Source organism: Mirounga leonina, unplaced genomic scaffold (genome assembly GCF_011800145.1).
Source record: "Mirounga leonina isolate KUSES-001 unplaced genomic scaffold, KU_Mleo_1.0 Mir_91, whole genome shotgun sequence".
Lineage (NCBI taxonomy): Eukaryota > Metazoa > Chordata > Mammalia > Carnivora > Phocidae > Mirounga > Mirounga leonina.
In genome coordinates, this window is record NW_023270839.1 from 10,534,673 (window position 1) to 10,598,754 (window position 64,082).

General features: G+C 37.7%; 4 protein-coding genes across 7 annotated transcripts; all 4 read right to left on the minus strand.

Moving 5' to 3' along the window:
* Window positions 1-8,069: 8,069 nt before the first annotated feature.
* LOC118003699 (olfactory receptor 4F15) lies at window positions 8,070-46,568 on the minus strand. Of its 2 annotated transcripts, none has more exons than XM_034994800.1 (2): window positions 46,491-46,568; window positions 8,070-9,457 (listed from the first exon to the last, which is right to left on the minus strand). In XM_034994800.1, the coding sequence occupies exon 2, from the start codon at window positions 9,412-9,414 to the stop codon at window positions 8,485-8,487; it is 930 nt and encodes a 309-aa protein (XP_034850691.1). In that variant the 5' UTR covers window positions 9,415-9,457; window positions 46,491-46,568; the 3' UTR covers window positions 8,070-8,484. The 2 variants fall into 2 exon arrangements, with proteins under 2 accessions (XP_034850691.1, XP_034850692.1); XM_034994801.1 differs by lacking the exon at window positions 46,491-46,568 and adding an exon at window positions 13,484-14,084.
* On the minus strand, window positions 20,050-46,564 carry LOC118003700 (olfactory receptor 4F6-like). Of its 3 annotated transcripts, none has more exons than XM_034994802.1 (3): window positions 46,491-46,560; window positions 24,270-24,363; window positions 20,050-21,056 (listed from the first exon to the last, which is right to left on the minus strand). In XM_034994802.1, exon 3 carries the CDS (start codon window positions 21,023-21,025, stop codon window positions 20,102-20,104), a length of 924 nt encoding a protein of 307 aa, XP_034850693.1. In that variant the 5' UTR covers window positions 21,026-21,056; window positions 24,270-24,363; window positions 46,491-46,560; the 3' UTR covers window positions 20,050-20,101. The 3 variants fall into 3 exon arrangements, with proteins under 3 accessions (XP_034850693.1, XP_034850694.1, XP_034850695.1); XM_034994803.1 differs by lacking the exon at window positions 24,270-24,363 and adding an exon at window positions 26,678-26,848 and having other exon boundaries at window positions 46,491-46,555; XM_034994804.1 differs by lacking the exon at window positions 24,270-24,363 and having other exon boundaries at window positions 46,491-46,564.
* On the minus strand, window positions 35,275-46,577 carry LOC118003697 (olfactory receptor 4F3/4F16/4F29-like). Its single transcript, XM_034994798.1, is given in 3 exon segments — window positions 35,275-36,430; window positions 36,432-36,764; window positions 46,491-46,577. Coding segments are annotated over 2 exon segments (972 nt in total). The 5' UTR covers window positions 36,732-36,764; window positions 46,491-46,577; the 3' UTR covers window positions 35,275-35,758.
* An 11,000-nt stretch (window positions 46,578-57,577) lies between these two features.
* On the minus strand, window positions 57,578-59,717 carry LOC118003698 (olfactory receptor 4F3/4F16/4F29-like). The gene has a single exon (XM_034994799.1). The coding sequence runs from the start codon at window positions 58,949-58,951 to the stop codon at window positions 58,013-58,015; it is 939 nt and encodes a 312-aa protein (XP_034850690.1). The 5' UTR covers window positions 58,952-59,717; the 3' UTR covers window positions 57,578-58,012.
* Window positions 59,718-64,082: the final 4,365 nt, after the last annotated feature.

The following is a 64,082-nucleotide window of genomic DNA, read 5'->3' on the forward strand; positions in this document are numbered from 1 at the left end:
TCATAATAAGACACTAGAGAGGAAGAAGGAAATAAAGTGGAATATTTTTATTTAATACCTTTATGCTATTTTGTTGGAATTTTTATAAATATTGATAATTACCCATTAGAATTAATCTCTGAAAATAGGTAAATATTAACTCAAAAAAAAATTAATTTTGGTCATCTTCATCATCTCCAAGAAAGCCACTGTGCTTAATTTTTTAGTATAATTTAAATAGTAGAGGAATATATGCACAACTTCATTTTTATGCAATCATTATACTGAGTAATTAGAGATGTATACAAAGATTTAACTATATAGTAATTCATTCCAGTGAATGGAGCTTAAAAGTGAATAAAACAACTGTACCTTCCATCACTAATAAGGAAGCACAATGTCTGGTAGATTTCTCCTGTTTCTGGAGGAAACATATTCTGTAACGGGAATAGCACTCAAACTCATGTACTAAAAGATGTGAAAGGTTCTCAGCTTGAGCAGGGTACAGATCTGGAAAAGGTTTTATTTTCCAGCATTTCCAGATTTGATGCAAATAACCCTTTTACCTGGACCATCCTACTTGGCATACCCTGTAGTGTTAGAAAAATTGGTAGTGAAAAAAGAAAAGCTGTGAAGTTTATAGCAAGCATCAATTGGATAATCACAACACAATGTTTTTTATAATTCTGGACCAACCATTTCCTCCAAGGATTATAGTTCAAGTGAAATGCAGACACACATGATAACACAAAATATCACATCATACCATGGATCCACGTTAAAGAAAAGGAGGTGTTGGCACATGAACACTGGATCTATTGGTCGTATCAAGCTGTACCAACCAGAATCTGCTGGTCTAACAGAGGAATGGAAGGGCTTACTGCAGGCGCAGCTGAAGCCGCAGCTTGGACTTGATATTTTGAGATATATACATATATATACACAATAAATAATTAATATTTAAGCCTTCTAATGGAAAGAACTTCAGGGAATACCTTTAGTTGTATGCTTCCCTTGGAAGGAAAGGATAGCTGTGGTACAAATCTTACTAATTTGTGGCAGGCTTAATTGTTTGGTTTGTTCAGGGACTAAGAAAGAATGAGCTTATACAATTATTGGCATGGAGTTCTAGGGAGAGGTAGGTAGCTGGACTTCTCAGAAAAACAGAGAGAATGACAGTATTCGTGCCCATATAAGAGCTTAATTGAGGTTACTCATTGTACATGAGTAAGATGACCTGCCCCTGTGGTTGTCACTCAGCCTCTTTCCCCAGCTGTTCTAGAACTGCTTAAGTGGCATTAAAGCATAGCAGCAGAGTTGATGTCTCTGCAAAAAATCAGCTACTTGAACTTCCCATCACTAAGGCTGATTTGCTTACCATTGCTGCTGGTGCCCAAGCTGCCAATACAAAAGTAAATGGTCAGCTCCTTGTATGGTACCATATCTTACCTTACTCTGAGAGGACTGGGACTATTCACCCTTGTGACAGACTGAAAGTTAAACCCTTCTTTTATGAAATGAGGAGATGCTTATCTTCATAGGGATATTTATGTCTATTTCTATCTATGTCTTTCTCTAATTTCACTTCACAGGGAAAGATATTATCTATATATATATATCTCCTATATATTTTATATATAGACATATTATAAATATTAAAAATTCTTATAAATTATAAATATATGTGCTATACATAGTATGTAAAATATATAATGTACGTTATAAATAAACTGTAAATATGTTTGTAATATATATGTTTACATAATATAAATTATCTGTCACCAATTTATTTGTTAATTTGGGGTACTTCTTTGCCTTTCCTACCCACAGTGGTGTTGCCAGCAATACCATTTATTGATTCATAGAATACCTTCGTTGCCTTATATGTGGTTATGGTTTGATATATAATATTGCATCTGGGCATATTTTGATAGGAAGTGAAGTGTGACCATGGGTTTACACCCACTGCATTCACTGGACTTACCTGTGCTCCAAACCCCAGAAACAACTGGCTTGCTAGAGTAGTGTAGTGGCATACAGAAGAAGGCTCAGTTTTTATATCAACTGGGAGGTGAACATCTTGCAATTTCAGGACACTCTCTGATGCAGTACATATCTTAAACCAGTGACATATATATATATATATATATATATATATATATATATATATACACACACACACACATATACATATACATATACATATAGCTACCTGTTTTAAAGCTGGAATATATGAATCCAAGGTAGAAGAAGTCACTCTAACAATAAAACCAAATAATATACTAGGGAAATTTATGCTTCCTACTAATGGGAGCTTTGATTTAATGGTAAGCAAATCAGCCTTAGTGATGGGAAGTTCAAGTAGCTGATTTTTTGCAGAGACATCAACTCTGCTGCTATGCTTTAATGCCACTTAAGCAGTTCTAGAACAGCTGGGGAAAGAGGCTGAGTGACAACCACAGGGGCAGGTCATCTTACTCATGTACAATGAGTAACCTCAATTAAGCTCTTATATGGGCACGAATACTGTCATTCTCTCTGTTTTTCTGAGAAGTCCAGCTACCTACCTCTCCCTAGGACTCCATGCCAGTAATTGTATAAGCTCATTCTTTCTTAGTCCCTGAACAAACCAAACAATTAAGCCTGCCACAAATTAGTAAGATTTGTACCACAGCTATCCTTTCCTTCCAAGGGAAGCATACAACTAAAGGTATTCCCTGAAGTTCTTTCCATTAGAAGGCTTAAATATTAATTATTTATTGTGTATATATATGTATATATCTCAAAATATCAAGTCCAAGCTGCGGCTTCAGCTGCGCCTGCAGTAAGCCCTTCCATTCCTCTGTTAGACCAGCAGATTCTGGTTGGTACAGCTTGATACGACCAATAGATCCAGTGTTCATGTGCCAACACCTCCTTTTCTTTAACGTGGATCCATGGTATGATGTGATATTTTGTGTTATCATGTGTGTCTGCATTTCACTTGAACTATAATCCTTGGAGGAAATGGTTGGTCCAGAATTATAAAAAACATTGTGTTGTGATTATCCAATTGATGCTTGCTATAAACTTCACAGCTTTTCTTTTTTCACTACCAATTTTTCTAACACTACAGGGTATGCCAAGTAGGATGGTCCAGGTAAAAGGGTTATTTGCATCAAATCTGGAAATGCTGGAAAATAAAACCTTTTCCAGATCTGTACCCTGCTCAAGCTGAGAACCTTTCACATCTTTTAGTACATGAGTTTGAGTGCTATTCCCGTTACAGAATATGTTTCCTCCAGAAACAGGAGAAATCTACCAGACATTGTGCTTCCTTATTAGGTGGAAGGTACAAAGTTCAGTAATTTTCCTTTACTTTAAGAGGATACCCTCTTAAAGTAAATGGTCTGGACATTCCCCAGACCATTGAACTCCCTACAGTTTTTTTCAAACTTTATTCAGGATAATTGACAAACAAAATTTTATATATTTGAAGTTTACAATGCAGTGACCTAATATACACATATACTGTGTAATGATTGCCAAGATCAAGAAAATTAACACATCCGTAACCTCATATAGTAAACTCTTGGGGCTGTGTGTCTCTGTGTCTGTGTCTGTCTGTCTGTGATAAAAATTTTTTAGATTTACTCTTAGCAACCTTCAAGTACACAATACCATATTATTAACTATAGTCACCACATCGTACATTAGATCCTCTGAACTTATCTTCCTACAACTGAAAGTTTGTACGCTTTGACCTACATCTCCCCATTTCTACCTCCCCTAAAGCCCTGGCTACCACCATTCTATTATCTGCATCTATAACATCAGCTTCTTTTTTTTTAAATTACTCCACATATAAGTGATACTGTACATTATTTGTCTTTTTCTACCTATGTCAGTTAGCATAATGGCCTCCAGGTTTATCATGTTATCACAAATGGCAGGATTTGCCTTTTATGGCTGAATATTCCAGTTCATATATATACCACATTTTTTTACTCATTCATCCATTGAAAGAAATTTACATTGTTTCCATATCTTAGCTACTGTGAATAATGCTGCAGTGAAGATGAGTATACAGATACCTCTTCAAGATCCTGATTTCATTTCCTTTCAATATATACCCAGAAGTAGAATTGCTAGATCATATTGTAGTTCTGTATTCAATTTTTTGAGGAACAACCATATTGTTCTTTGCAAGCTTCATAATGTTTACTGTAAATTAGCAGCTGTACCAATTTGCATTTCAACCAACAGTACAAAAGGGTTCCTTTTCCTCCGCATCCTTGCTAACATTCATTTCTTGTCTTTTTTAGAATAGACATCTGTGTGTTATATGCAACTGATGAATCACTAAATTCTACTCCTAAAATTAATAAAACTATATGTTAACTCAATTAAATTTAAATAAAAAATTTAAAAAAAAAAAAGAATAGCCATCCTAACAGGTGTGAGGTGAATCTCATTGTGGTTTTGATTTGCATTTCCCTGATGATTAGTGATGGTGAGCAACTTTTCATGGGTCTGTTGTCCGTTTGTATGTCTTCTTTGGGAAAATGTCTATTCGGGTCTTTTATCCTTTTTTAATTGGATTAATTGCTTTTTACTATGAGTTATATGACTTTCTTATTATTTTGTATAATAACCCCTTATCAGATATAGAATTTGCATGTATTTTCTCCCATTGTGTAAGTTGGCTTTTCAATTTATTGATTCTTTTCCTTTTGTATAGAAGTTCTTCAGATTGATACCTCCCCAACTGTCGATTTTAGCTTTTGTTGCCTGTCCATTTAGTGTCTTATCCAAGAAATCATTCCCAAGACCAATGTCAAGGACCTTTTGCCTGTGTTTTCTCCTATGATTAAGTCTTTGATCCATGTCTCTGAAATCCTAAAATTTTAATGATATGGCAATTTCCGTATTCTTTATGCAATTTATTCACTCCCTTGACAACACATACGTATGACCTAAGCATGAATGTACTTGCCATTTCTTCCTTATCTGGTTTGATGGTGTAGTGTCGTTAATATAATAGACAATCTTAAATATATATAACCTATCCAGATGATCCATTTCTCTTCACACTATGACAAAGGGTAGAACAATAAATGGATACTGATGTCCATTCCATATAAATTCTGTTTCTAACTCTACTTTCTGAAAAAGATGGAAAAGAAAATTTACCATATCAGTGACCACATATCATATACCCAAGGCTGTGTTAATCTGCTCTACAGTGCCTAGGTGGCTCAGTCGCTTAAGTGTCTGCCTTCAGCTCAGGTCATGATCCCAGGGTCCTGGGATCAAGTACCTCATCGGGCTCCCTACTCAGTGGGGAATCTGCTTCTCCTCTACTTCTGCTGCTTCCCCTGCTCCCCCTGCTCCCCCTGCTCTTTCCCTCTCTCTCAAATAAATAAATAAAATCTTTAAAAAATAAAAAATCTGCTCTTACAACAATACCACTTTTGGTACAGCAACTGCAATTAAGGCTACTACTGAATTGAGTTTACAATAGTCCATTGTCATTTTCCAAGATCTGCCTGACTTTTGTAGGGGCCACAGTGGTGAATTAAATAGACAGAGGGTGGAGATCCCCTTCCTATATTGTTTGGGTATCATTGCCACCACTATCCCTACAGAATATTATGTACTTTTTAAAATACTGTCTGAGTGTATGGATGTGACAGTCAGTGCCTTCCCCTCTACAGTACCTGAAACCCACAGGGCAAGGAAACAGTGTGGCAGTTGTACCAATGACCAAGTATATCCATTCAAATTATACATCCAGGAAATGGTGTAATGATCACAGGGTGGGAGGGGTGTCATTTGGTGGACCCACTATGCACCAGATCTAGACCGGGACTTTGTATATAGTTAACTCCCACATGCCTCCCTTCAAATAAAGGATCACAATGACCCTTTAGGGATTTGAGTATACCTTTCAACTCAGACTCTGTGCCCAACAGTCCTCAAAATGTTGTGATATTCCTTTATTCCTAGTGTATGATTATGCAAGTTCATGGTCAAAGGTACCTTTGGGGAAAGTACTGAGAGAATCATTGTCCTGTATACTCACTGAGCTGTCACACAGCCCTTCCTCCTGGCATTTTTGTTAAAGTAATCTTGGTGTTGCCATGCCCCCCCAGCCCCTCCCAGAAGGATAGAGTTAGGGGTTATCTAAGTAGGTTACACATAATAGATCCATTCAAACATCTTGAGCCTTTAGGCTCCTTCCTCTACAGTATATCAGGGGAAATCTGGCATTTCAACTTCCCTGATAGTAGTGAGTGCCTTGGACAAAATGCCTGGTTGGTTTTACATACACAATAAATAATTGTAAATTTACTAACCCCATAAATACTGGGTTTTGTTGGTGATGAGGTCACCAGAGGAAGCCCACAAGGTTGTTTTCAAGTAAAACAGTTATTTTGTTATATTTTATTACCAGATACATTACAGTGCAGGAGTTAAGATTACAGATCCTGCATCAAAACCACAAGGCTTTGTGTCCAGTCTGATTACTTAATACAGCTTAGAATATTTAACATCTTCGTGCCTCAGACCCCTGCTGTGTAAAATGGGGATGGTGAGAGTATCTACTCAATAAGATTCAAAGTAAAGCCCTGAGAACAATACCTAGATTGTAAAAAGCACCATATGAGTCACCTCACTTATTACCTCCCCTAGAACACAAATGATGACAGACGATCATTATTTCATTGCCTCATGAAGGAAACTTCAATTAGTGCGTGCATTCCATTCCATTGTCTAGTAATTTTGTTAAATAACAAGCTGCACAATGTATGGAAAAAACCCTTCACACATATTCTTTAAACATTTCATTTTAAAATTTGCTGAAATATTTTAATTTCTCTTTCTGGAAGAGATACAATGATCTTAGTGTCACTTAAGCAGAGTACAAAGTTAATTAATGACATTCTTTCCCACAAAAGAAATAACATCATTAATTGTAAGTATTTGGGGGGACTTCAGGCCTACAAAATAGAATTTAATCAAAAATCTCACACAGACCTGTACCTCTGAAACAAATAATCCATTATACATTTAAAAGAAGAAGAAGAAGATAGTAGGAAGGGAAAAATGAAGGGGGGAAAATCGGAGGGGGGAGACGAACCATGAGAGACTATGGACTCTGAGAAACAAACTGAGGGTTCTAACGAGGGGAGGGGGATGGGGGGATGGGTTAGTCTGGTGATGGGTGCTAAAGAGGGCACATATTGAATGGAGCACTGAGTGTTATACGCAAAAAATGAATCATGGAACACTACATCAAAAACTAGTGATGTAATGTATGGTGATTAACATAACACAATAAAATAAAATTTAAAAATCTCTGATACAACTGTAGACAAAAGAATCCTGCTTAATAATGAATTCTAAACATGTTTTTTATAATTAATGCATTGTCTTAAGACTCAGCTTTGGTAGGACCTGAACAAGGAAATGTATGGTCATGGTAGAAACTAAGAAAAGATTTAGAAACAATAAGGAAGTGCTAAATGTAATGACAATTTACCAGAAAGAAGGAATACACATAAGACATGTAGAGCTCTTTGTACAAACAGACCCATAAGAAAAGCTGAAAGACTAGCATATGCACAGAAATTCAAATACAAAATCATTTGAACGTGAAGGGGGACTAACCTGGCAACCAGGAACATGGTTTCTGGTGCCTGGATCTCTGGTGATTTCTGGCTGTGTGCCTTAGGCTAATTGATGTCACCCCTCAATTCTTGGGTTATAGCTAGTGCAAAAGAAGGAGTTAGAACAAAAGATATTGACAATTCATTCTACCTTTAACTTTCAAAAATCTAACATAGGGTTAACAATTTCCAGAGTGCCTGATAAGGATGCAAAGGATGCAGAAAATGGAGAAATAAGAAGCAAACAGAATAGCAACAAAGAGAATTGAAATCAAGATATAAACTTGAGGGGCATCTGGGTGGCTCAGTTGGTTGGGTGACTGCCTTCGGCTCAGGTCATGATCCTGGAGTCCTGGGATCGAGTCCCGCATCTGGCTCCCTGCTCGGCAGGGAGTCTGCTTCTCCCTCTGACCCTCCCCCCTCTCATGCTTTCTCTCTCTCATTCTCTCTCTCAAATAAATAAATAAAATCTTTAAAAAAAAAAAGATATAAACTTGAATAGTAAGTAGATGGAGGATGATGTAAATGCGTAATTTCTCTATCAATAGAATAATCTGTCCAATGTAGGAAAAACATAAAACCTTTTTATTTACTCAATTACATGATAGCATTCTCCTAACCATGTAGGTTACAAAACATGTATTATTCACTTTTTAGCACTTTGATGTACAGAGTATCAAAAAAAAACATGACTTCTAACTTAATGGTGAAATAGATATCATAATATCATAGATAGTAGATTTCTAGGCGTATAACATGTCCTAAGTGTTGGGGATTTTTCTAAAATTGCATAATGTCTTTTCTATAACCAGCATGAGGGAGAATCTGTGATTTCATATCTTACACCATCCGTTCACAAAATCTTCCTGTAATACACAAGACGACTGCACAGTCTCCTCATTGCCACTTTCATCTCTTTGTTCCTGAATGTATAGATGACTGGATTCAGAAAAGGAGTGATAACTGCATCAAAAATAGCAAGATATTTATCCAGGTGTGATGTGGGAGAAGGCCATGTGTAGAAAAACATCAGTGGCCCAAAGAACAAAACCACCACAGTGATATGAGCTAACAGTGTGGAGACAGCCTTGGATGAGCCACCAGAGGAATGCTTCCAAACAGTAAACAAAATGAAGACATATGAAATGACCAGCAGGATAAAGGAGCCCACAGAAATGAGCCCACTATTGACAGTAACCATGAACTCCAGTTCTTGGGTGTTTGTGCAGGCAAGTCTGAGGAGCCGGGGAAGGTCACAATAAAAACTATCCAATACATTAGGGCCACAAAAAGGCAAATCTACCACAAAAACTAATTGAACCAATGAATGGATGAGCCCAATGACCCAAGAAGTGACTAAAAAGTATAGACATATCTTTGGGCTCATGATGCTCAAGTAGTGCAGAGGCTTACATATGGCCACATATCTGTCAAAGGCCATGGCAATGAGCAGCACCATCTCAGTGCCCCCAACAGCATGGCTAAAGAAGATCTGCGTAATACATCCACAAAAAGAGATGGCCTTGTGCTTCTTAAAAATATCACAAATCATTTTAGGGGCTGTGATTGAGCAAAACAACATATCAATGACGGAGAGGTTTGCCAGGAGGAAATACATAGGCGAATGTAGATGAGCATCCAAGGTTACAGTGAACACAATGACAAGGTTTCCCATCATGCTTGCCAAGTAGAACAAAAAGGAGAAAACAAAAAGGAGAAGTTGGATCTCCCATGAATTCGTGAGTCCCAGGAACACAAACTCTGATACTATCGACTGGTTCATTCCGTCTATTGCTTCAGACACCAGGATCGGTTTTCATGTTTCCCTAAAGGAAGAAAGAAAATGAAAAATGATTTCCTAGGCAAGTATTGGTGTTCACAAAAGGAAGCCTCCAGCCCATGAAAACAGTCATCATATTAACAACTCCCACAGCCAAATAATCTTCATCACATGCACATTGGACTTCTACTTAGAGGAGCCAGCTGGTTCCCAATGCCAGTATGAATTCAAAACTGCTACAACTAAATAAATTCCATCTCTGGACCTGTTTCCCTTCTGCTTTCTTCTACTATCACATGGCTATTTCTTATTTTCTCCTGCCCTCCATTCTACTTCAGTAACATACAAGGTCAACCTCAAATACTTTTGACTAGGACTTCTTATGAATGGATAGGATTTCAGCCACTCATATGAGTCACCTAACAATTCCTCATACATAGCATACAGTTTTCAAAGTCTCTGTTCTGTTATTCCTATTGCTTGATTAGACTTTAAACGTTTTCCTTCTTTCAGCTTTCAAAATTTCTCATTCTATTCTTTACTGTCCCAATTTCAATGTCCCAGTTCAAATGCTCCCTCCCTTGTGAAACCTTCCAGATCTGCCTCAGTCTCTCTACTCTCTCTGCACTGTTATCATTGATTTCACTCTGCCTCTCCCAATTATATAAATTTCCATTTCTCAAATTAACGTGTAGTTTCTTGGGTACAGGAATCATCTTAGTTCATATGCGTATTCCCCACCTCCATCACAATCACCTGTGGTGACTAACACAACCACTTATTTAATGAGTGCTTCACACTGGTTGAATGAAGAAATTAAGGTACTTAAGGTACTTAAGAAATTAAAGGTACTTAAGAATGACTCCTGCAGTCATGAGAGTTTATCATAATCCACCAAAGTTCACATTAATCATATATTTTGTGGTATCAGTCAGGAGTTATCATAGGATCCCAGGCCTCATCATGCAATTGTTTAACTACACAACATAATTATTTCACAAGAGAACTCTGTCATCAAATGAAATATAGGGTCTCAACTATTAATTTAAAATAGCAAATAGAAAGCCTTGTATATGTTTCAAATGGAAAAAAATATTTTATCTTTTAATTATGCTTACTTTCCAAAAAATTCACAATTTCTAACATAACACATGTGTTGACCTGAGGCAAATAATCTCCTCCACTAGTAGACAGACAAAGACAGAGATGGAGAGTCATTGGAGCCCCAAAGATAAGAACTCTCCCACATAACAGTCTTTTTTCTTTCTCAAAATACATTTGGAATGGATAAAAGAGTAACAGGAAAATAAAACTGGTGAAAACAGCCAGACAATATCTGTGTCTGCAATTGAGAGAGGGTCACAATTGAGTTACAAGGATAATGGGCACAAAAAGAACTAAGGGACAGTAGCCAAACTGCAGCATGGGTAACTAGGACACAATTACAGTTCTTTAAGGATAAAAAAAAAAAAAACCTACCAGAAATAAATCATCAGAGGTCCACTGCTCAGTAGCTGTTTCTGATTTAGTACAACTCCATGACTCCATGTTATACCAATGAAATAATTTATATAGAAAGAGATATATGAGGTGACCTGCTCATTATCACAAAGTCAATTGGTAGGAGGGTTTATAGAGGATCAAGAACCCATGGCTCCCACTGAATGTTCTTTGCCCTAAATAGAACTTCATATTAGTTCTATTTGTATTCATTCTCTATTTCTGCAGTAACAAATTACTGGGAATTTAGTGGCCTACCAAAACACAAATGTGTGATCTCACAGTTCTGAAAATGAGAAGCCCAAAATGGGTCTTCCAAGCTAGAATCGAGGTGTCAGCAGAGCTGCATTCCTTCTAGAGGACCTAGGAGACTATCCACTACCTTCCTCTTCCAAGGTTGCCTGCATTCTTTACTTCATGACCCCTTCCTCCCTCTTCAAAGTACATCACTCCAAACTCTGCCAACTGTCATCACATCTCCTCTCTGATTCCGACCATTCTGCCTTCCACTTGTAAGGTAGGATTCTTATGATTACATTATGCAGATAATCCAGGATAATTTGCCCATCTCAAAATTCTTAATCACATTGACAAAGTCCCTTGTGCCATGTAAAGTAATATATTCACAGGCTCGGGGATTAACAAATGGATATTTTGGGGCCATTATTCTGTACACCACAACTTCTCACAAGTGAACAGAGTTTTAGGGGGAAAAAGAAAACTTTATCACTAACAATGAATCTGACAAAGGAACTTTCAGAGAGCTCTCAGGAAAACGGAAGAGATATTGAAGGAGGAAGGACAGGTAGTGCATCGGGACCTTCTCCCTGAAACTACACATAAGACGCTTCTGACTCCTATTATATCTAGGACCAAGTCTGACCAACTAATATTCACCAATGATGAGGAACTTATCTTTGGATTATCTAAGATAATCAGCCAATCAATATGTTCTTGGACAACTAGGTATATCATTTTATCCTGAGTGCTTCTCTGAATGATTTTGATATGACTTTTGTTCATTAATTCAGCAAATATTTTTGAGTGCCCAGAATGCCAACTACCATTCCGGGCACTGAGAATACAGCATGGACAAGAATTCCTGCCTTTGTGAAGTCCATATTCATGACAGAAAATGCAGTTCTGGTCTGTTATATACAGATTTCCTTCCCTAGAAAGGATAAGAACACTTGAAGAAATGCTGTAATTCATCAAATACAGAGTCACAAACACTCTGCTTCTTTCCAGTTCAATTTCCACATTCACAGAGTCTCCTCTCAGTATTCTGACTTATTTTTTATCTGAATTTTTACATCTATGATTTCTGTCACAGTAATTTTTCAATGGCTTTCTGATAAATATGCATGGGTTTTATCTCCCTAAATATGGTACAAGACACTTGGGGTGAATTGTGTACCATAGTTGTTCATTCTGACTGAAAAGCAGCTCAGAAATGATGCTGGCTGGATTTCTTGGCTAATTCACTCATTCATTCAACAAGTACTTAGGTAGCAGTTAGCAGGACAATTTTAAGTGAAAGTTGTTTAAGCTGTTTTATGACCTAAAACCAAACCTCCATATCATGAAGTATGAACTAACTAATCAAAATTTTTCTAGGAATGGGCAGAAAAATAAGGCAAAAAGCATTCCTTCTGATCGCTAAAGGGAAAAGTGTGTTAGCCAAAACTCTTCCAAGGCTTCCATGAAGTAGGAATAACAGTGAGAATATACTATGACCTGTAAATATAAGTGGTGCTTCCTCCAAATTAAAATGTGAAGAGCAAAAACAAAAACAAAAACAAAACAAAAAAGTGATGGGGCCACTGGTCGACTCAGTCGGTTAAGCATCCAACTCTTGATTTCAGCTCAGGTCATGATCTCAGGGTCTTGAGATCAAGCCCCACGTCAGACTCCACATGAGCATGGAGCCTGCTTAAGATTCTCTCTCTCCCTTTCCCTCTGTTCCTCCCCCCACCTCACTTGCTCACACACTCTTTCTCTCTTAAAAAAAGAAAAGAAAATAACAAGTGAGAAGATAAAAGAAATACTGATAAACCTGACTGTTAATAATTTTGTAAGGAATAGGATTAACATAATCAATAAAGGATTTACTGAGTCAATCAGAAAAAAAAAATATATATATATATATATATATATATTTCTGTGTAAAACTTCCATAAAACTAGAATCTAGCCAGAAGGTAAAAAGGACAATTTTGGAGAAAAAGAAAATTAAATACATTTTTAAAATCAGAAAGGAAATTGATGGAAAGATGACGAAAAGGAAGACAACAGGAAATTGGGTTTTTGAATGCTGCAGGAGTCCAAGATGGTCAGTTAGAGGGAAAATTGTGGCAAACAGTAAGAAATGGCAGACTGGAAGCTCATTCAGATGTGCAGTCTCAAAAGTCCAGCAGCTCAGAATTGCTTCTTACTAGCATTAGAGTTGCTTTCTTTTTGACTAACACTGCATTCCCTAACTTTTGACTAACATACTGCATCCCCTAGTTTTACTTACATTGCTTAAGGGAAAGGTGCCATATTATGCTACTATAGACAAACAAATAAGTTACCAGATGGCTCTCCTTCGCTGAGATCTTATGTGGCAAGAAATGATGATTTCCACAATGAAGAAATAACTGATTCATTTTAAACCAGACTCATTACCCAAGAAGGATGAGCTTGGATTGGTTGCTGCAGAAGACAGAGCAAGAACAGGTGAGCTCAGGAGGGGAGAGCCAGACTCCAGGAATGAGAGCTAAATCTGAGAAGGATAAATGGGCCAAGGACAAAAGGTACCTACTTTACATCCCTAAAAGAACAAAAAAGCCAAATAATACAACTCACAAATGGGAGATCTGGAAACTTACCCAGGTCCTGTCTTCAACTATTCAACAGCTTCTAGAAAGAGACACTAGGTTCTGGGTGCTCAGGCACCTTGGGACATTGCAGACTTCCATGGAAACAGCACTGCTCCTTTAAGGCCATTGCCATTAGAAGATATTCCACTCACTTCTCTAGTTCTAGTCTAGCTATTACAATCAAGAATTATGACACGAATTACAGCCGTTCTTTATTTAGACCATGTAAATGATCATGGTATGCAGAAAACCCATATTCTGCAGCATTTAATGGAATCATCATTTATTTTTAATTTTTTTTTTAATTCAAGTTAGTTAGCATATAGTGTATTATTTGTTTCAGGAGTAGAATTTAGCGATTCATCAGTTCCATGTAACACCCAGTGCTCATTCCATCAAGTGCCCTCCTTATGGAATTATCATTTAAATGTCTTTATTTAGGGTCACCTGGGTGTCTCAGTTGGTTAAGCCCCTTCCTTTGGCTCAGGTCATGATCCTGGAGTCCAGGGACCGAGCCCCATGTCCATCGGGCTACCTGCTCAGCAGAGAGCCTGCTTCTCCTTCTCCCTCTGCCCTTCCCCCTTGCTCATGCACTCACTCTCTCTCCGTCTCTCTCTCTCAAATAAAGAAATAAAAATCTTTAATAAATAAATAAATAAGTGTTTGATTTAAATGGAATCAGAATTGGGGAACCCCTTAGAATAGATACATGGGAATTTTACATTTTAAAATGTTCTGAAAAAAAAGAAAGATGTTCATTATCCCCAATTAATAAAATCACTCAGTTGGAAGAGATATTGTTCTGACACAGTTCCTTTCTTTTGTTTCTCCATCCTGGACATGTCAGTTCCTCTACAGTTTACATGGTTTGAAACTGCATTTTCTTCCTTGGCGTCCCGCTTTTTATTAACATAACAGTCCAAAAGGTTCATCCTTACGAAAAGAAAATCTCTCATTCTTTCAAGTAAGCTGATGGCCACTTGATTCTTTCTCTGTGAACATAAAGACATTGTCAGCAACTCCCTCAGATAAATGTTTGATATCCTTGAACTTGGTAAAAGCAAATAACGATCACTTGTCTGTGCCCTCTAGTTTTAACCACCTCGATTCCTTTAGTCCTCCTTCATAGGATTATCTTCTATGCCTTCATCTTTGGCACTCTGCCTAACCACCCCCATTTCACCACCAAACATCTCACTGCAGTGACCTAGAAAAAATTCTAGCGAACATTTAAAGAACACAAAATCAGGAGGATTGATTACTGGTTGTGGAACATTACATATTTAGTTCCCTACTTTTTTCTCCATTCTTCCACCACCTAATTTTAACCTACACTACATTAGTTTACGTTAGGGTGAGTTAGTTCCCTAGATATTTTTCTTCTAAGCAGGTTTTAATTACACTTTCTCCATCGTGATCTATGAAATTGGAGTTTTATTTTTTTAATTCCACTTATCACATATACCTAATGAACTTTCTCTTTATTTCTTCGTTCCCTAAAGACAGAGGTAAAGTAAGCTTGTTATGATGGCACACATATTTGTATTTAATTTTAGTGCTAATAACTTCCCTAAAGATCCCTTGGTACAGTTAACAACCTAGCCTGCATCCTGGTCCTGACCACAGTGTGGACTCCAGACTCTGCAGTGTATCTTCAGTTGCATCTTTGGATCTCCAAGTCATTTCCAAGTCCTAGTTAAAACTTAAGGTTAATTCAGTTATTCATGTTGACAACCATTTGTTATTTATTCTCCTGCTCTGTTCATCATCTCCCCATCACCACCTGTTTCTTCCTGCCTCTGGGCCAAAACATAATTGAAAGAGACAAACAGCAAACCATTACATGAGTTTTCCTTGTCATTGAAGTTTATCTAGTTTAATACCTTCGTCTCTTGTCAACTTCACTCCATCCTTCCCTTGGAGCTATTCACGGACTATTATCTTGAACCCACAGAGGTATATAAAATGTTTCTAAAAATGGAAAATATAGCTAAATAACTGAACTGGATGACCAACTAATGCTGTTGTGAACTGGGGTTGCAAAACTGAAGTCATTTAATCAAGAAAATTGTCTCCTAAAAATATATTCACTTTGATTGAAGCAACAAAGGGAAGTATTGATAATGAGTCACAGGGGGAAGGAATGACACTAGAGTTTTTAAGAAAATTAATCTCAAAATTTTTTGCCACTTTAAATCCTATCATGAATAATAAAAACATCCCTGGATAATTTGGTAATACTCACTTTCCAAGAGATTTTTACAAATTATATGGAACAGCCTTATAAATATCGATTTTTCTCTAAATGTAAATGAACTAGGCAAGTGAAAGAATGAGATAAAAAAACTTTTGGTAAAAAAGAGCATACAAAAAAAAAAAGAGCATACAATATGACTCTTATAAATAATAAATTTACTGCATTGTAATAACCACTTTGAAGATACAGCTCTGTCTCACTCATATTTGCTTCTTCCAAAACAGCTTGTACACTGTCTTGCAATCAAGGGGGCAATCAGTGTGTTTGTTGAACTTCACCAAAAAATCCAGTCACTGAAATAATTCCATTGTCCCTTACTGTGCTTGTTATTTGAAATCATATTCCTATAATATGAATTAGAAACTTCACTTCAAAATATTAAGAGAAAGTAACAAGACTTGTGTCTATCTTTTTTAGCCTCAAGTGCAAGAGATTGAGGTAATCATATCCCTCATTTCATGGTACATTATCAGCATTGATTTACGGAGGGTCCCTCTCTTATTTTACTTACTTATTCCCATTAATATCCATTCTCTCTTTCTAATTCCTTTTCCTCAGAGGCAACCATTCTAGTATATTTTAAATGTAGCATGGTATTGATGTGGGAAACAAAAGCAAAAGAAATGCAGCTTAAACTAAAATCTCCTTGCAGGGTCACCTGTGTGTTTCAGTTGGTTAAGTGCCTGCCTTCGGCTCAGGTCGTGATCTCAGGGTCCTGGGATCGAGCCCCGCATCGGGCTTCCTGCTCAGTGGGAACCCTGCTTCTCCCTCTCCCTCTGCCACTCCCCTTGCTTGTACTTTCTTTCGCTCTCTCTCTCTCCCTCTCACTGTCAAATAAATAAAATCTTTTTTAAAAATAAAATAAATAAAATCTTACAGCTTGTAGCCCATTGATAGATACCTGAAGCAGGCAGAGCGTGACCTTTCTCAAGGAACTCGTGGCTGCCTTAATGTCTTAATGTTTAAAAGTAACCTTATCTTGGCAGAAGCTGGCCCCTCAAGGTCCTGAAAGCCTTGCTTCCAGATTCCTTGGAGACTGGTGCTATCCCTAACCCCCACTAATTAAAAAGTATACAATCAGTCACTCCTCACAGTCTCAGTACAGCTCTTTCTGCCCACAGGTCCTGTCCCATGAATAGGGAAGAAGCTAAGGTATAGGCAGGAGAGATAGGAGGCTCCTGACTCCCCTGACTAGGCTCTGAAACTATTCCTGGCAGGTGGAGACTGAAACAGAGCAGAATAAGAGATAAGGGAACAAACCAAGACAGCACAAATATCTCAAGGCCACAAGCTTCCCAGTCAGTTCTCAATAAAAGGCTGGCACTTGGGCGCCTGGGTGGCTCAGTTGGTTGAGCGACTGCTTTAGGCTCAGGTCATGATCCTGGAGTCCCAGAATCGAGTCCCGCATCGGGCTCCCTGCTCAGCGGGGAGTCTGCTTCTCCCTCTGACCCTCCCCGCTCTCATGTGCTCTCTCTCTCTCAAATAAATAAATAAAATCTTCAAAAAAAAAAAAAAAAGGCCGGCTCTAAAAGCCCTCAGTGGCAAGCCATTTGGGACCCCTCTCACTCCAGAGAGCTTTTTCTTTCCTTCCTGTTCTCACCCTCACTTAATAAACTTCACTCCACTTCACCTTTTTGTGTCCATGAGATTCATTCTTCAACTCGGTGAGACAAGAATCCTGCAATCCTACGACGGTATTCCATTTGCTATCATAAAACATGCAGAATGTTTTCTATGCACATACATATAAAATATTGTTGTATGTACCATTCTAAATATTTTATTTCACTTAGCCCAAGTTGCTATGTGGACATCAGGTCTATTATTCCCAGATATCACATAGTAATCTATGGTGGGTATGCACAACTTTTTGACTGTCTGATCACTAATACCTAATGGCAGACACCCGAGTTACCTCAGGGCTACTGCATATGATTATACAAGTATTGGGGTCACCTGCCACAACTTCTCCAACACCCATTTTCCAATAATGTTTATTTCAGCTGAAACACAGCTGTGTAATGAACATATTTGTTAAAATTCTAAAATATATGCACACTGGTTAGAATACAGCCACTGCCATATTTCCACTGGGGCTCTACCTGGCACTCAAGTTCTTTCTCCAGAATTCTTATGAATCAGATGTGAAAAGGGAATGCCTAGAATATCAGGGGTCTCCAGGATCTGGCTACTTTTGGAAACACTGGTGAAATCTGAACACAGTCTAGCATTGAGTTAATAGGAATGTACCAGTGTTGATCTCTCAGTGTACCACAAATGGACCGCAGAGATATAAGATGATAACATTAGAAGAAACAGTTGAAACTGAAGCTGGTCGAGGGCTGTATAGGAACTCCCTGGAATACCTTGGCAACTTCTTGGTAACACTAAAACTGTCCAGAATGAAAGCTCTATTTAAATGAAACAAGAAATCAGAAAAGAAATTTAAAAATAGGGCCGAATAGATTTATTAAGTGAAAATCATTCATGAACATTTGTTGAAGCTCTGCAATTTGGCGAACAGACATTCAGGAGACAAGGTGAATAATATACTGGTACCTGTCAGTGACAACTTAACAGCCCAATGGATACATGACACTTAACCACTGAGGAAATAAGATCTAAAGTGACAGAAGGCAGCAAAGGACCAGGAGCCTGGCAACCTAGACTCTGGATTTAAATCTTCCATATATTCCCTTTAGGATCTTGAGCAAATTAACTACTTTTCCAGTACCTGAAACTTTTTAAAATAGGAAAACTCTATGAGATGATTTACCTTAAAGTTAAAAAACCATGAGACCCCCCCCAACTGAATTTTAATAATTTTCTAAGTAACTGTGTGGGCTCTATGAACTATTATCTTTCAGCTCTAAGCTATCCTTCTATACTCTGTCAAGAAGCAGGAGCTGAGGCTCTGCAAACTCATTTCTTTTTGGCCAGCTCTGCCATTAGGGGGGGGGCACTAGAGGGAGACTGCACGGCTGGAAGAGGAAGAAGGGACTTTCTTGCTGCCTGTGGGCTTCCTTTCTGCTCACCATGCCTGTGAGCATCACCCAACCACACTGTTCACCTCAGCAACCTTGGTTTCTTTCCTAGGCAGCAGCTGCGTTCCAACCTTAGAGGAGGTCACCTCATCACACCCTCCTCAGGAATACCTGTGTTAGCCTGCAGTACGCTTGCGACAGGGGTGGTGTCCCTGCCCTCCTCTAAGCTGAGAGATCCTAGCACCAGCCAAGCAGCAGTCCCTCCTCAGATATGTGAATTTCAACTCCACAGGTCCTTCCTCCAAGATTTTAGTAGCTTTTTATTTTTAAGTTTTAGTAATTCTAACTTCTTCCCTTCATTTTCCATCCCAAGGAGTGAGAGCTGCTTCCTACAAATACTATGTATGTGATATCTCACATACATAGGATGTATATCTCATCCTTTTTCAAAATCTAGTTAACTTTTACTTAGCAAACCATTCTTTACACCAAACTTTTCCTTTCAAATTAACTGGTTGATTACTCCTTAACTGGACCCTGAAAAACCAGATTAGCAAATAGAACAATGAGGGAAGCTAAGAGATAATGAGCTGCAAAGATAGAAAACAAATCAGCTATATAGTAAGACAAATCAGATGAAGTAAAAATTAATACTTATCTTTAAAGTAAGAGAGTCTCTTTAACATGGAGAAAATAGAAAATGAACAGTGAGCCACATACTGCCTTTCAAAAGGGATTGTTTCACATTTATACTAATTCTATTTGGCACCATATCGAGGTAAGACCACTGGTGAGATAAGAAAACCACGACCAGGGCGCCTGGGTGACTCAGTTGGTTAAGTGTGTGGCTTCGGCTCAGGTCATGACTTTGGGGTCCTGGATCCAGCCCTGCATCTGGCTCCCTGCTCAGTTGGGAGTCTGCTTCTGCCTCTCCCTTTGTCCCTCCCCCCACTTGTGCTCTCTCTCGCTCTCTCTCATAAATAAATAAATAAATAAACAAACAAACAAATGCAAAAAAAAAAAAAAATGATCTGTAAGTCTCTCACATAAGCAAAGCCCAAATCCTCTGCATATTTAAGAGACATTACTCTAATTCACAAACTGAGAACATAGTCTCCTCATTGCCACCTTCATCTCCTTATTTCTAAAAGTGTAGATCACTGGATTCAGAAAAGGAGTGATAACTGCATCAAAGATGGCAAGGAACTTATCCAGATGTGATGTGGGAAATGGCCACACGTAGAAGAAGATTAATGGCCCAAAGAACAAAACAACCACAGTGACATGAGCTGACAGAGTGGAGAGGGCCTTGGACATACTCCCCAAAGATTTTTTCTGAACAGTCACCAAAATAAAGGTGTAAGAGATGATTAGAATTAAAAAGGAGGCCACAGAAATAAAGCCACTATTGGCAGTAACCATGAATCCCAATTTGTTTGTCTCTGTGCAAGCAAGTCTGATAAACCGAGGAAGGTCACAAAAAAAGCTGTCTAATTCATTAGGCCCACAGAAAGGCAAGTCCACAACAAAGGCCAGTTGAGTCACTGAATGAATCAAGCCAATGATCCAGGAAGCAACTAGAAAAAAAATGCACCTCCGTGGGGTCATGATGGTCAGGTAGTGGAGGGGCTTACATATGGCAACGTATCTGTCAAAGGCCATGGCGATGAGCAGCACCATCTCAGTGCCCCCAACTGCATGGATAAAGAAGATCTGAGCTACACAGCCCCCAAAAGAGATGGTTTTGCACTCTCTTAAAAGATCATAAATCATCTTGGGAGCTGTGGAAGAGCAAAATATCAAGTCGATGATGGAAAGGTTGGCCAGCAGGAAGTACATGGGGGACTGTAAATGAGGGTCAGAGGTCACAGTTAGCACAATGAGGAGGTTTCCCATCAAGCTGGCCACATAGAACACACAGGAAAAGAGGAAGAGAAGGAGCTGGATGTCAGGTGAGGTGGAGAGTCCCAGGAACACAAACTCCAACACCGCTGAGTGATTGCCTTCATCCATGGCCTGTCAGCAGTGACACCGCTCATACCACCTGAAAGAGGAGAGTAAGGAGAAACTGATGTAGGAGAAATGGCACGGATCTTAATCTTGGGCAATTCAATCATTGTCAGAAAACTAGACCAAGGCTGATGCGTGCTCTTGGAGACCATTTCAGTCACAAAGCAATTCAGATATCTTTGTCGTGTTTCATCACCAGAAGGCAAATAAAAGAATAAGGATCCTTTTACTCACTTAGATTGATAGTTCTGTTGTATTTTTCCTGTCATTGTTTCATAGTCATATCTCATAAATGACTATGAATTAAGAGGCTTTCAGAAAGTACCTAACTACATGAAATAATGCAGTGACAGTACATTCCATAATTTGGACATATCACAGTATAGTGTTACCATATCCATGACCACATTGGCAAGTTCTATGAAAATCTTTATAAGCTTTCTTTGAAGACCTGATATGTAAATATCTCATATCTATGAATTAGCAAGACAAGATGAGTTATTTAGAGGAAGGAAGGAAAGAGAGGCGTAGAGGATGCCAGAGCATGGCACTCACCATCCCATAGAAGGAGAATAAGTTCTAGTGAGAGGGACACAGTTATGGGTTCAGTGGAGGGGATTCTGCATAGGGGCAAAGAGAAGAAGGAATGTGAGACCAGAATGACAATGATAAATCATATATGCCAGTAAAAGAGAAAGAGTAAAAGTGAAAATATCGGTCTTTACACTTGGCTCTCTTGATATATATAAAAATACTTAACCGCATTCTGAATTAAGTAAATGTATGCTAAAATAGCAAGACACTAGTTTTTCTTATAACATTGGCAGGGATTTAAAGACTTGATAAAATGCAGGGTTTGAGAGGAAATGGGGAAACAGGTAGTCTCATAACTGGTGGTGGGAGAGTAAACTGATAAAACATTTGCCAAGTTGGTAATACTTTCCAAAATTGTAAATGTTCATATACTTTGACTCAGCGATTCTACTTCTCAGAAAAATATCTGGATATCTGTGTGTGTGCACAGAAACAAAGTGAACAAAGAAGAGATACAGATTGGTAGTTGCCAAAAGGTAGGGGGATTGGAAGGATGGGTGAAATAGGTGAAGGGGGTCAAACGATACACTTAAAAAATCAGTAAGTCATGAGGATGTAATTAATGCACAGCATGGTGGCTAGAGTCTGTAGGAATGTATTGGCTATTTGTAAGTTCCTAAGAGAGTAAATCTTGAAAGTTCTTATTGTGGTGATCTTTTTGCAGTGTATACAAATATTAAGTCATTATGTTATACACCTGAAATTGATAGAATAGGTCAATAACACCTCAATTTAAAAAAGATACAAAGAGTTGTGCCTTAGTGGCACAGTGGGTTAAGCAGTAGACTCTTGGTTTTGGCTCAGGTCCTGATCTTGGGGTCTCGAGATTGAGCCACAGGTGGGCCACAAGCTCAGCACAGAGTCTGCTTAAGATACTCTCTCCCTCTCAGTCTGCCCCTCCCCACCCTGCACTTGCGCTCTCTCTCTCTAAAATAAATGAATAAATCTTTTAAAAAAGAGAGAGAGAGGGGAGCGCCTGGATGGCTCAGTCGTTGGGCGTCTGCCTTCGGCTCAGGTCATGGTCCCAGGGTCCTGGGATCAAGCCCCGCATCGGACTCACTGCTCGGCGGGAAGCCTGCTTCTCCCTCCCCCACTCCCCCTGCTTGTGTTTCCTCTCTCACTGTGTCTCTCTCTGACAAATAAAAAATCTTAAAAAAAAAAAAAAAGAGAGAGAGAGGTACAGAAATGTTTACTGAAGCATTGTTGCTTGTAAAAGCAAAAGCCTGAAAATAATTTCAATGTGTAGAAATAAGAGACTAGTTGAATAATTTCTAGTAGATCCGATCTATGGTATACTACATAGCCATTTATTTTGCTAAAGTTCACCTAAATGTACATAGACAGGATAGACAGGTGGAGAGGGGGCAGTATCTTGCATTCATCTTATCCCATCTGGTTTTTTAATATTTATACAAATAAATTACATATATAAAATTAAATAAATTAAAAAATGGATTAACAATGCCTAGGTTGATATGCAAGAAGAAAAGTTAATAAAAATTACCTCTAAGGACTAGGAAATTATGCAGGAAAAGGGATCTTTTGCTTTTCACTTTATAAGCTCTTCCCACTATCTTACATTCTTGCAGTAAACATAGTATCAATTTCTAATGATGTATTTTATGATGACTAACATATCATAATAAAATTAAATTTAAAAAGAAGATAAAAAAATATCAATTTCACTTTTACAAAATGTCAGGGTATGTGGATCTGAAAAATTATACAATTTGTATCTTTGGGATTTAAATCTTCCAAAGATATCTTCATAATGTATCTTCCAATTTATAGCAAAGATCAGAGCTACACCTAAGATATTCACTAACTTTGTTGCTATACTCCTTCCTCTGCCTCCCACTCTAGCTGAACCACCTCCTGACAGGCACTCAAATGGTATTTACCCCTCCCTCACACACACACTCAAATATTCCAGCCCATGGCTTCCCTTCACGTTCTTCACTCAGCCTGCAATGCCTGGGCTTCATTACATCTCTCCAGTTCTTCCCATTCTTCAACAGCCCACTCTGCAAAACCCCTTCCTCTATAAAGTCCTTTTTGATACTCTTACTTTACACACATGGGGGAAGACAAATGTTGCTTACAATGTGGTGACAAAACCAGAAACCCTAACAATCATACGGTTCTGTTACTGCTCTAACAAAGACCACTATCTAATTCTCCATTGCTATACATAAAGGTTTCTAAATATATGTTTAAAATGTCCTTTTTAGACTTTTTCTTAATGCTGGTGTTTAATGATACCTACCTTAATAAAAAGCAACTCAGCTTGGAAGCAGTTAGATTCCTTTCACAGGGATAATCACCAGGAATCTCCCTACTGATGCAATTCATCCAAGCGAATGATTGATCCTGAGTTACCCTCCTGGAAGCTGCCACTTATTCCAGCAATGCTTCTAAATCCCACTCCATCCCAAACTCTTGGTAGTTTTAACACAAGACCTTATTTTATCTTCCCCCTGAAAATGGATGATACTTTTTAATGCATCAGATTAGCTAAACATTCAAAAAGTAGATAATTCCTAGTGTTAGTAAAAAGATGGAAAACAGGATGGGACACTTGTTGGTGGCCCAGCTTCCTAGCCAGTCTTTCACTTTCTGCCTACTGAAAACTTAAGGTCTCTAGGGGCCTTACTTGGTATCAGTCTCCACTTTTAAACAAGGGCAGAATAGTAGTTTAAATCTGATCTTTTCCATGCAGGCAAGTGAAACTGTCCCCTTAACTCCTTCTGCAAAAAGAAAACAGGATATCAGTTTAGACCAGCAACCAAATTCCAGGGAGCCTTTGTAGTGTCCTGAGTCTCACAACTGTTCATCACACAGCACTGACTGCTGCCCACACCCCCACCACAAGCCCATAATGTAAGAAATGAGAGATTCCTCAGAGATCATCTAGTGACCAGCTGACTCTCTTCTCTTCTCACTTCTGCTCATCCTTGTTCTGGCCAGCACAGATAGCAAACAAATTAGAAATAAGGTGGGTTCACCTCCAATTCAAGCAAGGATGACAATTCTGGAGTATTTTGAAAGTAGATCAATGTGGAGGTCACTCAAAGATTGGTAGTCCTCTACTTCTTAACCTGAGTCAGTCTCAAATTACTCACAAGGTTGAATTTACATTAGAGTTACTGGAAAATCATAAAATTCACAGAGAAACATCTCAATCTCATCATCCTATGCATTTCTCCCCTAGTTTGCTCCTCTGGAGATGTGTAGAGAGAGCTCAGGACAGGATAGTACAAAGATGTACAGAAATGGGCGCTTTAGCTGCATGCTGTCAGAGTGGTTGTTTCTACTGCTATCAATGCAGCAAGCCCTGTAGAAAACTGCCATTGCTGGGACCTGAATGAAACTGCTAGTGATTGTAAAATCTGTTTATTTTAAAGTTAGGAAAACCCAGGTGCAGAGAGGATAAATAGCATTACTGAAGTTAAGGAACAAGCCGGTGGCCAATCCACAATCAATATGGTTGACTCTTGGTTTCTGGACAATCCAGCTCATGTCCACTCTACCACACTTCTTTTACTGGGATGGTCCAACCTGGGCCTCCTGAGTGTAGCCCAGGAAATGATAATATATCAAAGCTACTTTCTTCAGCACTGTCCAACATTCTTCTTGCTTTAGTCCCACTGGACTCAGATATTCTGCTCCTACTATATTCTGGAGACCGACACTCAAGACACATCTGCAAATGTCACTAGAATAACTCCTCCAATACAGGTCATAAAGTGGTGATTTGACTCCACTCATCTTGCTGTCTTCTCTGTTTTGGTTGTGTATTTATCTGCTATAATCTCCCTGTTGAATAACAGAATTGATTCATTTCTTCTAGTTAATTAGATCTCCCTTCTCACTGCTCTGTGTGTTTCCACTTGAAGCTCTCATCTGCATCAAAGACTGTGTCCACACCTCTGTAACTCACCTGGACCCATGTCGAAATGACCATGGCCTTAGAGGACAACAGAATGCAGAGCTCTTGCCTTTGAAATGTTCTTATCAGCTGGCATAAAAATCCCTATGTAATGCCTCCAAGCAGGAAACACAGCTAATTAGCAGCACTGGAAAGTTACTTGAGCACTGCTGTAGAGACCTGGGATTGCCACCATGCTACATTTAGCCAAGGGAGTTTTGTCCTAGAACCACAGAAATTTGGCCACAGCCACCAAAGGGAAAAGTTAGTAATAGGTCACTTGAGGGAAGAAGGAAAGGAGACTAGGGATTTTTGTGGAAATTACCTATTTGGTTTTCTTTCTTTTTTTTTTTTTTTTAAGATTTTATTTATTTATTTGAGAGAGAATGAGAGACAGAGAGCACGAGAGGGAAGAGGGCAGAGGGAGAAGCAGACCCCCCGCTGAGCAGGGAGCCCGATGCGGGACTCGATCCCGGGACTCCAGGATCAGGACCTGAGCCGAAGGCAGTTGCTTAACCAACTGAGCCACCCAGGCGCCCCCTATTTGGTTTTCTGATCCATGAAGGCAGAAACTCCATAAGAATGAAAAATATATACCTTCAAACAAGTGAAAATAATGCTAATCGTCTCCATAGGAAAAAAGAGAGGGAGAGAAGGAGGAAGCAATGCAGGGCTCCAGTGTGGCACTGACCATCACCTGTGTCCCATTAGAAAGGATAACTAGAGGTAATAAGACATGCAGACATTCCATCAAAAGTTAGCTAGTCCTTTATTATGTGTGTGATGTGGAGAGGTGAAGAGGGTGCTATAACAGCAACTCAAGGGGATGAACCCAAAGGGTAGTGGGGCTGGGATGAGGCAAATCACTAACAGTTTAATCTCTCATAGGTCAGCTTCTTAAAAAGAAACATCAACAAAACAGAAAATCTCCTCCAGTTATATTGTATATCTTTATATCAAAAGTATGCAGAGGGTCAGTGATGTGGCCATTGATAAACTATCATTATGTAGAGCACTCTGTATCAGTTACCTATTGCTGTATGATAAAGTAGCTTAAAGCAAGGCCATTTTACTTGCTCCTGACTCTGCAGTTAGGGCTGAGCTCAGCTGGGCAGGTCTCATGCTGATCTCACCTGGGTTTTCTCACGAGGCATCAGTTATCTGGCAGTTTGGGATTGGAGGGTTTAAGAGGGCCTCGTTCACATGTCCAGGGCCTTAATGCTGGCTTCGCTGGGCCTCCCTCTCCAAGGGATATTTTATTATTCAGTAGTCTTGCCCAATTTCTTTACAGGGTAGTAGGAACTCTGCAGGACAAGAAAGGCAGAAGGTGCAAAGCAAACGATGCCTCAGTTCTAGAATTCATGCAGTATCATCTTTACCACATTCCATTGGTCAAAGCAAGGCAGGAAACCAGGCCAGATTTCAGGTTGGGAAATAGACTCTACCTCTTGACAAGAGAAGGTGTAAAATATTGTAACCATGTTTTTCAATTAACTAGAGGCTCCATATCTACTCATTGTGAGTTGTGTTGATTGGCTAAGTCTCAGTTAGCCTTAATATAAGGAACTGATATATGTCCTATAGAGTTCTATGGTGCTGTTGCTCCACATTTTACTAACTCAAAGCAGTTAACTCAGCAACTCTCTCCTGTTCCAGTATTTGTCTTCTATTTAACCAGTTTGTAATAATTTTAATTTCTTTTTTTTTTTTAAGATTTTATTTATTTATTTGACAGAGAGAGAGAGAGACAGAGAGAGCAGGAACACAAGCAGGGGGAGTGGAAGAGGGAGAAGCAGGCTTCATGCTGAGCAGGGAGCCCGATGTGGGACTCGATCCCAGGACCCTGGGATCATGACCTGAGCCGAAGGCAGACGCTTAACGACTGAGCCACCCAGGCGCCCTAATTTTAATTTCTTTTTTTTTTTTTTAAAGATTTTATTTATTTATTTGACAGAGAAAGACACAGCGAGAGAGGGAACACAAGCAGGGGGAGTGGGAGAGGAGGGAGAAGCAGGCTCCCCGCTGAGCAGGGAGCCCGATGTGGGACTTGATCCCAGGACCCTAGGATCATGACCTGAGCTGAAGGCAGACGCTTAATGACTGAGCCACCCAGGTGCCCCCTTAATTTTAATTTCTTAATGAGTTTACATCCTGATACTATATATGAGACTAGGTTAAGCCACATGACCTTCTAGAGTCTCCTGTGTGCAGGACAGACCAGCCTCCTGTCAAAGAATATTCAAGAACACTGAGGTAGAGACACAGCCATTTTACTTGATTTGAAAGGAGCCTAGAGTTCCTGTGGGATAGAAATATCTCACCATCAAAGTATAAGAAATGGGTGATGAGTTTGAGTTGTCCAAAGAAGGGCAATCGAATGCATTTGAGAGAAAGTCATTATGAAAGCAAAAGATATCTGGCAAAGTAGGCAGGACTAAGCAAGCAAGTCCTGGTGTTAGAGCAGGCAGTAATCCCGGGCACAAAGCGAGCATATGCATGACCACCATCCCACACAGCCTCTCCACCTTTTCCCCACCCCTGTTCCCCCAGATCCCTGCTGTCCCTGTGCTCTCTGGAAATGAATGGGCTGTGATACAAAGAAAAGACCTGTGATATTAGAGCCCAGATCTCTTTTGTGGGAGTCCCTTCACAGAAGAGGCTGTGAGGAGCAACATAAAGCAAGCCAAGGCCAACAATCCAGGGCAGGCCTCCCGAGGTTCAGACTACAGTGTGGGCAACTGGCAACCAGCTGTTTGGGAAAGGTGGGCAATGACCCAAGCAGAGAGCTGTGTGCCAGAGTGACCTCTGTCCCTGAAGCAGAAGAATGCTATGGCATGGCCAACAGAACGCAGAGTCTGTGCTCATAGGAGAATCTTCCCACCAAGTACTCTGGAAAGAACACTTAGGGAGCAGAACCCAGGAAAAGATTTAATTTCTGCTTCAGAAGCAGGTCAGAGAAATGAGACTTGGAATGTCTTGGTAAATATGACACATTTGTACCAGGTGAGGTCCTGCACCTGGTGTTTTGATGGTCTCATTTCTACTTTGTTAACTTGATTGTGTGCCTGTTTATTGACGAGTGTGTGTAGACATAAAATGTTGGATGCCTAGATAAATATTTTACTTAAACCAAACATTGTCTTTTTACCAACCAAAAGATATTCAAGGCCTAGGTTTATGAAATTAATGAATCTCTTCCCCTTCACCTGGAGATAGTCTCTACAATAAATGATGTTGGGAAAACTGGATATCCATGTGCAAGAGAATGAAATTGGACCCTTAGCTTACACCATTTACAAAATCAACTCAAAGTGGATTAAGGACTTTAAACATAAGACCTGAAATTTTTAAACTCCTAGAAAAAAACATAGTGAAGAACTCCTTGACATTGGTCTGGGCGATGATTTTTTGGATTTGACACCAAAAGCACAGCAACAAAAGCAAAAGTAAAAAAGTAGGACTGAATCAAACTCAGAAACTCTGCACAGCAAGGGAAACAATCAATACAATGAAAAGGTAACCTACAGAATGAAAAAAAAAATACAAATTATACATCCAATAGGGGGTTAATATCCACAGTATGCAAAAAACTCATACAACTGCATGGCCAAATAATAATCTGATTAAAATGGGCAAAGGGCCTTAATAGAGATTTCTCCAAAGACATTAAAATGGCCAACAGTTATATGAAAAGATGCTCAAAATCACTAACCATCCAGGAAATGCAAATTAAAATTACAACAAGATATTACCTCACACCTACTAGAACGACTATTACCAAAAAGTCAAAAGATAACAAGTGTTGGGACACCTGGGTGTCTCAGTTGGTTAAGCTGCTGCCTTTGGCTCAGGTCATGATCCCAGGGTCCTGGGTTCGAGTCCCACATCAGGCTCCTTGCTCAGCAGGGAGCCTGCCTCTCACTCTGCCTGCCACTCCCCCTGCTTGTGCTCTTTCTCTCTCTCTCTCTGACAAATAAATAAATAAATAAAATCTTTACAAAATATATATATAACAAGTGTTGGCAAAGATGTGAAAAGAAAGGGAGCCCTTGTACACTGTTGATAGGAATATAATACAGTATTAATCACTAGGAAAATAGTATGGAGATCCCTCAAAAAATTGAAAATAGAACTACCATATGATCTAGCAAATCCCACTCCTGGATATATATCCAAATGAAATAAGAATCACTATCTCAAAAAGGTATCTGTACTCCCATGTCCATTTCAACACTATTCACAATAGACAAGAAATGGAAACAACCTAAGTTCATTGACACATGAGTGGTTAAATACACACATACTAAACACACACACACACACACACACACAGGAATATTATTCAGCCTTTAAAAAGAAGTAAATCCTGCCATTTGTGATAACATAGATGAACCTGGAGGACATTATACTAAGTGAAATAAACCAGACACAGAAAGACAAACACTTCATGATCTCACTTACATACAGAATCTAAGAAAATAAGCAACAGAGTGCCAGAGAATAGAATGGCTGTTACTAGGGACTGGGAGGTGTGCTGAAAGGGATATATTAGTCGAAGAGTACAAGCTTTCAGTTACTAAATGAATAAGTTCCTTAGACCTAATGTACACCATGATGACTACAGTTAATATATTGTATATTTGAAATTTGCTAGGAGAGTAGATTGTAGGTGTCCTCACATAAAAAGGAGGGGTTTAACTATGTAAGGTGATGGATATGTTAATTAACTGATTGGGAGGTAATCACTTCACAATGGGTACATAGATCAAACCATCACATTGTACAATTTAATGTGTACAATTTTTATTTGTCATCATACCTTAATAAAGTTGGGAAAATGAATAAAAATAAATCCCTGTCCACTAACTGTTAAAATATAGACATCTTTTATTTTGATACCTACTAGTGTGTTGCAGAAACCACCTCAAAACAACCTCATACTAGTTAACTAAGAGGAAGCTTTGTGTATGCCAGAAAGAGCTGTACTTGAAGTTTAGTGTTCTTTTTTTTTTCTTTAAGTTCTTGTTCAAGTACTTTGGAGGAGCCTAATGGTATAGAATCAGTAAATAGTTTATCATTTGTTAAGTTATTTTCAGCTTTCAGTAGAACAGTCTTATTAAAATTGGCTCATCCTCTGCCTGGACAACTGCAAAGTGTCTGGCTCTGTGAGAAGGAAGGAACCCCAGGAGGTGTCCACTCAGGCTTCAGTTTTCTCCTCAAATAACATGACTCTGTCATAGACTATCTTGGAGGAGTAGATGGTGCAGTGCCCTCCACTCATGCATAATTTTGTTTGAATATAAGGGAGTTATAAAGTTATTTTATTATATAAATCACCTCTGAGTCTCAGCCCCTTTGAACAGTAAATAGATGGATATTTTTAATGATAGATTTAAAAGACAGGACACAAAAACATATTTTATTGAATTGATGCATGTTTTATATTTATTTTGTTATTAAGTAGAGAGAGAAAAAATATGTTCAGATTTTAGAAGGACAGGTGAGAGACACCCACCAACTTGGAAGTGTGATTAAGAGCAGGGATACTGGAGAAGAAGCTGTGTGGTTTTGCAACCAAGCTTTACCACTTACCACCTCTTTGTCCCTGGGCTAGTTAATATATCTTTCTGTGCCTCAGTTAAATCATCTATAAAATAAGAATGATAATATTACCTACCTGATTGCTGTATTAAATAAATTAGTGTATGTTAACAACTTAAGAGAGTACCCGCCACATAAATGCTCAATAAATGTTGGTGATGGTGGAGGTGGTAAAAGTAGGACAAAATGATGAATGGGCTTTAAAAAGCCAGTAAGAACATTTTGGATGAGAGAGGAGCTATGAAGTTTCAACCAGGCTTGTAAATGGCACAGTTAAGAGCAAGTAAGGTGATGATAAATCCTGTACTGAATTTTATTTGGAGTGATTGCACATCTAAGTTTCCATATATCAAATAGAAAGTCAAAGAATCACATAATATTTGCAAGGCTGATATCCAAAGGAGCATTCTATGAGGTCACGAGGAGAAAGAGAAGTATAAACAAAACTTATCAAGAGGGAAAAGAAACAATTTCATACATACAACAATCATAAGCCCAAGGCTAATTTTGACAAAAAGAAATATCTCTTACTTGGTTAAGCTAAGGTCTTAACCTGTAATTATCCTAATAAATATATATTTTACAAATAAAGAAGTCCAAAGTAGCATCGGAAGAAAAGTGAAGGTAGAAGAACAAAGTAAATTCCTGAATGAAGTCTGAAACTAATATAACACTCTATGTTAACTAACTGGAATTAAAATAAAACTATTAAAAAATAGGTAAACTGAAAATAAAAGAAGTCTGAGACCTGTTCGTGGTTTAAGACAGATTCAGGGGCACCTGGGTGGCTCAGTGATCAAGTCCTGCATCAGGCTCCCTGCTCTGCGGGAAGCCTGCTTCTCCCTCTGCCACTCCCCCTGCTTGTGTTCCCTCTCTTGCTGTGTCTCTCTCTTCAAATAAATAAATAAAATCTTTAAAAAAAAAAAAAAAAGAAAGGAAGTGGGGGCAATGAGAGATAATACTTTATATTAGTACTTACAAGTGAATACAAAAGAAAAAGGTAAATTTTCTTACATCTAGGAAGAGGAAGTGAATGTTTGAATAACCTTATCTAATTTTTTGATATAAATTTCATGTTCAAGAATGTTTATTTAAAAAATAAGAGAGAATACTTATTCCAAAGAGTTTCTTTTATTAAATCTTTCCCTCTAACCAGCTCTAGAAGCACTAGTATTTTAATTTCACATTTCCTCTAAACCTTTAATAGATAGTTGGAGATGGGAGGAGACCAGAAATGTCTGTGAGATTTAAGAGTATAATTTTAAAGTGGGAAACACTTTGACAGAAAAACATATGTAAAAGAAAAGAATTAAAAGAAAAACACAAGAATTTCAATTTTCCCTAGGTAAATCCCTAAATGTAATGTGATCTCAATACAGATATCATCAAGCCTTTTTCACGAGCTAGATAAATTGATTATAAGTTTCGTTTCAAAGATCAAAAAAAAAACAAGAATCATTAAGTAATCTTAAAAGGGAAAATCATGGGGAGGAGGAGGAGGAAAGACTCTCTAACAGATATTAAAATATATTAAAAGCCTCTGTAAATAAAAATTAAAGGAATAGACAGATAGATTAATGGGACCTAATAGAAAATACAGAAACATTCCCAATTGCAATTGGAAATTTAGTATTCACTAAAGATGATTTTCAAATCAGTGGAAAATATATGGACATTTTAACGAATGACTTGAGGAAACTAGAAAACTACATGTAGAAATGGTTATGTTAGTCCCATTTCTGATGCTATATAGTAAAATAACTTCCAAATGATGCAGAGGTTTAAATATTTTTAAATGAAGACACACAGGTATTAGAAGGAACAAGAGTGAATTTCTCTATAACCTGAGAAAACATTTCTAATTATAACTCAAAATCCAAATGCAGAAAGAAAAGATAGCTAAATTTTACAATATAAAAATAAGAACCTTTGTATTGCCAAAACCACCATAAACAATGGGAAAATATTTGCTACTTAAATGACAAAGTTTACATATATCTAACATACGAAAGTTGTCTGAAATAGTTGACCATGTATGTGTGAGTTTATTTCTGGGCTCTTAATTCTGTTCTTTGATTTGTCTATTTTTGTGCCAGGACCATACTGTTTTGATCACTACAGCTTTGTAGTATATCTTGAAATCTGGGATTGTGATACCTCCAGCTTTGTTCCTTTTTCTCAAGATTGTTTTGGCTATTTGGGTATTTTGTGATTTCATACAAATTTTAGGATTTTTTTTGTTCTATTTCTGTGAAAAATACCATTGATATTTTGATAGAGATTTTCACTGAATCTGTAGATTGTTTTAGGTAGTATGGCCATTTCAACATTAATTCTTCCAATCCATGAGCATGGAGTGTCTTTCCATTTGTTTGTGTCATCTTTGATTTCTTTCATCAATGTCTTATGCTTTCCAGAATACAGGTCTTTCATCTCTTTGGCTAAATTTATTCCTAGGCATTTTCTTTTCTGATGCAATTGTAAATGGGATTTTTTTTCTTAATTTTCCTTTCTACTATTTTGTTAATAGTGCATAGAAATGCAACAGAATTCTGTATATTGATTCTGAAAAAATAAAAAACAAAATACCTGAAATGAAAATTTCACTAAGTAGAATAAACAGCAGATAAAAGATGTAACAATCCTAACAGTCACTAGTGAGATAAGAAAACCATGACCAGGGAACCTGGGTGGCTCAGTCAGTTAAGCGTCTGCCTTCATCTCAGGTCATGATCCCAGCGTCCTGGGATCAAGCCCCACATTGGGCTCCCTGAGCAGGGAGTCTTCTTCTCTCTCTCCCTCTGCCCCTCCCCCTGCTCATGCTCTCTCTCTCAAATAAATAAATAAAATCTTAAAAAAAAAAAAAAACCCAGAGTAAGTGGTAAACAGAAATAATAAAGAAAAGAGTATTATTAATAGAAAAGAGAAAAATAAGGACAAAATCAGTAAAATCAAAAGCTTGTGTCTGAAAAGTTCAACAGAACTGATAAACTTCTCACCATACTGATCAGAAAAAAAAAAGAAAAAGGAAAGAGAAAATTACCAATATCAAGAATGAAAGGGGATGCATCACTGCAGATCCTACAGGTTTTACAAGAATAGGGAATATTATGGACAATTTTTTGCCAGTAAACTTAACAACTTATATGAAATAGATAAAATGTTTGAAAGAGAGAGACAGACAGACAGACAAACCAAGAAACAGACTCTTAACCATAGAGAACAAACAGATGGTTACCAGACAGGCGATGGGGTTGGAATGGATGAAATAAGTGAAGGGGATTAAATAGTGCAGTAGGATGAGCCCTGCTTTCCTTCTCAGTAGGGAGTCTGCTACTCTCTCTCTCACACTCTCTCTTTTTCTCTGCCCCTCCCCACTGCTCATTCATAACAAGTCGCCTAGCCCACACATGAATAATAATGCCTTCACTCAACACCCACTCCTATTTGGTAACACAGAAAAAATAGTGAGATAGTCTTTGGATAATTATTTATACCACTTCTGAACAGTATATTTATTTTTTAAATAATTATATGTAATATATTTCATCACATGGAAAGTGTAATACATTTCTTCATTATAGACAGTTCATTAATATATCTCTTCATTTGTAGACAGCTTTGTAATAAATTTTCTTCTGTAATGTCTACACTTTGTATTTGCTATTTATTTAGTTATAAACCTGATTCATATCATGTAGAAATCTTTTGCATTTTATTTATTTATTTATAAACCAGTGCCACCTATCCTTAGATCCAAAATATTCAATCCATTTATAATCTTTTAATATTCACATAGTTTCCTTTACCATATAAAAATTATTTAGGAAATAATTGGGGTAAAATATAATTATGATACACACTGAGTGGTATAGGAATTTACAACTTCTGGTCTCAAAACATTGGATTAAATAATAATATTAAAGTTTCCTGAGTTGTCACTCTATGATTTATCCCAAATTTGACCTTCCAATCCCAACTAAATCTAAAAACCTCAGCATTGGGGCACCCGGGTGCCTCAGTCAGTTAAGTGTCCAACTTTTGATCTCAGCTCGGGTCTTGATCTCAAGGTTGTGAGTTCAAGCCCCACACTGGACTCCATGCTAGCCATGGGTTCTACTTAAAAAAAAATTTTTTTTAAATAAAAACCTTAATATTAACTAAATCTGAGCGTGGATAGTCAAATCCACATGTTAGAAGCCTCAAATTCTGAAAGCTACCTAAGCAACTGTCTTCATTTTGTGTATTCCTCCAAGTATATAAACACAAGAAACTCAGAGGGCATGAATATCAATACACATATAGATTAGAAGAGATACGTCTTTGAGAATCACTACCAAAGAGAAGAGTATCCAACATTTTGTTTTAATGGAAAATGTGCCCAGTATGTGAGATTTCATATTCTTCTATAATAAACAAGAAAGACACTACATTTAAAGGCTGAATTCACTCTTCCTCAATACTTCCAGGATCCACAGGGTAAGAGTCCTTATGAAAAACTGACCAGATCAGAACAGAGTCCTTGAGAATCTTCACAGTGGACATTAAAATTACTAACTAAAGTGAAAGGATTTATGAAAAGTTTAATTAAAGAGATTAATTTTCAAGAATAGTCAAGATGAATCTGGATGGCTTTGATTGGTCATGAAAGAACTCTTCCTGAAACTTAGAATCTTACCAAATAGTCTCCTCATTGCCATTTTCATCTCCTTATTTCTGAATGTATAGATAACAGGATTCATAAAAGGAGTGATAAGGGCATCAAAGATGGCTAAAAATTTATCTATGGGTAAGGTAGGGAATGGCCACACATAGACAATAATGCAAGGACCAAAGAAAAAGACCACCACAGTGATGTGAGCAGAGAGAGTGGAGAGGGCCTTGGATGAACCACCTGAAGAATGTTTTCGAACAGTGACCAGGATGAAGATGTAAGACACAATCAAGATGAAGAACGTGCCCATGGAGATGAAACCACTGTTGGCGGTGACCAGAAATTCCAGTCTGTATGTGTCTACACATGCAAGTTTGATGAACCGAGGAAAATCACAATAAAAACTATCCATTTTGTTGGGACCACAAAAGGGCAAGTTTACAACAAAAGCCAGTTGGGCCACAGAATGGATGAGTCCAATGGTCCAAGCAACAGCCAAAAGAGAAATGCACATTCTTAGGCTTATAATGGTTAGGTAGTGGAGGGGCTTACAGATAGCAATGTATCGGTCATAGGCCATGACTATAAGCAGCACCATCTCCGTACCCCCAACAGTGTGAATAAAGAACATCTTGAGTAATGCACCCTGTCAAGGAGATGACTTTATGTTTTCTGAAAAGATCATAAATCATCTTTGGGCTTGCAATGCTGGAAACACCTGTGTCAATGATGGAAAGATTCGCCAGCAAAAAGTACATGGGGGAATGTAAGTGATGGTCTGAGATGATCGTAAGCACAATGAGAAGGTTTCCTAGCATACTTGCTATGTAAAATATAGTAAAAAACAAAAAAAGAAGAATCTGAATCTCCCAAGAACTGGTGAGTCCCAGCAACAAAAATTCAGACACCACAGAGTGATTTCCTCCATCCATCAACTTCTTGTGCTAGACCAATCCTGAAGATACCTGAAGAGCATAAGAGGGAGAAAAACATGATTTTTAAGTTGAAAGGGAAGCCTGGCTATAGGGTTACACAAATGTCAAAAACTAAAGATCAGGGGCGCCTGGGTGGCTCAGTCGTTAAGCGTCTGCCTTTGGCTCAGGTCATGATCCCGGGGTTCTGGAACCGAGCCCCGCATTGGGCCCCCTGCTCAGCGGGAAGCCTGCTTCTCCCACTCCCCCTGCTTGTGTTCCCTCTTTCACTGTGTCTCTCTCTGTCAAATAAATAAATAAAATCTTAAAAAAAAACCAAACTAAAGATCACTTAGCCGTTGTACACAGTTACATAGAATTTACATAGTTCAAACAATGAATCATGGAACACTTCATCTAAAACTAATGATGTAATGTATGGGGATTAACATAAGAATAAAAAAAGAAAAAGAAAAAAAAAAGAATTTACATAGTTTAAAATTCACAGAGAGCCAGCACCAAATTTTTTTCCATGCCTAGATCTTTGTTATCATTTAATCATATGCCTCAAATTTTGTTTGGTCTTTAATGTATAATGAAGTAGGGAAAATGCAGACAAAGTTACCTAAGAATTTAAGGAGAAATACATCAGGAGATAGACATATTTCTAATTTCTACACTGAAATATGCCACAGAATGGAAACGTGCAGAAAGGCACATACAACTGTCTGGAGAGGTGTCTACTTTATTCTTTTAAATGGCTGCTCAATATTTACAGTGTGGATGGACCATAATTTATTTACTAATTTCCCTATTAATAAGCATTTAACTTGTTTCTAGTTTTTTGGCCCCTGCAGATAATGCTACAAATAACTATCCATATACATACATCCTTGTGTATTAATGCTTTCCTTTCTGTGTCACAGATTCCCAGAAGTGAGATCACTGGGTCAAAGTGCACATATTTTTAATGTTAGTAGTGTTGCCTAACAGCTTTCCAAAAAAGCTGGAACAACACGTATTTCTATAAGAATAAATGTTAATACTTTCTTTAATTGTTGCCAGAATAGTGGGTATAAAGTGATAGCTCACTGTTGCTCTGGTTTTCATTTCCCTGACAACCAATAAATTTGAACATTCTTGCAGTTTGGATCTGCACTTCTGTGAACTGCCTATTTATGCCTTTTCCTATTTCTTACTGTGCTTTTTTTTTTTTTTACAAATTTGTAAGAGCTCTTTTTATATTACAGATATTAAGCATTTGTCATTTGTTTTAGCTTTTCTAAATCAATTCTCTATTAATTTTGTTTCTGGTTTCTTTTGCTATACCCAAGTTTGTTTGTTTTTTTAATTTATACCCAAGTTTTTAATTGTTAAATGATTAAACACAGCTATTACTTTTTTATACATACGGCTTTTAAGATCTCCTTTACTCCTGGATCATACATGTACACCCTTATATTTTCTTTCAATACTTTGTTTTATTTTCTATTTAGGACTGTGCTTTATTATTTTTGTATATATTTTAAAATATAAGTTCACTTCTAATTTCTTCCAAGTGAATAAAATAATAATGGCACTGTGTGTTAAATGACCCATTCTTTCCTCTTTCAATTTAACTATTTTTTGCACTACGCTAAATTATCGGATATTTTGGGATCTGTTTCTGAATTCTTTATTTTGATTTCACTGATATACCTGTCTCTTTCTGTAGAAATATTGGGGTAATGGAATGCCTGGATGGCTCGGTTGGTTAAGCATCTGCCTTCGGCTCAGGTCATGATCCCAGGGTCCTGGGTTCGAGTCCCACATTGGGCTCCTTGCTCAGCAGGGAGCCTGCTTCTCCCTCTGCCTGCTGCTCCCCCTGCTTATGCTCTCTCTCTCTGACAAATAAATAAATAAAATCTTTAAAAAAAGAAAAAAAAAGAAATATCAGGGTAATACTATGTCGCTATATCTGATAAAGCAAGTCCCTCCTTCACTGTCCTTATTTTTCATACTTCCTTGACTATTCATGAGCATATATTATAGCATATAAATTTTAAATTCATTTTCTCCAATCCCCCCAAAATTCCATTGAACTTCTGATTTGAATTGCAGTAAATTTGTATATTAACTTTGAATGAAGTAGCATGGTTATGATGGTGTCTTCCCATTCAAGAACATAGTACATCCATCCATTTTTTTTTTTAAAGATTTTATTTATTTATTTGCAAGAGAGAGAGAGAAAGGAGCAGGAGGGGAGGAGCAGAGGGAGAGGGAGAAGCAGACTCCCGCTGAGCAGGGAGCCCAAAGCAGGACTTAATCCCAGGACCCTGGGATCATAACCTGAGTCGAAGGCAGATGCTTAACTGACTGAGCCACCCAGGCACCCCCATGCATTTGTTCAAACCTTGTTTCATGTCCTTCAATATGATTTTGCCATTTTCTTTATATATGTTCTATGCTCTCTTTGTTAAAATTATTCTTATGTATTTTATAGCTTTTCTTCCTCGCATTATAAATGAAATATCTTTTCTCCCTTCCATTTCTAGGTTCTTTTTGCTAGAATGGAAAAAAGTTATTTCTTTTTATATGTTACATGTAGTCACCTTACTACCTTCTGTTATTGGTTGAATAGTTTTTTACTGAAATAGCTTGGGTTCTCTAGGTTTATAATAATGTCATCAGCAAAAAGAGACAACATTTTCACATTTAATTTTTGCTGGTTTGGTTAAGATAGTATCCATTTCATCATCCCCTTATTATTAAAGTCCTACTATACTTTCCTATTTTTTTCATGTTTATTGTCCCTTTTCCAGTGATACATTTCTCTCTCTTATTTTGTTTTATTTTTAAATTACTTACTGTTGTAATCTCTTTTTTTTTTTAAGATTTTATTTATTCATTTGACAGAGAGAGTGAAAGAGCACAAGCAGGGGGAGCAGCAGAAGGAGAGGGAGAAGTGGGCCTCCCGCAGAGCAGGGAGCCCGATGCGGGGCTTGATCCCAGGACCCTGGAACCATGACCCGAGCCGAAGACAGACACTTAACAACTGAGCCACCCAGGCCCCCCCTCTATTCTTATTTTAAAATAAGATGCCAATGGGGCGCCTGGGTGGCTCAGGCTGTTAGGCTACCAACTTGATTTCGGCTTTGCTAGTGATCTCAAGCCCCATGTCAGGCTCCAAACTGGGCATGGAGCCTGCTTGGGATTCTCTCTCTCCCTCTCCCTCTGCCCCTTTCCTCCCCCGACCCAAAAAATATAAAAATAATAATAAAAATAAATTTAAAATAGATAAAATAAGATGCCAACTATTTTCCCTACCAATATGTTCTATTTCCTTCCTGCCTTACCCCAACACCAATTAAGATAAGACCTTTAAAATACCTTTCTCCCCAACTTCTTACCTCCTTCCTTCCATTTAAATTAAATCAGTTCCTTTTTGTCTTTCTCGAACTTCTAATTATTTTATATATTATGCCTCCTGAGTCCTCCCTGTTTGGTTTCCCTTCATGATTTCTATCTCATTATCTTTACCCTATATGCTTCAAGATACCCATTGCTCCTAATCTTCTAGTCTCAAATTTAGATTTCAAGAATAATCATCTTTTGTTTAAATTCATCTCAATAGTTCAGTTCCAGAGGGTCTTGTTTATATTTCCCGTGAATCCCTTTGCATGCTAATATTACTTTTTATTGAAATTAGCATCTGCTTCTTCCAACAGCCTTGTGTCCAACATCAGCCTAATATCACATATACTTAATATATTCTTTACACATATAAATTCTAATATCGGAGATGAAATTTCCAAAATCATCTATATCAATCTGTCTGATTTCAAGATTTATTCAATATATCCAGTCTAGTCTGGTACTGTTTTTACTTCTCTAAACTCTCAGGGATGTAAATGCCACCTAATACATAGTGTCCTTGTTAAGTATTGTTAGAATAATAATTTGACAATAGAAAAGTGCCTAAAAATCTGTGAAGTAAGTAAACATCATGTCACTGGGGTTTGAAGTAAACTATAACTCTGTTACAATATTCTTATGTATTGCTTTATGATAAAGTGATTAAAGAAAAGCTGACTTGAGAGTTTGATTTTTTTTTAGTTTGATTTTTTTTAAGGCTCCAAACTAAGAATTAATATCATCCCAAATATTTTCTGTCACAGTGAAGGTTGGTCTTGAAGACAAGTGAAATTTTCTTTACAAGGTAACAAAGAACTAGAATTTAAAATAAATATCCAATCCTGTTAATCTTTCTATGTATACAGATTTGGTTATTATGTTGTTTATTTAAATTGGTTAATTCATATTCTTCCTATGTTTCTTGTTCTGGAGAGACAGATGTAAAATATTGGTTAAAAGTGAAGAATCACAAACCAGACTACTGGGTTTAAACTTGCCTTATCCACTCCCTACCACTAACCCTTGAAAGAGGATTTCAACTCCCTCCATGTTGACCTCAGTCCGTACCTTCTAATTGATTAAATTCTTCTTTCTAGCTTATCTCTGAATTTAGACAACAGACCCTGCAGGCAAAGCATCCCCTGATGGAAACCAAACGTACCCCCTTGGAGCAACAGGGACTGCCCTGACACCAGCATGACCTTGCATGATTGACCTCAGGACAATGATTCACCGGACCTTTACTGCCCACTGCAGTTACACCCTGACCTCAGATAACTTACTTAATCTTAATTGTGTCTAAGTTTACTCATCTGTTAAATTGAAGTAATAATAGTCTGGCCTCAAAAATTGCTATGAGTAAAGAGCTTAGAACAGTATTGAACACATAGCAAGAATTCAATAACTGTTAGCTGTAATGATGTTATTTTAACATCCTTAGTTCACTAAACTCTTCTGGTAGTCCTAAGTCTCAGACTTGTCTCCCTCATTTTTTGTCCTCTGTTCACTATATACATTATTTAAGACCTTGTCTTGTTCTCCTCCTAATGGGCTTCTTTTATATTCTAATTATACCCTCCCCAAAAGTTTGACCACTGTGTGAAAGACAGCATATATGAAAGGGTTTAATACTTTCATTAGAATACAAATGCTAGTTGAATCCAAATAGGTATATCACTCATTCCTTAATTCTATCCTAAACGGTATAGTCTAATTTCCCATAGTCTACTAAACACTGTCACTTAACACTTATATATCAGTCTTGTGCTTATGGAATTTCACATGACTACCACAAAGCTAATAATCATCACTTTCCTCCCCATGCAGCTTTTCTTTCAGATCTAGTATAACATGACAAGCATCTTACCCGCTCAGCTCTTCTCAAATCCTCCACTTGCTTTCACTAACCATTACCAAAACCCTACTATACAGGACAACTGATCTCTCCCTATCTAACCTGAATATGGCCATCAGATTACTCTTTCTAAGCACTTTGGTTATGTAACTGCACCACCAAAGTATGTTCAGTAGTTTTCATTGCCTCTGAAAGTACAAAATCCTAATTTAGAAGGTGCTGCTACAATTTGGCTCCATAGCATCTTTCCAGGATGCTTCTATTTTCAAAAAATATTTATTCATCTTTAATACTATCTGCTCTGTTGCCTATAGATGACTTCCTTCTTAAGTCCCTACATTCTGACAGCTGATGTGAGGCCACTGAGCGAATGGTCAAGAAAGAATTCTTGAGACATCTTCGGTGCAAAAATGTGCTTTTATTATAGCACAGGGATAGGACCCATGGGCAGAAAGAGCTGCACTGGTATTGTGAGGAGTAACTGATTATATACTTTTTAGGTAGTGAGGGTTAGGAATAACATAAGTCTCAAAGGAATTTGTGTATGCTGAAAGCAAGGTCTCCAAGACCTTGGAGAGCCAGCTATTATCAAGATAAGGTTATTCTTTGTTGTTTTAATAAAGCATTAGTCATGAGACCCTTTAGATGTGTGTTAGTGGGCCACATGTTGAAAGATGATTGTTATCATATCCTGGAGGTTTGCAGTTATCAGAGTGAATTTCACTAACCAAAGCAAAGCTATATTGGTCGAACATTAAAGAAAATCTTAAGGGAATTGTAGGAGTGTTACACCCTGTATGTCTCAGGGATTTATCAGTGGGCTGCAAGTTGTAAGGAGACTTCATTTTAGCTACAATTCCTTTGCCTTTGTTCCCCTCATCATCACGAAGATCACTAAATACCTTGGAGTAGCTAAATCTTCATCCTTATGATCTCTCTGCATCATTTCATACTGTTCACCATTTCCTACTTTCTGAGAAATATTATAAATAGTGGGATGTATAGAGACTTTGTCATTTTTCTCCCTGTTGGTAATGTCTATTCTATAAACTGGACCTAGTAAGATAATCCCTCAAGTAAGAATTTTAACTAGTCATTAACATAGGAAAGGACCTAAATCCTTACGGATTTACATTCTCATTATGTTGTACACCTGAAACTAACATACTGTCATATGTCAGTTATACTTCAGTTTTTAAAAAGACAAAAAGGGTTAGCCAAAAGGAATATTTAAACAAAGGACAGAGAAGAACTGGAGGTAGTAGATGGACAGTGCGAACATTAAAGGAGGCTTGAATTGTCACTCCACGGGGAAAAAATGGGTTAATTTTTTTTTCTACCTGGTTTACAGTTGGATAGAAAAATCAAAAGTTATTCCCTGTACAGGGGCCAGAGACATTTCTGTTCATTAAACTTACAGAAAGATTCGTAAGGAAAAAGTAGTGATCTAAGAACATAGTTAGTAGAATCTCTGATACTAATACAATATTATTTTAAAAGATTCACTTCCAGATAGTTAGGAAGATCATCTTACTTAATTTTCCTCTTTCTGACCATTCTCATGTGGGCACAATTGAAAAAAAAGACTTCTAACTAGAGTCATTAACATATGAAAGGACTTAAATGTCAAAGCTTAGAGGCCAAAGGGCAGAATGTGTCTAAACACACAGTGCATAACTTAACTTCAAATAAATGCAAATGTGTAAATTCTAAAACCTACTTTGGGCATCCTTTTGAGTTTCCTAAATGATTTTCTTCACTCCTCTCCAAACCCTCAGATACAATTTTCTTAGGATGATTATTTAGGAGCAATTACTTTTGCTGAATCCTCAGTATAGATGGAAACTATCATTATCCACTGGATATTGATCTTTTATACATGTGAAAAATGCCAAAGGGGCCATCAACTAAAACTGCTGATCAATGAGTCAGCCATATTATTTTTTTTTTTAAGATTTTATTTATTTTTTAGAGAGCGAACCAGAGAGAAACAGCATGAGAGGGGAGAGGGTCAGAGGGAGAAGCAGGCTCCCCGCTGAGCCGGGAACCCAATGTGGGACTCGATCCCAGGATCCTGGGATCATGACCTGAGCCGAAGGCAGACGCTTAACCATCTGAGCCACCCAGGCGCCCCCATATCATTTTTGTAAACTCTCACACCTCTTCTTAATCTTATTATATCCAGAATAAATACTTTAAAAAAAAAATTTTTTTTGAGTATAGGTGCCACACAATGTTATATTAGTTTCACAAATATTTTTTATTATTAATGGTGTCTTTTTTTCCTCAGCTCTCTTTAACATATTAATAGTTCTCTGATCCTCTTCACTGTCTACATATCATTTCCATTTCCTTAATGTTCTAATGAATCTTGGTTGTAAAACATTGGTAAGAGTCTAATTATAAATATAATACAATTATTTCCTAAATGTTACAAGTCAGACTTCTATTAATTCTGATCTCACATTGGCTTTAGAAAACCTTAATGTTATATATCATATTAGTATTATATATAATAGCTGTACTGCATCCTCTGGAAATAAAGATGCTGTATGTGAGAATATCATTAGTCCTCATGATTAGCCATATGAGTTATAAATTCATCTGAATTAAGAATGTTTCTATTCTCGGGGCGCCTGGGTGGCTCAGTCATTAAGTGTCTGCCTTCGGCTCAGGTCATGATCCCAGGGTCCTGGGATCGAGCCCCGCATTGGACTCCCTGCTAGGCGGGGAGTCTGCTTCTCCCTCTCCCACTTACCCTGCTTGTGTTCTCTCTCTGGCTGTCTCTCCCTGTCAAATAAATAAATAAAATCTTAAAAAAAAAAAAAAAGAATGTTTCTATTCTCTCACATAATTACAACTAAGACAATTTCTTCAAGTTCTGCCCTACCAGGAATACTGCTATTTTTATCTTGTTTCATTAATCATTTCCTACAGGTTATGAATACCAAAATTTATAACATCATTTTGCTTTTTCTAAAAGTTTGCAACCTCTAAAAACCTTTCACATCTTTTGTTGTACAATACACAGGGAAGAGTGTAGGAAAGAGAATATGATCCATATTTTACAGATTAGAAAACAAGAACTCAAAGAGATTAAATGGATTGCCTAATTTTGCACAACTAACTGTCAAATTCAAGCCCAATTCTTGCAATTGTTGTAAAGATGCAAGTGAATAAAAGAAGTATGTGAAGAAAATGCCAAAATTTTAACAGTTGCTATCTTCCTATGAAGGGGCTGTAGGTGATTTTTTCCCTTCCTTATACTTTCATAAATTTTCTATTTTGCACATCTATTTCTCTTTTTAAAAAATATTAATTTAAAAAATAAGTTGAAGGTGCCTGGGTGGCTAGGTCAGTTAAGCATCTGCGTTCGGCTCAGGTCATGGTCTCAGGGTCCTGGGATCAAGCCCCAGGAGGGTTCCCTGCTCGGCAGGGAGTCTGTTTCTCCCAATCCTTCTGCCCCTCCCCTCCATTTGTGCACTCTCTCTCTCTCAAATAAATAAATAAAATCTTAAAAAAAAAAAAAAGCAAGTTGACTCCAGAGTCCAGGCTTTCTTCACTACAGTGCTGTGTAAGTCATTGACAACCTGCAGTCAAAAATAAATTGAAGGGGGGGCACCTGGGTGGCTCAGTCATTAAGCGTCTGCCTTTGGCTCAGGTCATGGTCCCAGGGTGCTGGGATGGAGCCCCACATCGGGCTCCATCCCAGCCTGCTTCTCCCTCTCCCACTCCCTCTGCTTGTGTTCCCTCTCTCGCTGTGTCTGTCTTGTCAAATAAATAAAAATAGTAAATAATAATAATAATAATAATAATAAATAAAAATAAAAAATAACTTCAAGGGCATGAGGAAGTAGCTTCTACTACTAAGGTACTTGATAGAAGTTCATAGAAGGCAACGTGGGTCTTTAGTGCCTACTTCCTCATCTCCAGCTCTTCTACCATCAACTGTCATACTGCCTTCTACACCTGTTCAGTTATCTACTACCCTCATGCTGTCTCTGGCTGTCCAAGACCTCCACTGTCATTCTTACCCAGATCTAGTCTCTTCTAAGTTCCCAGCCTCCAGTGTTCTCCTTTCCAGACCCTTTTCAATTAAACCATTTACATGCTGAGCCATATCCACATAAAGTGTGTTAAAAAGAACTCAATAGTTACCTGAATTTATATAAATTTAACTCTCATAAAATTTTCATTTTAGTTCTGTATGTCCATGCGCCATGCTTCCTAACTATTCCAGGCTACTCCCAACTCTTCCACTCTCAACCTGCCCTCCTTGAACATCAGAAAGAGACGTCAACAGCTTGGCACTCAACTTCTAAAATGTTGCCTATACCTAATCCTATATCCCTATGGTGAAATTTTCACATGAGAATTGTAGTTTACTGCATTCCATTGTCTGTTTCATCTATGTTGCATCAAAAAAACAACACAGATGAATCTTCTCTGAGCCCTAGAAATGGCTCACATTCAATGCTGAAAATGTCATTAATCCTATTTGAAAAGAAAGGCAGTGGGAACCAGACTCTTACCTGAGTTAGACCAAAGAATCTATTCTTCTCAAATAGTAGTAGATCAATTCCCTCCAAATTTTGTGACAAGATAGAGAGCTTCCATAATGTAAAAACTATAATTTCTAAAAGAGAAAAATAAGAATTAGTTTAATGGATACAGAGAACCAAATGACAGAAATTGGGAGTGTATAAAATACAGAAACTGAAAATACCACTTAGGAATTTATCTACCACAAAAAAAAAAAAAAAAAACTTAAAGAAAATACAGAATAGGGGAATAGAAAAGAATAAGAAATAGAAGAGATGAAATATGCTGTTTCCTCCTCCTAGAACATCCTCTTCTAGTCAAAATCCCACCCTTGATTCATGATCCAGTTTATTGTCCTCCAAATACCCTTAGCAATACCTTCCCCAGTACACTTAGCAAGAGCCATAGTTCCTTCATCTTGATACTCCTCCCCATGCCTTGCCCAGAATACATGTATCACAAATATGTGGAATAGCAATTAAACTGTGTATCAGGTTAAGAGGAAATAATTACTGAGCAACCATTGGAGAGAGACCCAAGAGTAGGTTGGATTAATGTTCAGTCTGCTAAACTGTAAAACATTTGTTTTGCATACATTTTACATGATAGTACTTGAGGTAGAAGCATTTTTCTAAATTCAGGGGAGGACAATTTCGCATTCTGACTGGACTGTAAACTTTTCCAAAACAAAGAGCTTAATATTGTTTTCCTCAAGTAAAAAAGATTCTAATTAGCAACCTTGAATACTAGTGACCAAAATGATGGTGTGAGTCTTGGGAATAGCCAACTTTTCCTTGATTAGATTTTCCTGGGAATTATTCCTTGGGCTCCACGCTGATTTCCCCCCTGGGGAATTAAAAAGGGCAAAAAGGACTGAAGAAAGAAAAGTAGCTTCTGGATACCAGATTTAATGGTGCTTTAGATGGATGTACAGAAATATTTTTGCTTTAAAATGAATCAGTAGAGGGGTGCCTGGCTGGCTCAGTCAGAAAAGTGTGCAACTCTTAATCTCAGGGTCATGAGTTCCACCCTCACATTGAGTCTATAAGTTACTTACATAAATAAATACATACATACATAAACTTTTTTAAAAATAATAAAATAAAAAATAAAATGAATCAGTAGAAGTATCTAAGAAATCCAACACACCAGAATGCTTGAGAAGCAGATAGAAAGGGAAACAGTATTACTCTACTATAGTACTAACAAAGATTTCATGGCAAAAACACTAATCAATGAGAATAAGGAGGTAACAGCAAATGAAAAACCACAAGACAAAAAACTATCTCTCACTTTAACAATTTTGGCTCTCTAGATGCCTTTTAGTCCCACAAAATTCAAAATCCAGGACCTTAGACTACACAAATTTTTCATCAGAGTGCTATCAAGTTATAAAGCAGTCATTACTGGAGTATAAAAGGAATTATGTCAGAAAGTTTTAAAATAAATACACCTTGGGGCTCCTGGGTGGCTCAGTCGTTAAGCATCTGCCTTCAGCTCAGGTCATGGTCCCAGGGTCCTGGGATGGAGCCCCGCATCGGGCTCCCTGTTCAGCGGGAGGCGTGCTTCTTCCTCTCCCACTCCCCCTGCTTGTGTTCCCTCTCTCGCTGTCTCTCTCTCTGTCAAATAAATAAATAAAATCTTTTTAAATTTTTTTAAAAAAATAAATACATCTTTTCCATAAAAGCCTTCCTTGACCACATTTAACAAAAGAGGTTATTATGCTTTTCTTTCATTGTCCTATAATCATTCCCTCTGCTTCTATTATCAGCATCTTTGGGTATTATTGTTTAGGAATTATTTCCTCATATTAACTCTTTTTTTTATTTAAATTCAATTAGCCAACATATAGTGCCTCATTAGTTTTTTGTTTTTTTGTTTTTTTGTTTTTTTATTTGAGAGAGAGAGAATGAGAGAGAGCACATGAGAGGGGGGAGGGTCAGAGGGAGAAGCAGACTCCCTGCCGAGCAGGGAGCCCAATGCGGGACTCGATCCAGGGACTCCAGGATCATGACCTGAGCCGAAGGCAGTCTCCCAACCAACTGAGCCACCCAGGCGCCCAGTGCCTCATTAGTTTTTGATGTAGTGTTCAATGATTCATGTATAATGTGTAATGATTCAATGATTCATGTATAACACTCAGTGCTCATCACATCATGTGCCCTCCTTAAGGCCATGCCACCTCCTTAACCCATTTACCACATCCCCTCACCCATCTCCCTTTCCGCAACCCTCAGTTTGTTTCCCAGAGTCAAGAGTCTCTCATGGTTTGTCTCCCTCTCTGATTTCCTCATATTAACTCTAACAAAGAATTACAATTGATGGGCTCCAACATCACACCCTGCCATAATCTGACCAGTAAAGTCAAGCAAGCAGAGGTACACAGTGCAGAACATATAGTCAATATTTAATAAATATTAATTTTAAAAATATTTGACTAATTTTTCTAATGTAGTTTAGAATAATTTTTTAAATTAATTAATGTATTCAAATGGTTAATCCCTCATAGACATAGCCTTTACAATGATCAGCTGTTAAAAGAATTCCATGAGGTAGAACTATTGTCTAGGTTTTACATATTTGTAAAGAATTTGTGGAGAAAATGGACTTTAAAAATCCATCTGTGTGTTATTTAAAGACATAAAGGTATAGAAAACATATATATCTTAATGAAAGAAGATGTTACTTGAACGATTTATACACAGTGTAGTGTCAATGAGCGAAGCATACAGCTAGTCCATTACACTTCTACACATACATTTACCAACACTTATAACTTAATGAAAGGAGAGGTTAGCTGAAGGGCACATTATACACAATGTGGTTTCAATGAGTTAAGAATATGGCTATGCCCATATGCTTCCACCCATCGGTTTCCAAACACTTGTATCTTAATGAAAGCAGATGCTAGGTGAAGGCCCCTTATAAATACAATGTATGGAATATTACTGAGCCATATAAAAGAATGAAATCTTGCCATTTGCAATGACATGGATGGAGCTAGAAAGTATTATGCTAAGCGAAATAAGTCAGTCAGAGAAAGACAAATACCATATATTTCACTCATATGTGGAATTTAAGAAACAAAACAAACAAGCAAAAGGAATGAAAAAAGAAAGAGACAGGCAAACCAAGAAACAGACTCTTGTTAATTTGATCAAGCAAGAGAAAATTATATACTTATATATCTTCTTTGGAAAAATGTGTGTTCAAGTTCTTTGCTCATTATTTTCAGAAGCCAGTATAACTTTTATTGTCTATAAATGCTACTTCTTTATTAAATATCATAAAAGAACTTTTCCATTAAATGTCATTAGTTATATTCCATTCATAACATGCTATATGCATAATGTTACAGAGTATATATGTAAAAGGCATTTGTATAATTGTTATAAACTTCATGTATTATTTGTCATGTAAATGTATATGAATCTTAATATACTGTTTTTTTTAAAAAGTATAATTTAACAGTGCCAAAATTTGATAATGATATGTCTAAGTTAAATTTAAGTATGTTAAACAGAAAACTATGGGCAGAGAGAGTCTAGCCTTTCTTCTTAGAAATTTGGAACTTTTTAAAAAATTGTCTAAATAATCTAATTTCTTTTTTTAATTTAATTTATTTATGCTCATGAAGTGAAAACTCAAAATAATCTATGATGTCATCTACTTGTAATTGAATTTTTCCTACATCCCACTGTTTACAACAATGATTTCTTCTACAAAATCTCCCTAGAAATATATTCTCTTAGGTCTTTGCCCATTTTTTAATTTGGTATTTGGTTTTTTGCTGTTGAGTTATTTGAGTCCCTTATATAGTTTATAAATTAACCTCTTATGAGATACATGGTTTACAGGTATTTTCTCCCATTCCACAATTGTCTTTTGACTCTGTTGATTGTTGCCTTTGCTGTGCAGAAGCTTTTTAGTCCCACTTGTTTATTTTTGTTTTTGTTACCTGTGTGCTGTTGATGTTATGTCCAGGAAATCATTGCCAAAACCAATGTCAAGAAGCTTTTTTCCTCTGTCTCCTCCTAGAAGTTTTATAGTTTCAGATGGACATTTAAGCTTTTATTTATTTATTTATTTCAGATTTTATTTGTCAGAGAGAGAAAGAAAAAGAGCACAAGCAGGGGGAGCGGCAGGCAGAGGGAGAAGCAGGCTCCGCACTGAGCAGGGAGCCTGATGCTGGGCTTGATTCCAGCACCCCGGGATCATGACCTGAGCCGAAGGCAAACGCTCAACCAACTGAGCCACCCAGGCGTCCCAGACATTTAAGCTTTTAACCATTGTGAGTTGATTTTTGTGTATGGTGTAAGTTAGGGATCCATTCTTGTTGTTGTTAACCTTAAAAATAAAGCTGCCATTTATTTTACCAGCAAAAAAATGGGTTTATTTAGGAATAGCAGAGAATTACAATTAGGGACATGCAGTCTATAGCAAAGCCATAGGCAAATCTGGAGAACAAAGGAGAGGAATACTTTTTTTCGGGGGGGGGGGGGCGGTTGGGAAGGGCTGTTATAAACCAAAAGTGCATTGAAGTAAACTGGGAGTTCAAACCATAGTGGCTTCTCATTGGCTGAATTGTGACAGTCCCTTGTAGGCTGGGCTGTTGCCCGGGAGGAAGAAACCTTCTTTCCCTCTGCTGAGATAATAAAGTACTATCCAGTGCAAAGACCTTCTTTTTCTGTTGTATTTGAAATTGGCAACAAGTGGTAAGACATGAGAGCTCCACCTATTGGCCTTCTTACTCCATTTTGGTGAGGTTTCCCTGCATTAATTTTCACATTTTGCATGTAGATATTCAGTTTTTCCAACACAATTTGTTAAAGACACTATCCTTTCCCCATTGTGTATTCTTGGCACTCTTGTCAAGGATCAGTTGACCATACACATACATGGGTTTATGTCTTGGCTTTATAGTCTGTTGCATTGTTCTATAAGCCTGTCTTTATGCATACCTTACTGTTTTAATTATTGTAGCCTTATAGTATTTGAAATCAGTAATTTGAAATTAGGAAGTGTGATGCCTCCAACTTTCTTCTTTCTCAAGATCATATAAATGGTCAATAGGGATATGAAAATATGCCCAACATTATTAATTATCAGGGAAATGCTATAATGAGATATCACCTCACACCTATTAGGATGGCTATTATCAAAAAAAGAAAAACATGGTGATGGGTATTAAAGAGGGCACGTTCTGCATGGAAAAAAAAAAAGAAGTACATGGGAAACTATGCTATAAAGATACAAATAAAGTGGTTTGCTCCATCTAAAATGAAAAAGAAAGAAAGAAAAACGTAACTGTTGGTGAGGATGTGGAGAAATGGAACCCTTTGGCACTATTGATGGGAATGTAAATTGGTGCATTCCTTATGCAAAGTATAGTGGTCCTTCAAAAAATTAAGACTAGAGGGGCGCCTGGGTGGCTCAGTTGGTTAAGCCACTGCCTTCGGCTCAGGTCGTGATCCTGGAGTCCCGGGATCGAGTCCCGCATCGGGCTCCCTGCTCGGCAGGGAGTCTGCTTCTCCCTCTGACCCTCCTTCCTCTCCTGCTCTCTCTCTCATTCTCTCTCTGAAATAAATAAATAAAATCTTTAAAAAAAAAATTAAGAATAGAATTACCATATCAGTATCTCAAAGATATCTGCACTCCCACATATATTGCAGCATTATTTACAATAGCCAAGATATGGAAACTACCAAAGTGTCCACCAACAGATGAGTCAGAAAGAAAATCTGATACTCATCTTCAATGGAATATTATTTAGCTTTGGAAAGGAAGGAAATCCTGCCATTTGTGACAACATGAATGAAACTGGAGGACATTATGCTAAGTGAAATAGCCATCCACAGGACAAATACTACAGGATTCCACTTACATGAAGTATCTAAAATAGTCAATACAATACAATAGTGAGAATACAATAGTGATTGTCATGGGCTAGGAAATAGAGAGTTGTTTTCCATTGGGTATAAAATTTCAGTTCCTTTAGATGAATAAGGTCTAGATATCCACTGTACAGCATAGTGCTTGTAGTTAATAATATGGTATTGTACACTTTAAAATTTGTTAAAAGAGTAGACATGTTATGTGTTTTGCCACAAAAAAAAAAGTAAAGTAAAATTAAAGGACACAAGGAAACTTTGGGAAGTGTTTCATATTGTCTATTACTTTAATTGTACTGATGGTATCATGAGTGTTTGCATATATCCAAACTCATAAAATTGTACACATTAAATATGTGCAATCCTTTATGTATCAATTATACCTCAATAATACACATAATACACAGAGGGAGGAATAGAGAGAGACAGAGCGGTAGAGAAAATCAAGTAAGAATATATCAACATGGTATAAATATATCATTTTTAAAAAATAAACTACTATAGAAAACTTTATGCCAGTATATTTTAGAACTGTAAAGATGAAATAGACAAATTCTTTTAAAAACATATTCATAATTCTTTTTTGAGTGAGTTCTAATAAGTTATATACATTTTTATTTTTTTATTTTTTATTATGTTATGTTAGTCACCATGCAATACATCATTATTTTTTGATGTAGTGTTCCATGATTCATTGTTTATGCGTAACACCCAGGGCTCCATGCAATACGTGCCCTTCTTAATACCCATCACCGGGCTAACCCATCCCCCCTCCCTCCTCCCCTCTAAAACCCTCAGTTTATTTCTCAGAGTCCACAGTCTCTCATGGTTCATCTCCCCCTCTGATTTCCCGCTTCATTTTTCCCTTCTTCTCCTAATGTCCTTATGTTCCACAAATAAGTGAAACCATATGATAATTGACTTTCTCTGCTTGACTTATTTCACTTAGCATAATCTCCTCCAGTCCCATCCATGTTGATGCAAAAGTTGAGTATTCATCCTTTCTGATGGCTGAGTAATATTCCATTGTGTATATGGACCACATCTTCTTTATCCATTCATTTGTTGAAAGGCATCTCGGCTCTTTCCGCAGTTTGGCTATTGCAGACGTTGCTGCTATGAACATTGGGGTGCATATGGCCCCTCTTTTCACTACATCTGTGTCTTTGGGGTAAATACCCAGGAGTGCAATTGCTGGGTCATAGGGTAGCTCTATTTTTAATTTTTTGAGGCACCTCCACATTGTTTTCCAAAGTGGCTGTACCAACTTGTATTCCCACCAACAGTGTAAGAGGCTTCCCCTTTCTCTACAACCTCTCCAACATTTGTTGTTTCTTTCCCTGTCCATTTTTGCCATTGTAACTGGTGTAAGGTGGTATCTCAATGTGGTTTTGATTTGAATTTCCCTGATGGCTAATGATGATGAACATATACAAAGATAAACTCAAAATAGATGAAAGACCTCAATGTGAAACAGGAATCCATCAAAATCCTGGAGGAGAACATAAGCAGTAACCTCTTTGACATCGGCCACAGCAACTTCTTTCAAGATACATCTTCAAAAGCTAGTGAAACAAAAGCAAAAGTGAACTTTTGGGACTTCATCAAGATAAAAAGCTTCTGCACAGCAAAGGAAACAGTCAACAAAACAAAGAGGCAACCCACGGAATGGGAGAAGATATTTGCAAATGACACTACAGATAAAGGGCTGGTATCCAAGATCTATAAAGAACTTCTCAAACTCAACACCCAAAAAACAAATAATCAAGTCAAAAAATGGGCAGAAGACATGAAAAGACACTTCTCTGAAGAAGACATATAAATGGCTAACAGACCCAGCTTTCTTTTGAGGTCTGTTGGCATGAAAGATGGTTCTCCATCCCTTCACTTTCAGTCTGGATGTATCTTTAGGTTCAAAATTAGTCTCTTGTAGACAGTTATATACATTTTTAAAGAAGAATATATGCAAACATTAAAAATGAGCAAAAATTAAACAAGATTGTGGATATATACTTATTTATTTTTTTAAGTATTATTTTACTTATTTTTGCGAGAGAAAGAGCGCGTGCACATATGAGCGGGAGGAGAGGCAGAGGGAGAAACAGACCCCTTGCTGAGCTGGGAGCCCTATTCAGAACTCGATCCCAGCACCCTGGGATCATGACCTGAGCCGAAGGCAGATGCTTAGCCAACTAAGCCACCCAGGTGCCCAGATATATACTTCTTTAATAAAATTATTTTTCAAAAAAGCAAAAGAAATATAAAAATAAATCCAGAATAGTGATTGTTTCTGGGTGAAAAACAAGGTAAAGGGATAGGGGTTGAGAAAGTAGATGCAATGATAGATAGGCTCACAGGTATTTATTTTATTATGCTTTTTAACTCAAATATATGTTACATATTTTGTAAATACATAATATTTCATAACAAAAAGTAGAAAAAATCAATTAGATCAGTAGATAAAATTTTTTTCTTTCAGATTTGCAAAGATTCAATTAATTATATATCCTCTGTTTGCGAAGATGGGAGAAACTCATACTCTAATTCACTGCTGGTGATGGAATCTTAAATCAACCCAATCATTTTAGAAGGCACTTTTGCCATATTTAATCAAGCCTTACAAATACATTTTGGCACAGCAATTTCATTTCTATTGTTATTATGAGGAAGTAACCAAAGGCATGTATATATAAAAAGGTACATCAATATCTTTCATAGCAGAGTTGTTGAAAACTAAAAATTGGTAATAACTTAAATGTCAGCAGTGAAGTATTGACTAAAGCAATATGACTATATCTGTGCAATAGATTACTATATAGTGACCGAGAACTACATGGTAGAAGTAGATTTATTAGCATAAAAAGACTTATACATTATATTGTTAAATGACCAATATCAGTATTGTTAAATGACTTACATATCATATTGTTAAATGGATTGTAGAACAATGTGGTCCTATTTTGTGTGATTTTTCAAATGCATAAAGGAAAATCCTAAAAGAAATATAACAATATTTTGACAATTATATTTGAGTGAAGTGATTTTCGGTGATTTTTTTTTCTTTTCTTCCTTGTGCTTATTTATATGTAACCTACAAATGTACTTTAGATTGCACAAGTTTGTTTTCCTGAATAAGTTTAACATTTGTGCTAAATCTACTAGCTTTTTCCTATTTCTTTGCATTCCTTGTGATTCATAATGAAAGAGTTGTTTCTCTCCCTCTCAGCTTTTATTTACCATTTGCTCTTTGGACAAAAACAAATAATTATTGACTTCCCACTGTAGGTCCAGCATCTGTCTAGGTACAAAGATCAAAAAATCATATTTTCTGCGTTATGGATCTTCTTTCCATGTGGACAGAAACAAAAAATAATTAATAAAACAAAACAATCATTCAAATGGGGACATTCAACAAAGATAGAGAATGACTGGAGTAGAAAGGCAAGAGGGAACTTCTTTAGATAGGAAGTTTCTTGGGGTTGACATTCACAAATTCATGAACTCCCTCTACTCAAACGCTTTTGTTCAGTCTGCCTTCCCTATCACACCCCTTACTTTCTTGCAGTGATTTTTTTGCCTCAGAGATGGATCGCCCCTTCCTACAATTAAGCTGTATATTTCTTTATTTTTTAAGATTTATTTACTTATTTTAGAGAGAGAGAGCACGCATGCACTCGTGGGGGGAGGGGCAGAGGGAGAGAATCTCAAGCAGACGCCACGATGCATGCAGAGCCCAACACCTGGCTCAATCCCAGGACCCACAAGATCATGACCTGAGTCAAAATCACAAATGGAACACTTAACCGACTGAGCCACTCAGGCACCCCAGGTTATATACTTCTAACACAATTTTCTACTGTGTTCTAAATCCTGTGTTCCTAGCACAGGATTTAGAACATAGTAAGTATTCAATACCTTTTTTGATTAATTGAATTTCTATTTATGAACTTTTTATAACTTACTCAGCTTGGTAACGTCTTCCAGCACATTAAAAAGCACCATAGATAACAAAAACAAGCTTCTTAGAACTAATGCATAGCCCATAAGAAGGCATTTGAATATAAAAGAAAGTGTAGAAAGTAAATTGAATTGCGGCATTTTGAAGTCTCTATATTCAAGGAATTTTATCATTTAAAATATTTTAGTCCTGGGATGCCTGGGTGGCTCAGGCGGTTAAGCATCTGCCTTTGGCTCAGGTCATGATCTCAGGGTCCTGGGATCGAGCCCCATGTCAGGCTCCCTCTTCTCTCTCTCTCTCTCCCTCGCTCTCTCTCTCTCAAATAAATAAATAAATAAATAAATAAATAAATAAATAAATAAATAAATAAAATACTTCAGTCCTGTTAGGAAAAGTGTATGTTCTTGATCAAGATCTGATGAATGGACTTAGAAAGGAAAGGAAATAATTTGTAGACAGCAGGGAAGAAGGTCATCAAAACTGAGAAATGGTTTTAATGTTTTATTTCATTTTACTGAGCAGGCACTTACATAACACTATAGATCAAGAATTGTTTAAGTACCTTACAAATATTAACTTGATCAATCCTTATAATCTTATGAGGAAGGTAACTTTACCATATCAGTTAAGTCAAAAACAAATATCAGAAATTTCAGACAGTTCAACTTACCTCTATTTTACAGATGACAGAATTTAGGCATATTAGGTTAAGCAATTTGTGTGTTAGTAAAATGCAAAGCTAAGTTTTTAAGTCAGGCGGTCTGGCTCAAGAGTGTGTACTTGTAACCCATGGCACTGTAAAAGGAAAGAGTTTACCTAACTCTGAGGTATCATTGCTGATTTCAATATAATTAGGGCAAGAATTAGCACTACCTAGGACAGAATTATTAAGTAGGTCATTGTCTTTGTCCATTACCTGGCCCCCATTATTTAAATCCCATGACAGTACAGGAATACAGCTTTTGAAAGAACTGGAGTAATTATAAGGCTTAATTCATGCATTAGTTGAAAAGCTTAAGAAGCTATAACCCAGTGATCCAATTTCAGGTTGATGTTGTGATAAAACACACACACACACACACACACATGCACACACAAAGAGAATTCAAAATAACTTTAGCTCTTTGCTTTTTTACTAAAGGGCAATATATATTGAAAGGTAAGAGATAGGCAACAATATCTTTTTAAAATCCTCTTTTTGTCTTTTATCTATTTTTTCACACACTACGGCTACCCCCACACATCTCAATGTAGAACCTCTAAAGAAAAAAAAACACTATCTCTAATAATGGCAATTTTTTAATATTTCCAAAGCACTTTTCTTCAGATTCTGCATTACAAACCCCAAAAATAAATCTGACAAGGGAGGATTCTCCTCAGAACACAGAGTAGGAAAAGAGAAAGTCCTGTCCAAAATCCTCATCAAGGAGAAGTGAGAAAATGTGGAAACAATTGTATATTAATACTTCTTATTCCGTCACATTACATAGGAAAGAATACCATATCCTCCTTGACTATGGGCAGAAAACTCATTAAGAAAATCCTGGAATTAATAATTAAACTAGTAAGTAGAGCATCCATGGTGCTGTGTTTCGCTGGATTCATGTCTGCAGCACAGTCAGGGAATGCTAGAGATGCTTGTCTTTCTTGATATCAAAATCACTTAAAACAGCTTCCTGGAGCTCAACACCTGACTGAATATCCTCCTCATTGCCACTTTCATCTCTTTATTCCTAAAAGTGTAGATGGCAGGGTTCAGAAATGGGGTAATAATTACATCAAAAATGGCAAGGAACTTATCCACTGGCACTGTGGGAAATGGCCATGAGTATACGAAAATACATGGACCAAAAAATAAGACCACAACTGTGATGTGAGCTGACAGAGTAGAGAGAGCCTTGGACAAGCCACCTGAAGAACGTTGCCAAACAATGACCAAGATGAAGATATAGGAAATAACCAAAATGAAAAAAGTTCCCAGAGAGATGAAACCACTATTGGCAGTGACCATGAGCTCCAATCTGTAAGTGTCTGTGCAGGCAAGCCTAATAAATCGAGGAAGATCACAGTAAAAGCTGTCCACTTCATTGGGGCCACAAAATGGCAGGTTTACAACAAATACAAGTTGGATCAATGAGTGGATGATTCCAATGGTCCAGGCTACCACCAAGAGTAAAATACAAGTTCTGAAGTTCATGATGGTCAGGTAGTGGAGAGGCCTGCATATAGCAACATAACGGTCAAGGGCCATGGCAATGAGCAGAACCATCTCAGTTCCTCCAATAACATGAATGAAGAACATCTGAGCAATGCAGCCTTGGAAAGAGATTACTTTTCTCTCCTTGAAAAGATCAGAAATCATCTTGGGAGCTGCAATGGAGGAAACCCACATGTCAATAAAGGAGAGGTTGGCCAGCAGGAAGTACATGGGGGAGTGTAAATGGGAGTCAGAGATCACTGTGAGCACAATGAGGAGGTTTCCTAAAATACTTGTTATATAGAACACAGAGAAAACTAGAAATAGGACAAGCTGCATCTCCAAAGAACTGGTGAGTCCCACCAACACAATCTCAGACACCACCGAATTATTTCCTACCCCCATGGTTTCAGTCACTTTGGGCTCCAAATTTGCCTGAAAGAACAGGAAAAAAATAACAAATTGGGATTACTGGCCATATCCATCAAGGTTCCATTAGAGAAGCAGACCACTAGGAGATAATATACTAAGGTATTTCTTAGTGATTTGACCTTGCATAATCATGGGAGCTGATTCAGCAGTTTCTGTAAGTCTATTGTCTTTGCATCTGATGACGTAGCTTGACGTCCACAGGACAGGCCCCCAGGAAGGGAAGATGGATGTAAATTGAAGGAATACAAAAATAAACTGGAACACACAAGCAAAAGCTAAAGTCCTCAAGGACAGACGAAAATTAGTGTCAGTGTTCATTGCCTCTAACCTCAATGGTATAGATGTACTGCAGAAGCCAGGGCCCTCCACCACAGAGCTAAACACACAGCGGGCCCACAAGTCAGAGAAGCTCAAGAAGGATCCCAAAGAGGGTGTGGCAATTGTGGTCCCGGCCACTGCCTCACCCCAATGAGATAAGCCAGCAGAGAAATGACAACGTGTATGAGCTATAAATATGGCCGCTGTTTCACTTTAACCTAGAAATATTGCAAAAGAATATCCTTTACAATGTATTCTAGTTGGAAACATAGAGAAAAAGGAATTCTAGAGCATGTAACTCAATCTAGGCAAGCTGACACAATACAAAGCCACCATACTGTCTATTTAAAAGAATATAGGAGCGCCTGAGTGGCTCAGTCAGTTAAGTGTCAGACTCTTGTTTTCAGTTCAGCTCATGATCTCAGGGGCATGAGATCAAGCCCTGCATCTGGCTCGGCACTCATCAGAGAGTCTGCTTTCCCTCTCCCTCTGCTCCTCCCCCTGCTCACACACGCTCTCTCTCTTTCTCTCTCAAATAAATAAATCTTTAAAAAATAGATTTCTAAAAGAATGTACAAATTTTGAAAATTAACTACCACCTCTATTCATTTGGTCAAACCAAATTTAAGTGGCACTTAAGTAGACTTGACAAAGGCTCTAAATCTATTGGTCCTAATCTCACTTCATCTCCCACCAACTTCCCTTGTTATGACTGACTCTGTTTAAAATTTCACCACGGGTTCTCCTCTGATGTCAGGAAGCCCCTTCAAGAGAGAAATGGAAAAGAATTTAAATAGAGTTTTGTAGTGAAAGGAAAACAAAGGTACTAAGTATTATATGGCAATAAATTGTTGCTTCTACTAGCCCACAGGGACTTCAAGATGCCTAAAAACATAAAAAGAAAAAAACTGGCAGAACTACAAAAGAAATAGGGACATTCTGTATACTTGTGGAAATAGTCGGAGAGTGAAACATTTCCTTCAGTGAACAATAGAACAAACCAACAAAATAGCAGTCGGCATAATGAAGGTTTAAAAACATGATTAATCAAACTGAATTATATAGATCCCTGTCCCCAATATATGCAGAACACTCAAGTATTTATAGAGCATTACAAAACTTTACCATATCCTGTATTATAGAGCAAATCTTAACAAATTTCAAAAGATTGCTACCATGCAAACCATATTCCGGGCCCAAAGCAATTAAGGTATAACCACTAACCAAAATGTAACTATAAAATCTTCGTATGTTTGGAAATTAGGTAACACACTTTTAAATAACTCTTGGGTCAAAGATGAAATCACAATGGAAATAAGAAAACATTTTAAGCTGAGTTATAAAATATTTTATACCAAATCCAATAGGATGAAGTGAAAGCAGTAGAGGAAAATATATAGTCTAACTGCTTATATTAGAGAAAGAAAAAAGGCTTAAAATTAATCTAAAACTTAATGAGCTAAGTGTCCATCTTTAAAAGTAGTAAACACAGCCACAAAACAAAAACATTTTCTATTAATGAAAGAGAAACAAAAATAAACTATAGAGAATCTACAGAAACAAAGGCTGTTCTTTGAAAAGACAAATAAAACTGATAAGCCTCTGATGAAATGAATCAAGCAAAAAACAGAGAGATGGCACATAGAACTAATATCAAGAACAAAAGAGGAATATAAGTAGAGATGTTACAGACATTGAAAGCATAATAAGAGACTATAATAAACAACTTTATGCCAACATATTCCAAAATTTTGATGATATCAGCAAATATCTAGTAAAACATAACTTACCAAAACTCACTGTGCTGGACATTCTAGAGCCACTGTCCTTCTCCACCCTGCTCCACACCTCTGGAGAAGGCATTTAAGGACTGCATAAACTGGGCTCCCCTGCTCTCACTGTTGGCTGCTTCTGATCAATGAGAGGCACTAACAAGAAACAAGAGGCCAGGGAGAGTGAAAGATAAGGATATCAATCGCCTGACAGTCCCCTCCCGGCCCCGGGCTGGCAATGTCTGCATTTCTCTTTAATAGGGCAGTCCTCTCCTACATCTATAACTTCCTTTACAGATCCCAGCAACCACCCTGGGATGCTTCACCATGCCTTACTGGTTTCCCTTAATCCCATCCTCATCTTTCTAAATAGTCTACTCATTGTGAATCTTCCCTCTATTACTCTACTTGAGTGTGCTATTTTCTGTGGGGACCACAATTAATAAGATAGGAAACCTAAAAAATCTTATAACTGCATTAAAGGGATTAAAAAATTTAAGTTGAATTTTAAAAATCTTCCGGTAAACACAATTCTTTTTATGGCAAAATCTACCAAAAATTCAAGGAACCAATAACTATAATTCTACTGATATTGCAAAGAAAGAGAGAAAATTTTCTCCCCTACCTTATTTTTTGAGACTAACATAATGTCCATACTAAAATTTGACCAGGGCAGTATGAGAAAAAAAAACTTCAGGGCAATATCACCCACGGATTTATTTTTTTTAAAGATTTATTTATTTATTTGAGAGAAAGAGAGCACACTCACGAGTGGAGGTGGGAGGCAGAAGCAGACAGAGAGGAAGAGAGAGAATCCCAAGCAGACTCCCCACTGAGAGGGGAGCCCTACTGGGGCTCGATCCCACAGCCCCAAGATCACAACCTGAGCCAAAATCAAGAGTCAGACATTTAACCAAAGGAGACACCCACGCGCCCCCATTACCCATGGATTTAGATGCAAAATTAATAAAAATAATTTTGCTAAAAGGAGGAAAAGTGGGGCAGTATAGCAGTCCAGGTTTCCCAAAAGCAAGCACTGAGGTGGAGGTTAGGGTATAAGATGATCATGAGAGATTAACACCTTTAAGGAGAAGTCAGAGGAGGCAGGATTGGGCAAAAGACAGTCTAACTGTGATGCAGACCCAACAAATCCCCACCCTACTGAGCCCTGGAAGGAGTTTTGCTCCATGAGATTGCCCCATGTGGGCTGGAAATAGCTGGGCACTTATACTTCCCTTCACTCAGTCATCCAGCACATGTAGGCTGCTCTGGTCAGGGTGTGACCTCAGGGCTATCTGCTGATGGCACTCCCCATGGCTGGACAGCAAATCCCTCCTTGAAGGAAAATCCAGGTGGCAGGGAGGGCAGGAGATGAAGGATTCTAGTCTAGACATGTAAAGTGTTAAGTGAAAGGTGGACATCCAGTAGTATTCATCTTTAAACAATGCACATTTTTTTTGCTTTTGCCTCCTTTGCATACATAAATAACAGAATAATAGGAAAAGAAAAAGCAAGGGATTTTTTTTAAAGACTTTATTTGTCAGAGAGAGAAAGAGAGAGAGCACACGCAGGGGGAGAGGCAGGCAGAGGGAGAAGCAGACTTCCCGCTGAGCAGGGAGCCCTATGGGGGACTCCATCCCAGGACCCCGGGATCATGACCTGAGCCAAAGGCAGACACTTAACTGACTAAGCCATCCAGGCATCCCAAAGCAAGGGATTGTTAACACAAAAACCACATGGAGGTTAACTGTAGAAAGGAAAGAGAGGAACAAAAACAGAGAAACACGGGAGCTTTATAAGGTACTAGAAAAACTCTTTTAACTTGAGTGATGAGTGCACAGGAATTCACATTATTTTTAATATACCTATGTTTATACACTCCTCTGTATGTAGAATATTTCACAATTTTTAAAAAATAACAGAAAAAGAAGATGGATAGGAATATTCCAGACGGGGGAACAGCATGTGCAAAGGTACAGCGGTGAGAGTGAGCAGCAGTTTTGGGTGGAAAACAATGACTTTTATGGCTTCTATGCAAGGCTGTGTAGGAGGAACATAGGAGATAAAAGGTAAAGATAAGTAGAAAACAGATTGCAGAGGCCCTAGAAAGCCAGGCTATGGGGGATGAAATACTCCATAATGGGGATTTAAGTTGAGGAACTTGATACCTGTAAAGTGGTGTTTGTTTTTTTAAAGGAGCTAAGGCTAGAGAGGTGACTTAGAAATCATCTGCATAGATATGATCATTGAAGCCACAAGAAATATATGTATCTAGAGGAAAAGTCAAATATGCTATGAGAAAAGCCCAAGATTTAAAGTCTGGGAGAAAGGGGCACCTGGGTGGCTCAGTCGTTAAGCGTCTGCCTTCGGCTCAGGTCATGATCCCAGGGTCCTGGGATCGAGCCCCACATCAGGCTCCCTGCTCAGCGGGAAGCCTGCTTCTCCCTCTCCCACTCCCCCTGCTTCTGTTCCCTCTCTCACTGTGTCTCCTCTATCAAATAAATAAGTAAAATCTAAAATTAATTAATTAATTAATTAATTAATTAATTAAAGTCTGGGAAAATGAAACAAAAACAGGGAAAGAAAAGGTTCCAGAGAACCAGAGAGTTCAGAACTCTAGAAGTCAAGACATGAGATTATTTCAGAAGGTGAATAGTGTTGCAGTGGAATTAAGAGGAATAAGAATTAATTCAGCGTTTCTGGGATCAACAAAAGGAAACTGGTATTTGAAAGCAAGGCACTGCTAGGAATTCTTCACTAATGTAGTCCCAGTGCCTAGAATGTAACACATCGGATGTGCTCCATGAATATTTATGGAATAAATGAATAATAGAGGGAGGAACTCAGACTGCCCAGGGTTAAGGTAAAAGTAGGCTGTTAAGAAAGTTAGTCTCTTGGGGCGCCTGGGTGGCTCAGTCGTTAAGCGTCTGCCTTCGGCTCAGGTCATGATCCCAGGGTCCTGGGATCGAGCCCTGCATCGAGCCCTGCATCGAGCCCTGCATCGAGCCCTGCAT

Coding starts and splice junctions, on each gene's coding strand:
- LOC118003699 (XM_034994800.1), bottom strand. CDS start 9,414: ATGAACCAGTCGATAGTATCAGAGTTTGTGTTCCTGGGACTCACGAAT.
- LOC118003700 (XM_034994804.1), bottom strand. CDS start 21,025: ATGGATGAAGGCAATCACTCAGCGGTGTTGGAGTTTGTGTTCCTGGGA.
- LOC118003698 (XM_034994799.1), bottom strand. CDS start 58,951: ATGGGGGTAGGAAATAATTCGGTGGTGTCTGAGATTGTGTTGGTGGGA.